Genomic DNA, 72,089 nt, shown 5'->3' with positions numbered 1-72,089 from the left:
GGCTTTTCCCTTCCAGGTCTTTTAGCCACCGCCATTCTGGACTCCTTTTCCCTATTTTAACTACCTAACACATATAAGGTTGAAGAGAAGTCTTTGTTTCCAGTAAGGAAACAGTCAAAGGGCAATCATTAATTAAAATTTAATTTCCCTGTCAGGGATTAATAAAGAATAGAGGGGAATGTGACAAACTCAAAAGAATCACATTTTATGCCAAGAGGGCAGTTGTTGGTCACTTCTATCCTATTGTTTCATGTGGAAATGTGGGATACTTCAGGTATTTTATGAAATCTTCAAATTTAAAAATATCGATGTAAAGTGTAGTACAAGCCTAAGAAACTAATCTCTAGATCAAAATATTCATGGGAGCATACGTTTGCATCCTCCATACAATAGCCAACCTCTAAGATGACCCCAGTGGTCCCGCCTTCTGGTATTTATTCTCTTGTGTCATCTTTCCTACATTGAATCAGGGCTGGCCTCTGCAATCAGTAGAAAATGGTAGACCTGATAGTGTGTGGTTTCTGAAGCTAGCTCACAAAAGCACTGAGATTCCATCTTGTTCTCTTGAATCAATCACTCTGGGGACAGCAGCCAAGCCATGAGGACACTCAAGCCATCCTCTGTTGAGATCCATGAAAAGAGGTACTGAGGCTCTCAGCCTGTAGCCAGCACCAACTGGACAGCCACATAAGTAAAACTACTTGGAAGAGAGTCCTTCAGCCCTAGTCAAGCTTCAGGTGAGTGAAGCTCCTGCCAATACCTAACTGGACCCTCATGAAAGACCCTAAGACAGAGCTGGCTAGATTGCTCCCAAATTCCTGACCCACAGAAACCATGAGAGATCATAGATGATTATTGTTGTGACTATTGTTGTGTAACCCAAGGGTTGACAAACTATCTATAAAGGGCCAGGTAATGCTTCCCGTGTGGCTCAGCTGGTAAAGAATCCGCCTGCAATGCGGGAGACCTGGGTTTGATCCCTGGATTGAGAAGATCCCCTGGAGGAGGGAAAGGCTACGCACTCCAGTATTCTGGCCTGGAGAATTCCATGGACTGTATAGTTCATGGGGTTGCAAAGAGTCGAACATGACTCCGCAACTTTCACTTTCACTAGTGCAGGAGACCTGGGTTTGATCCCTGGGTCAGGAAGATCCCCCGGAGATGGGAATGGCAACCCACTCCAGTATTCTTGCCTAGAGAATTCCATGGACAGAGGAAAAACTGGTGGGCCGCAGTCCATGTGGTCGCAAAGAGTCAGACATGACTGAGTGACTAACACTTTCACTTTCACAGTAAATATTTCAATCTGTACAGACCGTATAATCTCTGTTAAAACTATTCAAGTCTGAAAAAAGTAGCCCTAGGTCATACATAAATGAATGAGTGTGGCTGTGTTCCAATAAAACTTGATTTACCAAAACAAGCAGTGGGCCAGATTTGGCCTGAGGACCATGGTTAGTAAATCTTTATTTTAAGCCACTTTGTTTTGCAATTGGTTATGTGGCAGTATACAACTAATCTACTACCTCAATTTGTGAAGTGACCTGAACACCTCGAATTTCAGGAAAAGCACACTGTTGGTGCTTTGGAGGCCAGATTAGAAGCTGCGGGCAGCACAAGCATCGAGGGACAATAATCCCAGGAAGAGACAACGAGCCCAGGCTTGGACGAGGAGATGACACAGATGGCCTTTGTTCTTCCTGCCAGTCAACATCACAAGAATGATATTATAACCATAATGGAGACCATGCCCTTTCATTCTCCCTGCTCTCTGGTGCTGACCTTGAACTGTCTCAAGAGTAAACAAAGGGGACAGATAGGGAAGAAACCTTCTCCCTCCCCAAGTGCTGTGAAGAGTATGCAGAGCTGGCATGGGGCAAGCTCCTAAGCTGGTAATAAGGCTGAACCTTGAACCCAGGACAAAGAAACTCTCATGGAGGGTTCTAGGAACACTGCCTCTTGCCCAGTCTCTCTGCACCTTCCATATGCCCTCTGCAGCCTGTTCCTCACAGCCCCTCTGAGGACCCAGTTCCCTGCTGGAGTCAAAGCTGCAGCTGGGCACAACCTGGGACCGACCTGAGCCCGAAACGCAAAGGTCTACATGTGTGATGTGTGGGGCAGTAGCTAGCGCAAGGTGCTCAGGAGCTGGGGAGGTGGGAGAAGAGAGGCAGAGGGCAGGAAAATAAAGAAGGGGAGGAGAAAATGGAGAAAAGCGCAGGGGAGAAAGAATCGAATCATCCAGAAGAGGTTGGATACAGGGCTCAAACAGTGTCACCAGAATCTTGCCTCTCTCTTGATCTGTCTGTGTGAATTCCATTCTCTAGCAACCCAGGCAGCTCCAACTTGTGGATTCTCCAGCCGCACAAAGCAGTGACAGTAGCAATCCCAGCAGTGGTTTGGGATCCACTCTAATTGGCTCTCAGGTCACATGCCCGCATACTGTAACCAATCACTGTGTCCAGGAAATGTCCAAGTCAGATTGGCTTGGGTCCAATGCTCCACCCCCAGCCCTCCTGGACTGGAAGAAGAGGAAACCAGCCAGAAGAAAGGGGAAGTTTTAGGTTCAGGGCAGGATAGAGTCCCAAACCATAATGTCTCTTTTAGAGTTTACTGATTGAAAATTTCCTTTCCATTCCCTTCCTTGTACAAAAGGGGCGATCGTACTGTGAGAGAAGGATGTGCCTGTGGTCACACAATTTGTCAGTGGTGCTGTGCACTGAATGTTTTGCATATGCCTCTGAAATTCATATGTTGAAGCCCTAATCCCCCAAATGTGACAGTATTTGAAGGTGGGGCCTTTGGGAGGAGGTAGGTTTAGGTGAGGTCATGATGGGAGAGACTGCAGGAAGGGAACAGTGCTCTTGTAAGAAGAGAAAGAGACAAGGACACCTCACCACCCCACCGTGTGAAATACAGCAAGAAGGCAGCCATCTGCAAGCCTAGAACAGAGCCCGCACCACACTCCAAATCTGCTAGTACCTTGATCTTGAACTTTCCAGCTTCCAGAACTGTGAGAGATACAGTAGCCACCCAGTCTGTGAGGTTTTGTTACTGGAGCCCAAGTGGATTGAGACAGTGACAAAAGCCAGGCATGATTCAGGGCCTTGCTCTCTGGCAACTGTCTCCTCAGGGGCAAGGCCAAATGAGCCAGGTACAGAGGGAGCCAATGGGGCTCTGAGGCTACCCGGGAAGATTTAAGGCAGGCCTGGGTGTGGGGGTATTGAGGTCTTTCAGCAAGGGCTTGTAGAATGGTCAGGGTTTCTGTGCAAGACCAGAGAAGAGGACCAGGCTTCCCCCAAAAGGGGTTTTCTCTTTCTCTTCCTCTGGGGACCTAACCATCTGGTGGGGAAATGCTGTAGCTAGGGGGACCAGCTGTAGCTACAGAGTGTTACCAGGACATTATAGGAGAAAACATTATAGGGAGCGTGGGAGTCCCAGCACTGGCCTTTGTCCAGAAGGAGGAGGTCAAGGAGGCTTCCTGACAGCAGGGATGTTTGAGCTGAATTTTGACAGAAGAGCATAAGTTAGCTGCTGCTGCTGCTGCTATGTCGCTTCAGTCATGTTCGACTCTGTGAGACCCCATAGACGGCAGCCCACCAGGCTCCTCTGTCCCTGGGATTCTCCAGGCAAGAATACTGGAGTGGCTTGCCATTTCCTTCTCCAAATAAGTTAGCTAGAAAGGCTTTCCCAGTGATGGGATGTCATGTGCAAAGCATAGAAGTACAATTGCTCACAGTGTGATTTTTGGTGGTAGTTTAGTCACTAAATCGTGTCTGACCCTTGTGACCCCATGGTCTGTAGCCTGCCAGGCTCCTCTGGGACTTCCCAGGTAAGAAGGCTGGAGTGGGTTGCCATTCCCTTCTCCAAGGGATCCTCCCAACCCAGGGATCACACCTGCATCTCCTGGTGGATTCTTTACCGCTGAGCCACCAGGGAAGCCCCTCACAATGTGGTTGCAGAACAGTAAATAGCTCTGCATGCTGGATGTGCCAGAGGAAGGTAAGTGGTGAGGTTGGGGGGGTATCTGCAGGCCCTGATGGCACAGCCCCTTGTCTGAAACTGACCAGAGCCCTGCCGTTATTTCTCTAGCTCTGCGGAGCTGAGGGAGAACATGGGAGGATGTAAGATGGGCAGTGACAACTTGTAAAGAAGCAAGTGACCCTGATCTCAAGAGGGATGGAGGTGGCACAGGTTGTAGGGGCAGAAGGTGGCAAATGCAAACCACCTTGACCCACAGAGCAGTTCAGGAAGGATCTTGGGGTGACTCATTCTACCAAGTTTTGTGAAACATCTGTGGGGAGGTAACCATAAAACTTGTTGTTTTCTTTCTTGAAGACAGCTGGGCAATGTGAGCAAAAGCCTAAAACATGCATATTCTTTAACCGGGAAGTTCTACTTCTAGGGATTTATCCTAAGAAAATCAGTAAAGGTGAGGGCAAAGATTGAGCTTCAAGGATGTTTATTGCAACACTCTTTAGATAGGAAATAACTGGAAATGAACTGAATATCCAAAAATAAGAGGGTGGCATATCTAATGACTGGAAGTCTGATGATGGATACTTCTTTAGTCATTCGACTTGCTGCTGTGGTAAAGATCAACAATTGCCAGACATCTGTCCGTGGGCCAAGGCTGCTCTGTGAAAAAGTAGTTACTAGTCTATGGCAAAATCAGAAAAACAGAGACAACAACAAGATGTTCATTAAACTTTTTTTGTGTGTGCAACATTATCTCCATTCTATTTCTTTGGCTTAATGATGAGAAGGGATATTAACTTTTTTCTTTCTAGGCTGCACATAACAAAAAAATCCAATTAACAGAGGCATAAACATGTAGGGGCATTTGTTTTTTGTTTTTTGTTTTTTTATTTGAAAAAGAAATCTAAAGGTAGCAACCACTGGGGAAGTGCTTACCAACACTGGGCAAGTAGGGGTCTCTGTGATTCTCTTACCCTTTCCCTCATGATTCCAAGAAGGCTGCACAACTCTTGGCAAGGTATTCATGTTCAAAGGTAGGAAGAGTTGGGTATGAGATGGTGTTGTGACATTTTCCCTTCTACACGAAAGCATAAATTTTCCTAGAAGTCTCCAGCATTCGTGTGTGTTCTAAGTTGCTTTAGTCATGTCCAGTTCTTTGAGACCCTATGGACTATAGCCCGCAAGGCTCCTCTGTCCATGTGATTCTCCAGGCAAGAATACTGGAGTGGGTTGCCATGCCCTCCTCCAAGGGAATCTTCCCAACCCAGGGATTGAACCCACATCCCCTACATCTCCTGTATTGGCAGATGGGTTCTTTACCACTAGCACCACGTGGGAAGCCCCAGCAGACTTCCTCTTATGTTTCATTAGCTCAATTAGGTCCCAGGGTCACCCTTAGTTGCAAGAGGATCTAGGAAATCAAGAATCTGGCAAAAGGAAACGGAATTCCATGTTGGATTTACTAATGATGATTAACTGCCAGGACAGGGTACACAGCCCCCTTAAAGAAAACCAAGAAACAAGGGGGGTTGGGTGGTAGGAAATGACTGCTGAGAGCTAGCCATGCCTGCTGCACTTGATGGAAAGAAAGTTGGCAACCTGAGATCAGGCTTCCCTAATGTTTCAAAGGTGAGATTTACTAGTTCACTAAACACTGAAGACTAGGAACCACGGGAATAGTTTTCAAATCAGATTCCTGTGTTGCCCAGAATTATTTAGGGGCTTCTGTTAGGGTGAGAAGGTGGGGAGAAGGGTGGAATTGCTAGTCCACAATCATCCTTCAGCCCAGTCATTTCCACTTTTGTCTGAATATTACCGTGAGTATCCACATGAAATTCTACTAGATGTATGTGGAGGTATGTGTGTTTCTTTTGCATAGGTGTGTATGTGTATATATTGTATATCTTCATATATCTACATATTTATTCATAATCCTACAACTCTGCCACCTTGACCCTTCCCTCCCATCTACATATTTATACATACATACATATATATATATATTTTTTTTTTGAGAGAGAAAGATCTAGAAAGATACACAACAGGAGTTTTAAACTGGTGACTCCTGAAGCCTCAGTCAGTATTTAAAAATCTCTTTGACTTTTGAGTGTCCTCAGACTGGCTGCATACTCTCAATTACTCCATAGATTCAAACATTGCTGATATTCTTAACATCACAATTCACATATTTATGTGAACTTTCTTTTTTGTTTTTAGGCCACCTGTGCAGTATGGGGGATCTTAGTTCCCTGACCAGGGATTGAACCCATGTGCACTGCACTGGGAGCATAGAATCTTAACCACTGGACCACCAGGGAAATCCTTATACTAATTCCCATATAAATTGATTTCACCCTCATATCTTTATACCAATTTTAATACCACTTGATTCAAACATATCTATTCATTTTAATACCATGTGATTCACATTTACATTAACTGCCTGGCCCCCTGTGCATTTATTTTGTGACCCCTGAATACACCAGGGCATGAACAATGGCTCTCTCTAGGTCATAGGTTGTTTTTCATTTTTTTCTCTTTTCCTGGTCTGGCCTGTCTAATTTTGCTAAAATAAACAAACACGGCTTTTGTAATAAGGGGAAAAGACGCCATTTTAATTAAAAAGTAATAACAATGTGGCCTGTGATCCTGTGGGCTGTTGGGCCGTGCTCCATCAGCCCCTGCGGAGCCTGGCTCCTCTCTGCTGCCCCTGCCTCCCAGCCTGCTTCAAATGTGCTGCCAAGTGAGTGACTGGGGTCCCAGCCTTGCCCTCTGAGTGAGGCTCTCCCCAGAGGTGTGATGGGAGATGGGGGCTGACAGCCTCTGAAGAACAGGCTCTTCCTGGAACAGTTCAGACAACCCATTTGGGGTCTGAGGCTCTTCCAAACACGGAACTCAAGTGTGGGGGACACGGTCCTTGCAAATGCCAACTGCTTTGCTCTTGACTGGGGCTGTTGATAGATATATGGCTTCAAGCTAATGTGGTATTATCACAGCACAGCTCCATTCTCGGCTACTGCGAGTCACCAGGACCACATCTGGTTTGAATCTTTGCTCGTTATGACCTAAAAAAATAAAAGCTGAAATCTAAGCCACCCCTTTAACACTCTGTATCTCGTCTTCCTCATTCCTCTCCTTTTCTCCCCCACCCCTTCTCTTTTTTCTTGCACTCCAGAAACTTCAAGCCAGGTGTCAGGATTTTGAAATTATCCAATCTGAGTGCCTTTCTATCCTTTCTTTAGAGATGGAGACATTGAGGCCCAGGAAGGAGCAGTGACAACATCACAAACATTTTCACTGACCTGCTAAGTAGCCTGTGACAAGCAGTTTGAGTCCCTCTGTTTCCTTTTCTTCAAGGCAGGACGGTACTGACACCTCCCAACCCATCCTTTCCAAAGAACCCCCTGCAAGGAGCAGACAGGAGAATGGGCAGGAAACGCTGGGTGATCAGCAATATAGTGGCCCCTTCACTCAGGGGTTTATAGTTAGCTAGTGGTTGAATTATGGTTTTCTAGACCTCAAGTCTCCTGATTTCTAATTGCAGCAGCCTCTATAATTTATTTGGGAAGAAGGACTAGGAAGATAGTAACAATAATACCTTTCAAGTGAAGTTGCTTGACTCTGCGACCCCATGGACTGTATCCTACCAGGCTCCTCCATTCATGGAATTTTCCAGGCAAGAGTACTAGAGTGGGTTGCCATTTCCTTCTCCAGGAGATCTTCCCGACCCAGGGATTGAACCCGGGTCTCCCCTACTGCAGGCAGACGCTTTAGCATCTGAGCTACCAGGGAAGCCCTTTTAACATATTAGTTATTGCCTTCAGTGCTGTAGGAACAGCGCAGCATCACTGCAAAGAACAACATTCTGCAGTCAGGTTATGGCCTTGAGCAAGCACATCACTCTATCTCAGTTTCCACATGTGATCAACGGGGTGATAATAGTGCCTACCTCATCAGTTTGATATGAGGATGAAACAAGAACATGTATGCAGGTTGTTAGACTACCATGGGGAGCATATACACACATACGATGGAGTCTTTGCTTTCTCTAACTGATCTCTTTGCCGCTCTGGACATTTGACAGCAGCCCACCTTGCAGTGCCTCGTGTGTATGTGTGTGTGTGTGTGTGTGGTGTGAATAGAAGAAGCTCCCAGGAATCCTGCTTCCTCTCTCTACTTCTTTCTCCCTGACTTCTCTCTCTTCCCTGATCTTCCTTCCTAGGCAGAAAGGTCATCCCTAAACAACTTATCTAAGATGGTCAAGATCCATCTTCCTACCCATCAGGTCAAGGTTAGGCTTTTCATGTATTGATGAAACCTAGGAATTGAGAACAACTTGTTTCTCTCTAAATAACTCGGGCTTTCAAGACTCTCCTCTCTTTAAGAGGGAATCTATTCCTGTTTTGAGGGAGAAAATTCCTATTTTGAGAGTCCCAGGCTGAACATCAACATTTTCCCTTGAGCTTCTGCTGTTACAATTCTGACCCCTGAAGGCAAACGAATGCCTCTGTCTGCCTGTGGGGAAGTTTTGGTACAACGAAAGGGAAAGGGGAAAAGTACTTGGAAATATTTCAACATTTTAATCCTTAAGACACTTTGGCCAGGCACTTCCTCAGTGCCTGGCTGAATAGAGTTCAGTAGTCTTGGCCAATTTATTATTATTGTTATAATTTATTCCCCATAATATCAGGTACTATCATTATGCCCACTTTTGAAAGTAAGCCCTTTTATTCAAGTATAACTTACATACAGTATGACACATACAAAGTGAACGTATCATGTAACTAACTGTCATCCCCCTGTTCCCTCCCAGTCATCCTCCCTTCCCTGCTCCAAACAGTATCCTTCATCATAACTTCGAACAACATGGATTTGCTTTGCCTGGTTTATATTTATACATAGAATCATGCAGTATGTATCTATTGTGTCTCTCTTCTTTCCTTAAAAATTATGTTGTGAGACTCATCCATCTTGTCACATGAAGTAAAAGCTATTCATTTTTATAGCCCTTTAGCTTTCTACTTAAAAACATACCACAATTTATATATTCATTCCACTGGCAATGGACGTTGAATTGTTCCCAGTTTGGGGCTATTACAGATAATTATACAAATCTTTTTTGCATATTTTCTGGTGCTCATTTGGAGTAATTTCTATAGGGTATAAACATGAGACTGAAATTGCTGGCCATAGTGTGTGCATATATCTGGCTTACTAGACACTGTCAGTTTTCAAAAGTGGCTGTACTGATTTTAAACCAATATGTGTAAAAGTTTCAGTTGTTCCACACCCTTGTCTGTACTTGACAGTGTCAGATCTTTCCTTTTTAAACATCTTGGTGAGTGTGTAGAGGTATCTCACCGAGGCCGAAAATTTTGCTTCCCTGATAACCAGTGAGCTTGAGCATCTTCTCATGTGCCTTATTTACCACTTGAATATTCTCTTGTGAAATGCTTGTTTGTGTGTGTTGCCCTTTTTAAAGCTGATTTGTTCCTGTGCATTTGCACAGCTCTGGGCATGCACACAGTCTACACATTCACATGACTGTCTACATTCCCTGGAGTATGTCAGAGCTTTTCACAGCCCCTACGGACATTTCATTCTCCAGCTTTCCCTTTAAGGGCTTTTGGTTAGCTGATTGTTTTCCCCAAATGCTATCCTCAAACCTCAGGCAGCTCCAGAGTTAAACAATTGCCTATAAATATTTTTGAAAAATGCCTCCAAAGAAAAGACTTTTGGTGTTGGGTGAGCTCCTAGTCAATTCAGATAAAAATAGTCTTGCAAGTGGGGTCTTCCAGGGAAACACCAGACAGGCCAACTAATGACAATAGCCTGGAATGAGGCTTTGAAAAGAAGTTCCCTGTATTCTGTTCTGTCTGGCGGCTGCTAGGCTGCTGGATTTCAAGTCAACCACAGAGTTCAGTTCAGTTCAGTCACTCAGTCCTGTCCGACTCTTTGCGATCCCATGAACCGCAGCACGCCAGGCCTCCCTGTCCATCACCACCTCCCGGAGTCTACCCAATCCCATGTCCATTGAGTCAGTGATGCCATCCAACCATTTCATCCTCTGTCGTCCCCTTCTCCTCCTGCCCTCAATCTTTCCCAGCATCAGGGTCTCTTCCAGTGAGTCAGCTCTTCGCATCAGGTGGCCAAAGTATTAGAGTTTCAGTTTCAACATCAGTCCTACCAATGAACACCCAGGACTGATCTCCTTTAGGATGGACTGGTTGGATCTCCTTGCAGTCCAAGGGCCTCTCAAGAGTCTTCTCCAACACCACAGTTCAAAAGCATCAATTCTTTGGTGCTCAGCTTTCTTCACAGTCCAACTCTCACATCCATACATGACCAATGGAAAAACCATAACCTTGACTAGACAGACCTTTGTTGACAAAGTAATGTCTCTGCTTTTTAATATGCTGTCTAGGTTGGTCACAACTTTCCTTCCAAGAAGTAAGCGTCTTTTAATTTCATGGCTGCAATTACCATCTGCAGTGATTTTGGAGCCCAAGAAAATAAAGTCAGCCACTGTTTCCACTGTTTCTCCATCTATTTGCCATGAAGTGATGGAACCAGATGCCATGATCTTAGTTTTCTGAATATTGAGCTTTAAGCCAACTTTTTCACTCTCCTCTTTCACTTTCCTCAAGAGGCTCTTTAGTTCTTCTTCACTTTCTGCCATAAGGGTGTTGTCATCTGCATATCTGAGGTTATTGATATTTCTCCTGGCAATCTTGATTCCAGCTTGTGCTTTCTCTAGCCCAGCGTTTCTCATGATGTGCTCTGCATATAAATTAAATAAGTAGGGTGACAATATACAGCCTTGACATACTCCTTTTCCTATTTGGAACCAGTCTGTTGTTCCATGTCCAGTTCTAACTGTTGTTTCCTGACCTGCATACAGATTACTCAAGAGGCAGGTCAGGTGGTCTGGTATTCCCATCTCTTGAAGAATTTTCCACACTTTATTGTGATCCACACAGTCAAAGGCTTTGGCATAGTCAAGGAAAAATGGGAATAGGGCAGGTTAAAATGCCACAAATGTCAGTGTTTTTGATAAGATTTTGCCCTATTTTGAATAAATTATTTCTTGATTGCTGCAGGTATGTAGTTTCAGGAATTCTGGAAAACATTGATTTTGACCATTTTTTGGCCTTTTTTTATAGAAGAATTTTTGGAAGCCTTATCCCATCGTTTTCACTTTTCTAAACCTTTGGCAGATACCGCCTTATCTTTTGCCCCAATCCTAAAAGGCAGGTACTGTTATTATCATTACCTCCATTTTACAAATGAGAAATCTGAGGCACAGAGAGGTAAAGTCATTAGCCCCAGGCCACACAGACAACTGGCCTACTCGCTCACCTCCTTCAGGTCTGTGCTCAAATATCCTTTGTCAGTGAGACCTTTCCCTGTCCTCTGTAGTTAAAATATGCCAGCCTCACTCTTATCCAACTTTCCCCCTCCCCATTTCACTTTTTTTTCCCCCTTGGGACAGATGATTTTGTTAAATAGGCCAAGATATTGTTTCGTTTTGGGTTTTTTTTGTCTCAACTAATTTGAGTTTTCCTTCCTTGGCAAATTAAGCATCCCTAGGCATTACAGCCTTTGATGAAGACTTGACAACTGAACTCTTCAAAGGTAAGGGCCCCTCCCTTAGCCCCACCAAAGCACTTGGTATAGAGTCCAATGAACTGGAGCCATGATCCAAAGCAGGACAACTTGCCTTGTGGCTGCAGTTGACACAAAGATGCCCTAAGATGACAGCTGTGTGCAGGATGGCCACAGGGCCATGGATAAGGCAGAGGGAACACCCTCATTCAGATTGGAAATGACCTCTGCCCCATCTTTCCCATCTTTGCCATCCTGGGGTTTAACCCAGCCATTGGGAAATATCTTTTCTTTTTTCCTTGTTAAGCTGGGCCAGCCCTTTCCACCAGGCCTTGTGAGCAAGGTGGAAACTATGGTGCTTCTGGACAGGCTGAGGTTTGTGGCTGGAGGCTGGACCTCATCCCTGCCATGTCCCTGACAGCCAGTCTCTCTGACCTGCCACACCCACACCACCTGCCCACCAGGCCAGTCCCGGACTTGCTCTGGCCTGGCCAGCTCAGCAGCTGTGTAGTGCTCCAGACAGTGGAGGGAATGTGAGATGTCATTCAGAGGTCAGCTGATGCAACTGTCCTGGAGAGATGGGTGGATTGAGGCCAGCAAGGGGAGGAGACCCACCAAGGGTCACATGGACATTCAACAAAACCCCAGGGCTTGCGAGATCAGAGTAACCTGGGTTTTAACACAGTCTTCACTTAATTTCAGGGTGATCTGGGGCCAGGACCAACACCTTTGTGGTTCCGTAATCAAAGGTTAGAATGGTTTCTCTTGTATTGGGTTGTGAGTAGGATGCAATGAGGAGCACAACAAACAGCAGGGGTTTGACCCAAACAGTCCCTCAGCAGGTGGTAACTGCCCCTGAGAACAGCTCTGAAGCCCTTGTTGTTCAGTCACTAAGTCATGTCTGACTCTTTGCAATGAACTGCAGCACGCCAGGCTTCCCTGGCCTTTACTATCTTCCAGAGTTTACCCAAACTCATGCCCATTGAGTCAGTGATGCCATCCTACCATCTCATCCTCTGCTGCCCCATTCTCCTCCTGCCTTCAATCTTTCCCAGCATCAATCTTTTCCAATGAGTTGGTTCTTCACACCAGGTGGACAAAGTATTGGAACTTCAGCTTCAGCACTAGTCCTTCCAATGAATATTCAGGGTTGATTTCTGTAATGATTGACTGGTTTGATCTCCTTGCTGTCCAAGGGACTCTCAAGAGTCTTCTTCAACACCACAGTTCAAAAGCATTAATTCTTCAGCACTCAGGCTTTTTTACAGTCTAACTCTCACATCCATACATGACTACTAGAAAAACCATAGCTTTGACTATATGGACCTTTGTTGCAAAGTGATGTCTCTGCTTTTTAATATGCTCTCTAGGTTTGTCGTAGCTATTCTTCCCAAGGAGCTGGAGCCCTAATAAGAGGTAAAGGCTTGCTGTATGTGAGGCTCCACTCTAACTGCTCTACTCCACCAGCTCATTTCACCTTCACAACAACCCTGGGATGTAATACAATTAGTAGCCCATTTTCCAGATGAGGACACTGAAGCCCCAAAAAGTTGAGATGTGATGCACTTCCCAGGATGAGAAGTCTGGACTGTTCCTGCCAAGATGGCTTATAGAGGAAACCAGAGCACACGTTTGCTGTCTGATTCTAGCCCTGTTCATTGTCACTGAGTCATTTTGCACCTTTGCAAAGTGTAGGTAACTAATGAATGGGCAAACTCTGCCTTGTCTGGTAGAACTGACTTACCTCTGCTTTGTGGAAAAACTAACTTTGCCTCCATTTATAATTCAATTCTTTGCTTCATATAAATTTGTGCTTTTTGACTTATCCTTTGTGCCACTTATAACATCCATCTAGTTCTCTTATCATTTAATGAGTAACATAAAACCTTTAGCATGTCATTTTTAGATTTGTATGACAGTCATAACTGTACCTTATTCTGAAGGTTATCTTTTAACAAGGCCTAAGAAATCAATGCCTGATCCTTCTGGAATAGTCCCGGAAATCACCTCTCCTATTCTCCCTTGCTCATCTCCAGTGCTCTAGACTCAGCCCTTTCAAGTGTATTTTCTAGATAATCATCATACAGGATGCTGCTTGTCACTCTGCAGTTTATGAATGAGGAAATTAGGGCTCAGACAGGCAAAGCAATTTAGCCAAGGTTTCATAGCCAAGGGCTTCCCTGGTGGCTGAGAGGGTAGAGAATTTACCTGTAATGCAGGAGACCCAGGTTTGATCCCTGGGTCAGAAAGATCCCCTGGAGAAGGGAATGGCAACCCACTCCAGTATTCTTGCCTGGAGAATCCTATGGACAGAGGAGCCTGGCGGGCTACAGTCCATGGGGTCACAAAGAGTCGGACATGACTGAGCGACTAATACTTTCACTTTTCACTTCGCATGGCTAAGGCCAACAATTTCTCCTTCTAGAGCTGTCTGTGTGTCCTGCCTCCTTGACTAGACTGTGAATCCAGCTCCAGGTAGAGTCCAAGAGATATATTTGGAAATGGTCTGGTGCATGTGACAGGGGCCAGGTGGTGCTGTGGAAACAGGGCAGCTCCCAGAGCCTGTGGCAGGTCACTCAGTCTCAAGGGAATGAGGCTGAAGTACTACAGCTGGCTGTGCCTTTGGCCCCTCCAGATCCTGAAGAACAACCCTGGCCTATGTGGAGGCCCACTCTGTCCCTTTCTACATCTCCCCTCTGAGAAGACCGCCCATGGTCAAACAGTTTGCAACTGCCTGAGCCTGGACTTGAATCCAGGAAGTCCAACTTTGCATGCTGCAGGCTTCATGCTAGGTCTCCAAGACCTAGACTCAAGCCCAAGGTTTTCTTCTCAACCAGTGTGTGACCCTGGGCAAGTTATTTAACCTCTCTCTGAGCTAGTTAACCTCTCGTGAAGTAGTTAAGATAATTAGATAATGTAAGCCAAGTGCCAGACACATGGTAAATCCTTAATAAATAGTGCTATTTCCCAAGGCTTCATTATCTCAAATAATGAGTCATCACTTAGAAGCCCCTGCCACGTGCAAGGCACTGTGGGAGGCGCTTTGGTGACATCATCTCCAGGAATCCTCCCAACAACCGTTGGGGAGAGACCACTGTACCCACTATCTGACAATTTGAGAAGTCATTTGTCCAAAGTTGCACAGAGTAAGTGGTGAGGTTGAGATATAAAGCAAGTTACCTGATTCTAAGACCTGGATACTTTTCCTTACTCTATGCATTCATTAATTCATTCAATTCAACAAGTAGGGAATCTACTATGTATGCAAGGTACCATTCTAGGAGGTAGAGATACAGCAGGGAACCAAATGGAAACAAATCCCTGTGCTCCCAAAACTGATGTTCTAGCTACAGAAATATCAAGAAAAGCTCTGGCCTTTCAGGGTGAGGCTGGTCACCCATCCCCACTGGCCTGACCAAGGTGGGGCAAGTACCTGATGGGACTCTGGGGCTGGAGCTGGACATGGCTGGGTAGTGGGTAGGGAGAAGGATCAGGACCAAATCTATGGAAAGATGAATGCGAAGATGTATGCTAAGAGAAGTGCGGACTGGCTTCAGAAACAGCAGAGCAGACTCTCTGTGCCCCCAGGACTTGGATCCCTGAGGACTATGTCTCTCTGAGGTCAACAATGCCCACAGCTAAAAGCAGGTATTTCCATGTATGAAAACTCTGACTACACTGTGGACAAAGCCTGCTTTGGTGTCTCCGATCTAGGGCTGCCCTGAACCTCCAAGTAGAAAGAATCAGGATGAAGATGTATACCTTACTCTGCATGACTGTCTTTGGTGGACATTTGGGTAGGCCCAGGCGCCCTCTTGTGGCTTCCCTTGTCTGTGCATGGACCCTCCATGTGTCCCTGTGGTTGGAGGGCCTAGGCCATTTCTCTGCTCCTAGTTTGAACCCTTTTCCCCTGCTCTCAGCCTTTCCTGCCTCCAGCTGAGGCCTGAAAAACTTAGTCACAGTTTTCTCACACTTTACTGTGTAGACCTTGGAACACAAACTTGGGTGCTTGCAAGCCCTTGTGATGCTATCCACAGGCATAGCCTTGTGCTGGTGTAGCGTGCAGACATGCCTTTTGGTGCAAATCCTGACTGTGTCCACACTTAGAGGCAACTGTACAAACTTGTGCCTTGTGCGTGTGTATTCAATTGCTTCAGTTGTGTCTGTTTGCGACGCTATGGACTGTAGCCCGCCAGGCTCCTCTGTCCATGGGATTCTCCAGGCAAGAATACTGGAGTGGCTTGCCATGCCCTCCTCCAGGAGATCTTCCCAACCTGGGGATCTAACGTGTGTGCCTCCTGCATCTGCTGCATTGCAGGTGGCTTCTTTACCCACTGAACCACCAGGGAAGCCCTGCTTAGCCTTACTTTTCTTTTTAAAAATGAAGATCATAATAGTTTCTACCTTAAAGAGCTATGAGAATTAAAGGAGATAATACTCATTGGCCAATTTATCTGTTAAAGCCTCAGTACCATTCCTGTTCTACACACACTCACACACACACATACATACACAAAAATTCTGTATGTATGTATGTGTGTATGTATGACTTGCCGTCAGAGTTCCAGGTTAGCTTCAGACAATGAGAGGCAGCAAAGGCACGTTACTGCTTCTCCAGCAGCAGCAGCAGAATCAAGAGTTTTAGGATTTGATTTTGCAGATACCTCTGCAGGCTTTTCTCTGAACACAGCCTCAGGACAGGAGGCAGCTGCGATCACTGTTAGTGGTTTCCTGCAGTTTCTGCCACTTCCAGACTCTTTGAAAGCTGTCTCCAGCCTGATCTTTACATTTCAATGCATTCAACAGCTTTGTAAGCCCCCAGTTTTTCATATCAAATCCATTCCAGCTGGATGTGGAGTAACTAGGGCTCTCATTCATGGTCCTTGGATCAAATATAGCACGGCTACCTTGGAAATCCACTTGGCAGTTTCTTATAACATACACTACTACCACATGACCCAGCAATCGCACTCTAGCAATGTACCCAAGACTAATGAAAACATATGTCCACACCAAGACCTGTGTTGTTGTTGCTGTTCAGTCACTAAGTTGTGTCTGACCCTTTCTGACCCCGTGGACAGCAGGACACCAGGCCTCCCTGCCCCTTACTATCTCCCAGAGTTTCCCCAAGTACATGAACATTAATAGCAGCATTATTCACAATTACCCAGAAATGGAAATAACCCAAATGTCCATCACTCAGACAAACTGTGGCACAGCCATAGAGCAGAATATTATTTAGAAATAAAAAGGAAGGAACTGACACACAGAACAACAAGATGAACCTCAGACACTACAATGACAGATAAAAACCAGGCAAAAAAGAGTATATGGAAGGGTGCCATGGAAGGGTGCCAGTCTCTCTTCAAGAAAGAAATTGCCAATCACCTGTGAAGAGTGAAGTTCTCCAGCAGCCCGCTGTAGCACCTTTGGGATAATGCTGAGCCCACTCTCTTCATGGCAGTTCTCCCAGCGTCAGGTCGCTGAGGGAGTGCAAAGGGGTGCTTGACTGTTTCTGCTCGATGTAGGACTCTATGGGAATCTTCGTTCTAAGCCGGCTGAGATTTACTCAGAACTGCACCAAAGCCTGATGCTCCTCCTGCACAATTTTCATTTCTTCCCCCTCTTCTTTCACAGGTGTCAGACCTGCATCATGGAATGAAAATCCTTCTCAACTACTCCTGTTTTTGCTCCCCTTTCTCTTTCATAAGGCTTCTCTGCAATAAATCTCTAGCACTGCTAACTCCGTCCTGAGATCTGCTTCCCAGGACCCCTAACTGACATTCTTTTTGATGAAATTTTGAGAGGGGCCAAATTAATCTGTAGAGATAGAAAACAGATTGGTAGTCAAATGAGCAAGAGGTTGGAGAGATCAATTGCAGAGGGGCATGAGCAAACTTTCTGGAGTAACATGAATGCGCTATATCTTGACTATCATGGTGGTTACACTGGTTTATACGTTTTTCAAAACCTATTGAAGTGTACAATTGAATCAGTAATTTTATTGTATGCAAATTATACTTCCATAAAGATTTTTTAAAAAAAAAAAATCTCTGCTTTCTAGAACTATCTAGACCATGTGGTGGTTACAGGATTGTATGCATTTGTCAAAACATAGAACTATACACTAAAAAGAAGGATTTGCACTATGGTAGGTTTTGTGGTTGTTGTTCTTTAGTTGCTAAGTTGTGTCCCACTCTTCTGCGACCCCATTGACTATAGCCACCAGGTTCCTCTGTTCATGGCATTTTCCAGGCAAGAATACTGGAGTGGGTGGCCATTTCCTTCTCCAGGGGATCTTCCCCATCCAGGGATCAAACCCACATCTCTTACATTGCAGGTAGATTCTTTACCACTGAGCTACCAGAGAAGACCTGTTAGATACAAGTTATACTTTCAGGAAAAAAAAGAATGAATCAGGAAAGTAATTTTTACTGGTTACCTCCAGTGATTATTACTTTAATGCTTCACTGGAGAACTCACACTTCTGATTTCAAAAATTACTACAAAGCTACTACAGTAATCAAAAGAGTGTAGTACTGGTATAAAGAACGGACACATAGACCAATGGAACAGAAATAAGAGCCCAGAAATTAACCCTTGCATATATAGTTAAACAATTTTTGACAAGGGTGCCAAGACCATTCACAGGGAAAGGACACTCGTTACAACAAATGATGATGCTAGGAAAATTGGATATCCATATGCAGAAGAATGAAGATGAATCCCTATCTCACACCAAACACCAAACTTAACTCAAAATGGACCAAAGCCCTAAATGTGAGATCTAAAACTATAAAGCTCTTAGAATAAAACAGGGTAAAAGCTACATGATATTAAATTTGGCAGTGATTTCCTGGATCTGATACCAAAAGCACAGGCAATGACAAAAAATAAATAAACAAATTGGGCTTCATGAAAATTAAAACTTTGGTACATCTTAAAACTCAATCAACAGAGTAAAAAGCAACCCACAGAATGAGAGAAAAATATTTGCAAATTATATATCTGATAAGGGATTAATACCCAGAATACATAAAGAACTTTTCAAACTCTACCAGACATACACACAACAAACACACACCACACACACAAAGTCTCAATTCAAGATCTATGTGAGGGAAACTACAAACAACTCTGATGAAAGAAATCGAAGAACTAAATAGCGAGATATTCCATATTCACAGATTAGGAAGACTCAATAGTATTAAGATGCCAGGTCTTTCAAACTTGATCTATGGATTCAATGCAGTCCCAATCAAAACCACAACAAGTTATTTTGTGGATATCAACTTATTCCAAAGTTTACGTAGAAAGGCAAAAAACCCAGAATAGTGAACACTATATTGAAGGAGATCAATTACCTGACTTCAAGACTTACTATAAAGCTACGGTAATCAGGACAATGTGGTACTGGTGAAAGAACTGACAAAGAGATCAGTGGAACATAGCAGAGAGCCTAGAAATGAACCCAAATAGATAGAGTTAGCTGATCTTTCACAAAGGAGTAAAGGTGATATAATGGAAGAATGATAGTCTTTTTAACAAACAGTGCTGGAACAGCTAGATACATACATGCAAACAAACAAAAGAATCTGGACACAGGCCTTACATCCTTCACAAAAATTAACTCAAAAGGAATCACAGACCTAAACATAAAATGCAAAACTATAAAACTTCTAGAAGACAATGTAGGAGATGTTATGTAGATAACCTAGGGTCTGGTGATGACTTTTTAGATACAACACCAAAGGCACAATTCATGAAAGAAAGAACCAATAAGCTGAACTTCATTAAAATTCACAGTCAAGAGAATAAAATGACAAGCCATAAACTGGGAAAAAATTTGCAAAAGTCATATCTGACAAAGGACTTTAATCCAAAATAAACAGAATTCTTAACAACAATGAGTTGTTCAACAATAAGAAAACAACCAACATAATTAAAAATTGGGCCAAAGACCTGAACAGACACCTCATCATAGAAGATACACAAATTGCAAATAAGCATATGGAAAGATACTACACATCATACGTGATCAGGGAAATGCAAATGAAAACAATGAGATATCACTACACACCTATTAGAATGGCCAAAATTCCAAACACTGACAACGTAAATGCTGGTGAGAATATGAAGCAACACGAACTCATTGCTGGTGGGGATGCAAAATGGTACAGCTATTTTGGAAGACAGTTTGGCAGCTTCTTACAAAACTGAACATACTCATATCATGCAATCCAGGAATTATGGTCCATGGTATTTACCCAAAGAAGCTGAAAACTTACAATCACACAAATGCCTGCACATGTATGTTTATAGAAGCTTTACTTACATTTGCTTAAACTCAGAAACAACCAAGATGTCCTTCAGTAAGTGAATGGGTAAAGAGGCGCATCCAGAGAGTGGAATGTTATATGTGTGTGCTCAGTTGTTCAGTCACGTCTGACTCTTTGCAACCCTACAGACTTGGCCCATCAGGCTCCTCTGTCCATAAGATTTTCCCAGCAAGGATACTGGAGTGGGTTGCCATTTATCTAGGAGTGGGATGTAATGCAATGCTAAGAACAAAAGCAGACAAACAAAAAAACAACCCCCCCCCCAAAAAAAACACAAGCTATCAAGCCATGAAAATACATGGAAGAATTGTAAATGTGTATTACTAAGTGAAAGAAGCCAGTCTGAAAAGACTACATACTGTATGTATAACATTTTGGAAAAGGCAAACTATGAAGAAGTAAAAAGAATGGTGGTTACCAAGGATTAAGAGGGAGGAAGGGATAAATAGGTGGAGGGAAAAGGATTTTTAAGGCAGTGAAATTACTCTGTACAAACCCATGATGGCAGAAACATGTCATTATATGTTTGTTCAAACGTACAGAATGTACAACACCAAGAATGAACCCTGATGTCAACTAAGAACTGTGGTGATAATGATGTGTCAATGAAAGTTCACCAACTGTAAAAAATGTACCATTCTTTGGGGGATACTGATAAAGGGAGGGGCTGTGCATGTGTTGAGGGAGAGAGTATATAGGAAATTTCTATAACTTCCTTTCAATTTCTGATGTGAATCTGAAACTGCTCTAAACAATAAAGTCTATCCCAAAACAACCTAATTCAAAAGTGGGCAAAGGACTTGCACAGACAGTTCTTCAAAGAAAATATACAAATGGCCTATAAGCAGATGAATTGATGCTCAACATCACTCATCATCAGGGAAATGCAAATCAAAACCATAAAGAGATATCAGTTCATATCCATTAGCATGGCCACTATCAAAAACAAAACAGAAAATAACAAATGTTGGCAAAAATGTGGAGAAATGTGAACCCTTGTGTAATGTTACATTGGGGAATGTAAAATGTTTCAGTCCCAGTGGAAAACAGTATGATGATTCCTCATAAAACTAGAAATAAAATTACTGTTGGTTCAAGAATTCTACTTCTGGGTATATATTCAAAACAACTGAAATCAAGGTCTTGAAGAAATATTTGTACACACATGTTCATAGAAGCATGGTTCATAATAGCCAAAAGGTGGACGCAACCCAAGTGTCCACCAACAGAGGAGTGGATAAGCAAAATGTAATAGATATAGACATTCCATTGTATAGATAGATATGTGAACATATATATAGATATATATCTGTCATTTGTTGTTGTTTAGTTGCTAAGTTGTGTCCGACTCTTTGCAACCCCACAGACTGTAGGCCACCAGGCTCCTCTGTCCATGGGATTTTCCAGGCAAGAGTATTAGAGCAGGTTGCCATTTATTTCTCCAGGGGATTTTCCCAACCCAGGCATTGAATTCGCATCTCCTACTTGGCAGGCAGATTCTTTACCACTAAGTCACCTGGGAAGCCCATTATGTGATATATTATATATAATATAATTGTATATATTTTGCAATAATTATATATTAAAATAATATATTGTACATATGTTATATATATCATTATATTTAATATATAAATATTATATTAACATATAATAGTATATATGTAAATATATATAAATATATAATATATAATATAATGTATTATGTAATATATTATATATGAATATATTATATAATTCATTATATAATATTTACATATTATGAATGAATATAATATTTGAATGAATTATGAATTCATTGTGTATTATGAATTAATATAATAATTCATTATATAATAATTATATCATTATATATATGTATATTATATGTATGTATATGTATATAATATATATATATAATTATATCATTATAATAATGAATTATGAATTCACTATGAATTATGAATGAATATAATAATTCATTATATAATTCATTATATATGAATATATTATATAATATATGTATTATATGTATAATATATAATTATATATAAATACATAATACATATATATTTATATATTATATATAAATATATTAATATATATATAATATATTATATTATCTATTACTACATTATTGTATATTATTTATTATATAATATATAATATTTTATATATTATATAAATACATATATATGGAATTTTATTCAAACTTTACAAGGAAGGAAATTCTGATACATTCTACAATATGGATCAATCTTGAAGACATTTAGCTGTGAAATAAGCCAGTTACAAAAAGACAATACTATATGATTCCACTTAAATGAGGTATCTAGAGTAGTCAAATTCTTAGAGACAGAAAGTAGAATGATGATTGCCAGGGACTGGGAAGAGGGGAAGATGGGGAGTTAATGTTTGGTGGGTACAAAGTTTTAGTTTTGCAAAATGAAATGAGTTCTGAAGATGAATGTTGGTGATTGCACAACTGTAGGTAAGTATTTAATACCACTGAACCATATACTTCTAAATCATTAAGATAACTAAATTTTGTTATATATATTTTACCACAATAAAAAATTTTCATAAACTAACAGAGTTATATTAAAATTATATAATATATATATTCTTTAAAAATTATCCCCTCTGGGTGTCAAATATGCTGGGCACCCCATTGACAAGGCAAATGGGAAGTTCAGATACTACTGAATAGTATCAATCATGGAGGGCTTCCTGGAGGAGGTGTAGTGGTTAGACTGATGTTAGGCCAAAGGGGCAGGATTCCAGTGGTGAATGATTCCACCTCACTGTTCATCTGGATCCTGCCTCTCAGCTCACTTTTTCACAGTTTCCAGGGAGATAGTTTCCCAGGAACTTGGAATACACATATTGCTGTCACTTGGCAACCAAGAACTAGTGAGTGCAACAACTTGCCATGTACTTCCATCATCCTGGGCCCTGATCTCTGGCATGGACTCTGAACAGCCCAGGCAGCGGGGGCCCAGCCAGGGAGGCACCTTCTACCAGCTTTCCTTCTCAGCCACTCACAAACCTCAGAGAGACAACTGAGACTCTTGCTGATGGCAGTAAGTCCACAGAATGCTAGATAGACTGGGGGCAGGGCACAGACATCCTTCAGCCCCAGAGGATTCCCTCATTTGCTCCCATTCATGGAGGACCCTGGAGGACACCAGGATCCAGTGTGAATGGAAGACAGTCCTGGTCTCAAGGGATTCCCAGCCCAGTGCAAGAGATGGAGCTGACTTCATTCTTTCAATACTCAGATGCTAGTGCCTACTCCATGCTGGCTGCTGGGCCACAGACCTTGAACTGTGGCAGACCGGAGTGAGTGAACAAAACACCCTGGGTGCCTCGCCTTCAACTGAAACAACTCTGAGACATGTCCTACACTGCTTCCCAGAGTTGCCTGGCAGGACTGAGCTTCAGGTGCCCACAGGTAGCATCCTGGCATGAGCACATAACATACATTGGTTTCTTTCCATTCCCTGTCTCACTTCTCTACTCCCTTACTGCTACTTCCTGGAATCAGCTCCCCAATAAACCACTCAATCCTCATCTCAAGCTGACTTCTGCGGAACCCAAGCTAACAGGGATGATGTATCACAAGGAAGCAAAGTTCTGTGAGCTGTAACCAATTGTATGCAAAGCAATGGCCAAACCAAGGCGAGCCATCTGCCCAGGTTCAGGCAATGGTGGAGGTGGTGGGGACTTTGCCTTAAAACACTTAAAAGCAGTAATATAATGGACCAACAACCAGTCTACTTTTCTTATCACCATGAACCAGTCATTCTAACCAACTTCAGTGATAAAATTCTCCTCCCCACTGAACATGATAGATCTCACTGTCCATGCCCACCCTTTGGCACCCCACTGAGGCTACCTGCACTAACAGAGGGTAATTGACTGTGAGCAGAGGAGATGGGGGAAGGTCTTACTCATGCAACAGTGACCCGCCAATCACACAGAACCAGCTGCCTGGTACACTCCTCCAAGTGCCCCTCTGCCATGGCAGTTTTCACACTGGGTTATCTCTGTCATTTTTTTAACCACTAGACAGTGAGCTCCATAAAGGAAGGAACTATGGCTTGGTCATCTGGGCCTGACTCACAGCAGACACTTACGAATGGGGCTGCTACTTTTGTGCAGTGAACAGCTTGCATCACTATTCATGGCTATCCAGCTTATTGAGTTTTCGTGAATTAGTGGATGAATGAATAGGTGAGAGTTTTCAATAATGGGGAAGGACACTGCAGAAGGGACACAATAGGCAAAAGTAGGAAGATTGCAAGTGCAAAATTTCTCAGTGCAAAGGGCAAGTAGCTTTATGTCACTGGCAGCACCACCAATACACGTCAGGAGTTCTGTGGTCACCACCTTTAGCACCACCCAACGTGTGGTTGACCTACCTGCACTCTGCCTCAGATATGCTCAACCAGAATCTCCGCAAATGGGATTCAAGAACCTGGGCATCCCAGGGGAACCCCAAGAACACAAAATCTGGAGAAGTACTGGGCCAGCTTTGAGTAGTGGATTTCAAAAGGGTGAAATTGGCCCCACTGGGCTGAGCCCAGGCCAATATTTCATTCATTCACCAGTCATTCATTCATTCATTCAATAAGTATATATTGAACCAGTGAAGCATTAAAGTACACCTAGGCACTAGACAGACATGGTCCCTTCTCCCTTGTCACAGTTTAGGGGTAAGCCAGTCATCAAATTATTAAGCAAATAAATATTTAGCATAGTGTCAGGTTATGATTAATGCTTTGCAGGAAATAAAGCAAGGTGAGGGATTAAGACAAAGCTATGACAAAGCTAGACAGCATATTAAAAAGCAGAGACATTACTTTGCTGACAAAGGTCTGTATAGTCAAAGCTATGGTTCTTCCAGTAGTCATGAACGGATGTGAGAGTCAGACCATAAAGATGGCTGAGTGCCGAACAATCAATGCTTTCCAACTGTGGTATTGAAGAAGACTAAAGTGTCCCTTGGACTGCAAGGAGATCAAACCAGTCAATTCTAAAGGAAATCAACCCTGAATATTCATTGGAAGAACTGATGCTGAAGCTGAAGCTCCAATATTTTGGTCACCTGATGTGAAGAACTGATTCATTGGAAAAGACCTTGATGCTGGAAAAGACAGAAGGCAGGAGGAGAAGAGGACAACAGAGGACGAGATGGTTGGATGGCATTACCAACTCAGTGGACAAGAGTTTCAGCAAGTCCAAGAGATGGTGATGGACAGGGAAGCCTGTCTTTCTGCAGTCCATGGGGTCGCAAAGAGTCAGACATGACTTGGTGACTGAACAATAAAGGGGTTAAGATAGGATGTTATTTAGCTGGGATGTCAGGGAAGCCCTCTGCTGAGGCTGAGAGGAGGTGAGGGAAGGAATCACCTAAAATGAAGGAGTAAACCATGCAGCTCTTTGGGGAAAGAGCAGTCCAGAGGGAGGCAGTGGAGGTGGGAGGAAGTGATTAGATTCAGAATACATTCTGAGGGTAAAGTTGGATCAGATGTGGGTGTGAAAGGCGAGCAAAGTCAAGGTTACTACAGTCAGGAGTGCAGAGGATGAGAGGGGAGTAGAAGGAGTTAATGTCTGAGAGAGAGGTGAGGGTGGGGAACACGGATCAGATGATGGTTCCTGCAGACCAAGGGGAAGGGCTTATTTTTCTTTTGAGTGTGATGGGAATCCTGGGAGGTTTCAAGCAGAGGAGAGATGTGATCTGGTGTGTGTTCTAACAGGATCTGTAGTTGCAGAGTGTAGAACAGACTTTCAGGAGTCACAGATGGAGTAAGGCAATTTAGTGGTTGGTGCAGACATTCAAGTGGGAGATGATGGTGGCTTGCAGGAGGATCAGAAACTAAACTGGGATCAGAAAACTAAATTTATTTGAGTAAAAACAGTAAGTGGTAAAAATCAGGACGAAGACAGTCAAATAAATGACTGACATTTGGAAGTAGATCAGCTCTGCAGTCAATAGATGTGTCTTCTTGGGGGAAGCAGCTTCCATTCTCCAAGTGAAAAATGAAAGTGTTAGTCTCTCAGTTGTTTTCAACTCTTTGAGACCCCCATGGACTGTATCTTGCCAGGCTCCTCTGTCCATGGGATTTTTCAGGCAGGAACACTGGAGTGGGTAGCCATTCCCTTCTCCAGGTGAACTTCCCGACCCAGGGATGGAACTCAGGCCTCCCACTTTGCAGGCAGCTTCTTTTCCATCTGAGCTAAATCTGCAAAATGGGAATGACAATGGAATATATTTCATAAAACATTCGATAAAGCCCTATGAAGTTTTTCGCCCAGGATCCAGCACAATAAACGTTTAATAAATGTTATCCAACAAGCCAGACTGCTGGATTGCAGTACCATCTCTACTGTTCACTCAACTTGGTCAAATACACCCCCCTGTGTGTGTTTGTTGCTGTTGCGTAGTCACTAAATCATGTCCTACTCTTTTGCGAACCCATGGACTGTAGCCCATCAGACACCTGTGCCCATGGGATTTCCCAGGCAAGAATCCTGGAGTGGGTCACCATTTCCTTCTCCAGGGAATATTCCGGACCCAGGGATAGAACCCGCCTCTCCTGCTTGGTAGGCAGATTCTTTATCACCGAGCCACCTGGGAAGCCCCGTGTGTCTGTTTTCCTATCTGCAAAATGGAGCTATCAAATACCAACTTTGTAGGGTCGAGTCTTGAGGATTAAATAAATTAATACAAGTAAAACATTTACAACAACGTCCCACGGAGCAAGCACTGCATTAAGTGCCAACTATTACTACGAATATGTTTTAACCTTATTTCGTAATCTCTTCTCCTACCAGCATACGCCCACCCTATTTTGCAGAAATCTGTGACTCAAAACAAAGCTAGCCTCTCTTCAACGATGCCACAACCTACGTGTAGCACACCTACCACCTACAGAGAAGATGGAGATTCCAGATTTGAAGGACCTCGCTCCCAGGGGTCCTGCCCTGCCCACCCTAGAACAGGGGTCCTGTTCTGCCTGGCGGAACCTTTAAGAGTCTTCCTTCTGTTTCCAGCCGGGAGCTCTCGCGCGAGAGCGCGCGAGTTAGAAGTTACTTCCGGTGGCCACACCCCCCCACCCCTGGGCGTCTCCATTTTGGTCGCGCAGGTTGACACTAGACCACAACCTGCGGAGTAGCGGAGGGGAGTCAGCAGTTGTGAGGGCCCAGTCGGCTCACCGCACTTTCTCCCTCCTTTCCTCCGCCCGCAGAAGCCAGGGTCGCCCATGGCTGGCTTGGAGGTACTGTTCGCGTCGGCGGCGCCGGCCATCACCTGCGCGCAGGACGCGCTCGTCTGCTTTCTGCACTGGGAGGTGGTCACGCACGGCTACTACGGCTTGGGTGCCGGCGACCAGGTACGCCACGGAGCCAGGGTGGCGTGGGACCATGGTGGAGGCGGGAGGCGTCTTCTGCCCGAATCCAGAGACCAGGGGCCTGGTCCAGGCTGCCCGACCTTCCCCTTTTCCCGATCCGGGCCCTGAGGCTCATGACACCTTTGGTACCTGTAGTCTGCGGCTCAGGGAGGTTCTCTACTGTTCCATTCTAGCTGGCACAACATGATTTGAAAACCCAGGGTCAGAAACTCGCTCCAGCACTGGCTGGCGTTCTCCCAGGCAGGCATTGTGCCCTCTGCCACTGAGACGGGGGTAATAAGCTCCTTTGAGCATTCCTCACCTACCCGAACTCCACCGAACTCCTTCACAAGCAGCTGGGTAGGGTGAGGGCTGTATTCAGTACCGCTCTCCTACCGTACCGGAGCGTTCACCTAGATCCAAGCACCGGTATAGAGGGACACCAGCATAGGGGAGCGCTTGGACTCAGCTCCAGTCAAGAGCCGAGAGGGCTCGACACCCTTCACTCTATACTGCAGGACCCCGTGCTGCCCACTCACCGTTGTCATATTGAACTCGGGCTTCGGGCCAACAACCGCCTCCCCAACATGTACACACATGCATCCTGGGTGTGAAGGCCAAGTAAGCCTTCCTTCACCAAAGCTGTCCCTACGGTAGCAGCCCCTCCTGCTCTCCCATCCTCAGACTGCCTCTTAGAGCCGGGGGCCTTGTTGCCAGTCCCCACAGAGCCCCAGGACTGCCGGGCCCAGCCTGCCTCACTTGATTCTTTGCTGTAGCATTCTCCCACCTTCCCAGCCCCTTCCCTGTGACTCTCCCCCGCAGGGTCATTGTACACATCAGCTTCCTGTGAGCACTGACCTGGACCCCTTCCTGCACAAATCCTGTCAGCAACTCTGTCGAAGACACTTTGACAGCCTAGAGACATCAGTTCGAGTAGATCATTGCCTCCTCCTAACTGCCACCATTCCCGTGTCATGTACTCCAGGCTTCCAAGTTTTAAGAAAGAACACTATTTGGTCTAAAAAAAGATTGCTGACTGAATCTCAGAAGTACACTCTGTTTACCGTGCCACATGTTGAGTTCATGCAAAACAGAAAAAGCTGCTGGCTCCAGACCTCTTGGGGGAGACCCCAGGAGAGTGCAGATGGGGGTTTGGAAAGCACTGTCCACTGTCCACTCTCCACCCCAGTGCTAGGTCAAGCATGTGCCCCTGGGGGATGGGTGTTTGTGTTGCGCACTAGAGGGTGGTGTATTTTTGCTTCTCTCTGCCCTTAAATGCTTCTGGGGCTCAGGTTGTGCTTGTCCTCCTCTCACTTTCTGCGTTTATTTTCTTTCAGAGTAGAAGCCTTTTGGGAGGAGTATCTTTCCTATTAGTTTATTCAAGAGAGGTTTTAGTTTCCCAGCATGGGGCCAGCAGACTCAGCTGAGACCAGCAGTGTTTGCAAAGTTCAGAGAATGTTTGTCTGAAGCAGCCTCCTCCTGCTTCCCACCCTTCTAGGGTTGATAAGAGAGAGAGCAAGGTCCTGAAATTGTGTACTTGATCATTTAATATGTTGACAGTTAAATAGAAAGCTAAATTGTCCCCTTTTCTCTTTGGTTCTGTATCCTCTGGTTCAGGAAAATTGTGTACATAAAACTTGGTTAGAAGAGCAATGCATTTTCAATCAAAAATTCAGTATTGAATTTGGATTTCTCTCCTGAAGCCAGCACCACACCTCATAAGAACTTGACAGCTATGTCAAGTGGTTTAGGTGGCAAGGGAATAGAGATGGCCATAGGCTTGAATTCGAGGATTTTGTTTTCTGTTGTAGGAATCTAAGGATTAAGACAAAAGAGAAAAATGCCTGAAATGATCTTTTGGGGACACATTTTAGCCCAGGGATACTGGGATGCACTCACGGCCATTAAAAAATACTTCCAACCCCAGGATTTTGCCTAAGGGGACAGCTATCTTTACCTCGTGGGGTGGGGGTGTTTAGCCATAACATGGGCACCCAGGAGCTCTGAATGCCAAACCCAGTTCTGCACCTGACTTACCATGACCTTGGGCAATTCTCAGCTCCCTCTTGTTCTTTAGTTGTTAAGTCATGTCCGACTCTGCTACCCCATGGACTGTAGCCTGCTGGGCCCCTCTGTCCATGGGATACCCCAGGCAAGAATACTGGAGTGGGTTGCCACAGCCCCCTCTTAGCTCTTAGATTTTTTTCATCCAAGCAAGTTAAACTACACAACCATGTACTTTGGCTGCTTTCCAGTTGTAGCTCTTTGGGAGGTCTGATATTGATGTCCTGGTCTAGAAGGCAGTTGAATGCCATGTTTGGCTTGTTATCACCAAGGCCAGTCTCTCAGTCCCACCTGTTTTCCCGTATCAGGGCAGGCACTGAGCTGGGGAACACTGGTTCTGCTGCAGCGAGAGGTATCAGCCCCGCCAGACCCCAGTAGTGTCTCTTGCTCAAAGCCAGATGTTACGGGACAGTGAGCAGGCCCAGTTACTTATATTCCAAGAAGAAATTCTGGTGGGTTGAATGCTGTACATGGAGAGTATAAATAGAAATTCAGAGGCCCTTGATACAACAAAGACAAGTCATATTATCAAATTCTTGGCTTCCAAAGTAAACTATAAATCCAGGACACTATACATGTTACAGGAAATTTACCCAGCTAGGGATGAGGGGATAGTTTGTCTTTCTTAAGCAGAGTTGGCTGATAAGTTTCACTTTTGTTTTCTATCACTTTCATTTCCCTGCTTCAGGCCTGTGAGTTTCTTTGTCATTCAGCCAGGTTTGAAACCAGGCCAGTTGCAACATCTTGAATTTTATTTGGCACCACTTTCCTCATTTGATTCCTGAGACCCAGAGGTGACCAAAGAGGAGAGGCCCACAGTCTCTATTCTTGGCTTCCCGTTGTCCTGGGTATCTGTGAGGTTTGTGTTCCTAGACCTTTTGTTGTTGTTTTTCGTCTTTGGTCCCACTCCGTCCCACTGTAGTCTCATGAATACAGATCTTCCCAGTCCACTTGCTCTGTGTTTAGCTACAGACATATGCATCCATGAAAATAATATAGAAGTTTTTTTTATGTGTTTTGATTATTCTTTTTACATAAATGGTACCCAGCTGTAAATCTCATTTTTAAAAAAAGTTTCTTTGTCATGTTGTTTATTTTTACCTGTAATACTGCAGTTAGATCTGGTTGTTTCTTCTCATTGCTGTACTGTAGGCATATTGTGCAATTTGCCCCCCCCCCTTTGGTGCCCCCAACACGCCCTTGTCATAATCCCTGTGCCTCTGTGTACAGAATTTCTTTTAGGAGTGGAGGTTTGGGGTCATGGGGTATTGGCTTATCTGATGGCACTAAATATTACCAAATTGCTCTCCAGAGGGGGTTGTATGCGTGTGAACAGCCTCCAGCAGTACTTAGAGGTGGCCATTCTCCTTACACCCACACAAACACCTGGCAAAAAATAGAGAAACGGATAATAGCAGTCGGATGGGTGGATGCTGGTGTCTCTGAATGCTAGCAAAGTTGAACAACCCTTTATGCAGAGTTAGCTGCTCTTATCTTCTGCCAGTCTTTCAAGTGGATTACCAGTTTTTATTGTTCATTTTTCAGGCTTTCCCTTTTTGTACTAGTTATTAATTCTTTCTCATTTGCAGCCATGGCACATAGCTCATCCTAGCCTGTGGCTGCCTGTTCACTTTGTTAGTAGTAGCGGTTGTTGATCAGAAGCTTTAAATCATAAGCAGTGTCAATGATAGCATTTTTTTCTTTTGTGAACCTTGTTTTAGAAATCTTTTCCCACATGGAAATCAGGTTTGGGGTTTTTCTATAGAAATAGTTTGAGAACTATGTCACAAACATTAGTGTGTAAAAGGAAAGTCCTTGGGTTTGTTTGTTTTTCTTTTAAGAAAGGAGGGCATCACAACTCCCAGTGATGCATTTTTTACATCCATTTGGTTGGCAAAAATATTTTAAGTTGGACAGTAGCGATGTTGCTGACCACTTGAAACAGGAACTTTGATACATTGCTCATGAGAGTGTAAATCCATACTTTGGGAAACTATTTGACTTTATCTTATAAATTAAAGATTCTTCCCCTAGACATATTTTATAGAAGTTCATTTCTGTGTACCTAGGAGATGTATGAGCTACCCTGTGTACAAGAATGTTCATAGCAGCGTTATTTATAATAGCGTAACAGATAAGTTGGAAACACCCCACATATCCATCAAGTGAGTGTAACTTGCAGCATATTCGTACAATGATGCATTATATGGCTGTGAACTATATAGCAATGGGACGCACTGTGCATCAACTATAGTTATGGATAACTCTCAAAACAATATTGAATGAAAATTACAAAAGGGATGCCATTTATATAAAACTCAAAAACATTTGAAACAACTTATTTTTAGGATTTGTGTATAGTAACACAACTATAAGGAAAAATAAGGAAATGTTTAAAAATACAGACTGGTGAGTACCCACAAGGGAAGAGGAGGGGGATTCATTAGGGGTATACCACTCAGCCATGTTCTTTGTTGTAAGCTGGCTGTAGATACCTAGTCGTCCATTTTATTCTTTTTTTATCTTGTACATATGCTGTATTTTGTGTTTGTTTGAAAGTTGTTCATAACTTTTGTTAAACAACTACAGTAGTCTAGAGAGGTGTCATTAGAATCTGTATTTTTAGTCACTACTTTCATGATGCCTTTGCAGTTGGCCGAAATTCCAAACTTTGAGAAACACTGTCTTTAGAATTTCACAGTATTCCTTGAGATGGCTGGCCTTATTCTTGGCAGGGAGATGGAGAGGAGATTATTCAACCAAGACTGTAGCTTCTTGACAGGTTCCAGTGCTGTGTCACAGAGGCAGTCAGGAGTGAGGGAGGAATGCTGGAGCTGGAGTCCAGAGACCACAGATCCTGTCACTTGCTGTTGGACCTTCGACGTTTTACTTCTCCCGACCTCCATGTCCTCGTCTGTAAAGTGAGGAAACAGGATTAGATTATCTGTAATTTCCTTTTTTCAGATCTGAAGTCATGATCTTTCTCCTCTCTGGTATCCTCTCAGCCAGGTCCCAATGATAAGAAATCAGAGCTGCTGCCAGTGGAATGGAACAGTAATAAAGACCTGTATGTCCTCCGATATGAGTCCAAGGATGGGTCCAGAAAGCTCCTCGTGAAGGCTGTCACTGTGGAGAACAGCATGATCATCAATGTGCTGGTGAGTCTGTAGTCATAAAGAGTCTGATGTTGGGAATGGACCTTGGGATCGCCTTTTTGAAACCCATTTAAGAGCCCTTGGTGTATGTGAAGCCTTTACCTAGTGATCCTACTTCTGGAACCTTATTCTGAGGCCAGGACCCTAAATGTAGAAATGCTTTGTGTTCAAAGATCTCTACTCCTTATTATTGTAAAAGGAAGTGCTTGCCATCACAAAGGAATAGTGAAGTAAATTAAGGTAGATTCATTCAGGGACAATTTGAGAGAAAACAAAAAAAGCTTATTGTAGCCCTAGGGGACTGCTTTTAGTTCTTTAGACATGCATGGCTCATAGCTTTCTGCTGCCTTGAAGCCTTTATCCTTCTCGATTTTTCCCTCCTGGAAAGCTCTTTCTCTCCACCTTTGCTGCCTCACACAGGTACAGTCCTTTAGCCTGACTGACTCCCTCTTGTTTTCTTCTCAGTTACTCACAAAGTTCAGTCAGTCCTGACTGCTTCCTCTAGTCTGTCAGGAAGATCTAAATTATGCCTCTGCTTCATCATTTTATTTTCCTGCCTGGTACTTGACATGGTTTACAATTCGTTAATTACATTTATGCTTTGGTATAATATTTTGTATTCTGCCACTATAGCAGAATGTTCTGTAGTCTATATAACATAGACTCCAAGCACCCTGAGGGCAGTGACTCTCTTAAGTTTGGCCTGGTTGTCTGGATTTGTATAAAGATATCATGCAGTCTGTAGTGTTCTGCACTTTGCATTTTTACCTTGATGTGTTTTGGAGGTCTTTACATGGCAATGCAAATGACTATGCCTTACTCATTTTAACCACTTTGTAGTATTCCATAATACAATAATTTATTTACCCTTCTTCCTTTTGATGATCACTTATATATTATATCACTCAAGGTTCTTAGTTTGAAATAACAAAATCCCCTTAGGTTCATTTAAATAGTCGGGTTTATTAAAAGAACTGGGATAACTGAGTTTTCGGAAGGGCTGGAAAAGCAGTTTGAAGGCTGAGCTTCCAGGGCATTGCTCCAAACCATGCTATGGAAACCAGTGCTGCTGCCGTCAGCCCAGAGCATTAGGCACTGGCTGGCTGCCAACCCAGGGGCCCCCTTCTCATGAGCCACTGATGTTGTAGCCCCTATGCCTCTGCTGCTGCCCGTAATGGCAAGATGTCTGCTCCTTACTCAGCCTGTTTATCCATGTTGCTCACTGCCAAGTTGAAGTTGTGCATCTATTTGGCACCCCATTCACATGTTTGCTTTCAAGCTGCAAAAGAGCTTGGGAAAGTAGGCTTTTCTGGGCTCTGCCTCAGAAGGGCATTATTCCTAAATCGAGAGTTGTCCCCAAATGCTCGATGTGTATTTCATCTGTTACAAACAGTCCTTGTATATGTCTCTTGGTGCCCATGTGTATTTCTTTAGGTTGGATATAAAATTGTTCTTCTCCCCCCAGTCGCCCACTTACTCACTCATTAGACCAGACATACCCCAGTCTCTCATTTTCTGTTTTCATTTTTCTAGGAACATGGCTCACAGCAAGTGTCAGATTTGACCCTGAACTTGAATGATTATATCGATTCAGAACATCTGGTTGACTTCCACAGGTATTTCTAAGCAATGGCTTTTGCCTAGGAAAAAAGAAGAGAGAACCAATGGCCAGACAGACATAAGGAATGGACTTGAGGTGTTAGAGAATGGAAGAAGGTTAACAGTAGGATCTTTCTCTCCTGGGCACTCAGTTCTTTCTGTTTTTAATTTATTTGAAGAGAAGATTCATGTGGGAAATGCCCTGTGAAATAAAACGATGCGACCAAGAGACCATAAGTCTGCAGGGTAGAGATGGGGCCAGGCCAGTGAGCTCTTAGGATAAAGTGTAGCTACTCTGGTACACTCCATTTCCCTGGTTTTTTAATGGACTTTATTTTTTACAGCAGTTTTAGGTTCACAACAAAATTGAGCAGTAAGTGTAGCGAATTCCCTGGGACCTCCGTCTTGCCCCACACTCTCAGGGTCCTGCAACAGAGTGGTGCCTTTGTTATAGTTGATAAACCTATGCTGACACACATTATCACCCAGATTCCATTCTTGGTGGTGTTGGGGTATGTTTACTTTTGTAAGAAACTGCTACACTGTCTTCCTCAGTAGCTATACTATTCTACTTTCCCACCAGCAGTAAAGGAGAGTTCCTATTGATCTGCATCCTTGTCAGTGTTTCAGATTTTGGCCGTTCTAACAGCTGTGTAGTGGTATCTCATTTTTGTTTTCATTTGCAGTTCCCTGATGACATATGATGTTGGATATCTTTTCATATGCTTCTCTGTTGTCTGTGCATTTTCTTTGGTGAGGTATCTGTTCAGGTCTTTGATTCATTTTTTAATAGACATGCTTTCTTAAGGTTGAGTTTTAGGAGTTCTTTGTATATTTTGGATAACAGTTGTTAATCACATTAAACATTAATGTGATTAATGTAATTAAACAGTCATTAAACACATTAATATATATGTTTTGCAAATATTTTCTTGGAGTCTAACTTGTCTTCTTATTATCTTGACTTTTTATTTTGAAATTTGCAACCCCTCAGAAAAGAGAGTTTGCAAAAATAATACAATGAACACCCATATACCTACCACCTAGGTTCACCAGTTTTTAATGTTTTGCTGCATTTACTTAGTTTTTCTGTATGCTTTTTTGTTTTTGAGCCATCTGAGAATTATTTCCAGACTTTATGAACCTTAAACCCTAAATATTTCAGCATGTATATCCTCGTTCTTATGTAGACGTCCTCCTGTATAACCTTAAGGCAGTTATCACACTCAGGAAGCTTAGCTTTGATACATTAATGTCATTTAGTACACAGTCAGTGTTCGGGTTTCTGCAGTCATCCAAGGAGTGTCCTTTCTGGGTAGTCTTAGTAGTTCTCAATTTGAGGTTTTTGTGTTTTTTAACCCAGCCAAATATCACACATTGCGTTTATTTTCATGTCTTTTCAATTACCTTTAATCTAGAAGTTTCCTAGACTTCTATTTTTCTTAGCATTGCTATTTTTAAAGACTTGAGGTCAGTTGTATAGAACACTCAGATTGTTTCCTTATCATTTGATTCAGGTTGGACATTTTCAACAAGAACTCTATGTAAGTGAGGCTATGTTCTTCTAAGTGTTTCATGTCAGGCACATGACATCTGTCTTGTTGATTTTGTTCAATTTGATCACTTGATTATGACAGTATTTGCCACCTTTCTCTCCAGTAAAGACATCTGTTTTCCTTCAGGTTTTGATTTACATTTATGAGGTTTGCTTTTTTTTCTTTTATTTTTTATTGAAGTATGGTTGATTTACAGTATTGTGTTGATTACTGCTGTATAGCAGAGTGACTCAGTTATACAATGTAGACATTTTATATCATATTCTTTTCCGTTATGGTTCATCACAAGGTATTAAATGTAGTTCCCTGTGCTACACAGTAGGACCTTCTTGTTTATTCATTCTGTATATACCAGTTTGCATCTGCTAATCCCAAACTCCCAGTTCAGTCCTCTTCCACTTCCTCCCATTGGCAACCACCAGTCTATTTTCTGTGTCCCTGGTTTATAAGATTTGTTTTTTGACTCAGGATATGACTCATTTTAAAATGACAGATTTTTAGGAACTCCATAGAGTTCCTGCTCACTCCCTGCTATCTCAGTCTGCCTTAACACTTCAGTGATAGCTCACATTGTTTTTCTGTCACAGACAGAGAGAAAGAGGCCTAGAGCAGCCTTCCAAGGGCCTCTGAGTTAGTGACAGAATTGGACATTAAGCCCCAGAGCCCTGCCTACTTGGGCCAGGAACCTGGTTATCCTTCCCATGGAGCCTTTGCCTTCCATGACTCTTCCCATGACATGTGATGAACACACAATGAGGCTGAGCACAGGGTGGGGTGGGCTGGGCCCAGAGGAGTCAAGGCCCTGTGCCCCTACACCCTCACCTCTTTCTAATGGGGTGGTAAACGAGAAGGGGCAACTCAGATGCCTAAGAAGCTTAGGCCCAAATCTCGGAGACAACGCCGGGCTATTGCCCCCCTTACCCAGGTCCGCCGGGCGGCCTGTTCCCACCCTTGCGAACAGTCCAAACGCTATCAGGGCCGTCGCCGCCATTGTCGCCGCCGCCGCCGCCACCACCACCACCAGAGTACTGTGCGCAGGGCTACCAACCAGCTGAAAGCCGCTGACGCCTCGTCTCCTTTCTTCAGGGTCTACAAGAACAGCGAGGAGCTTCGGTCTCGCATTGTGTCTGGGATTATTACACCTATTCATGAGCAGTGGGAAAAGGCCAATCTAAGTCCCCACCGGGAGTTTCCCCCTGCCACTGCCAGAGAGGTGGACCCCCTCCGGATTCACCCACAACACCCACACACCAGCCGACAGCCTACCTGGTGAGTACGCAGCCCGCAGAGGGCAGCCCCAGCTTCTCCAGACGGATTCTGTCTGTGACCGTCCTGCTTGACCCCTCTCTGGACCCCTCACATCTCTTCAACAGAATTGTCAAGAGTCTTGGTATTCAGAGACAGGAAATGGAGATCTGAGTGGAGCAGTGAGTTCTTGTACTGCTGCTGGTCACACTAAAGTTGCCTGCATCTTTTTTAGAGGCTACACAGAGCCTCTGACTTGCCCAAGGGTCAGTGCCTCTGAGGCATGCGTGTAGTACTCCACAGAGTTGCTGCCCAGCTGGTTCAGTTATTCATTCCAGAGCTGTTTGTACAGGACTATGAGTCAGGCTTTTGGGGAAAATGCAAAGATGCAGAAATACTGGAGGTTCCTGGAGGGGATGTCGTCTCAGTGTTCCCTTTCTTTGCATTTCACTTCATTGTAGCCCCCCATCTCTTTGACATCGTGAAAACTTTTCCAAAACAGCATGAGGTCTGAGCGAGTCCCATCTAAGATCTTTGCAGATTGGGATGGCAGTATTTAGGACTGGAGACTTCTGCTCTGAGGGAAGACAAGGAGCAGGGACACCTTAGTCTCTAGCTGAGAGGGCACCTTCCAGTTTGGAGCCCACAGTGCGGTAGTAATGGTGGGCTTGGCAGGGTTGGGAGGGAGGGCTCACTGTGCAGCCATAATAAGCACTCGGTAAGTGTTAACTGCCATTGTTAACACTCTGTGTTGCAGTTGTATACCTTTGATTAATTAAATAAATGGGAGATTTATTATAATAAGTAATAATTGGCAAGTCTCTTTGACAATTTTTGGAAATGATGGTTTCTGTGGGGAAAGTGGAAATTGATAAAAAGTTTTGAAAGATTGGGAACAGCTTGTCTGATCTAAACCCCTTATTCAAGATGACTTGCCTAAGGTCACCAGCCAGTAATAGAGAGACAGAGCAGGAGCTACGGGTTCAAGTGTCCTCACTGTAGCCCAGTGCTCTGCTGTGATGTAACCAGAATATGTTGACAAGGTTTAAGGATAAGCCCTAGAGAGCAGTCAAATTGGGGAAGACTTTTAGATCTTATTAAGTGGATAGTAATTCTCAGCTCTCTCAGATTTACTTCCCATATCAAAACAAATATTCTCTGAAATCTCCTTTACTCTCTGAAAATGAAGTTCATAGATAATCTAACTTACCAAATGCACAATTGCAAAAGGGGTAAAGTATAATATAAATGAGAAATAAATAGTAAATAATGATAAGATAACGTTTGTTTCATTGTGTAGATGCCTGAGCGTAATTACACTAGAAAAGATATATGTACTTGTATGTGGGGTTATCTTGAATTTGACAGCATTTACAAATCACATGTCTGACAAGAGACTTGTAACATAGATACATAGAGAACTTTCACATCTCAGTAATAAAAAGGCAACCCAATTTCAAAAATGTTAAAGGATTTGAATAGACATTTCCCCAAGGAAGGTGTACAGGTGGCCCATAAACATGTGAAAAAAACGGAAATCCAAACTACAATGATAAACTACTTGTTTGTGCACATCTTCATGTACAGCTTTTGTACAAGAATGTTCATAGCAGCATTACTAATAGCCTAAAAGTGGAAACAGCCTAAATGTCCATCAACTGATGAATGGATAAATGTGATATGTGCATACAGTGAGTATTTCAGCAATAAAAAATGAAGTACTGATACACATCACAGCATGTATGAACCTTGAAAACATTCTGCTAAGTGAAAAAAGCCATTTATGTGAAATGTCAAGAATAGGCACATCCACAGAAACAGAAAGTAGATTATTTGGTTGCCAGGAGGTGAGATGGAAGGATTAAAGAGCATGAATGGGGAATGACTGCTGATGGGTACAGGGTGTTTTTTTAGGGTGCAGAAAATATTCTAAGAATTAGAGTAGTTGCACTTTCTGTAAACATCTAAGAACCACTATGTTAACTGGCTGAATTTTGTGATACATAAAAATACCTCAGTAAAGCTGCAAAAAAATTTTAAAAGGTCCTAGCTTTGTCTTATTTGGAAACATGAATATATAACAATTGAAATAAGGCTCCTAAGATCAGACTATAAGAGAACTGATAGTAATCGCCCATGTTTGAGATTTTGTATTTTCCCTTCAACTGGAGAGTGGTTTGGTAATAACCTAAACAATATTTTATGAGACCAACATTATACTAGCAAAAGGAATTTGTTTAAAATTAGTTACTGAAGTCTTTCCCCCTAAGAAACAAGGCAAGGATATCCACTCTCACAAGTCTTACTCAGCATAGTACTGAAAATTTTGCCACCACATTAAGACAAGAAAAAGAAAAGGCATACAGATAAGAAAGGAATAAATAAAAGTTTACATTCAAAAAAAAAAAAAAAGTTTACATTCATAGTTGACGTAATAGTCTACATGGAAAATCTCAAGGAATCTACCAGAAAAAGAATATTATGAGCCTAGTAAGGTTGTAGGATGCCAGCTCAACATCCAAAAGTCAACTATGTTTCACTGTATTAGCAATAAACACATGGAAATAGACATTTAAGATACAATATAATAGCTTTTAGCTCAACTGGTAAAGAATCCACCTACAGTGTGGGAGACCTGGGTTTGATCCCTAGGTTTAGAAGATTCCCTGGAGGAGGGCATGGCAACCCCCTCCAGTACTCTTGCCTGGAGAATCCCCATGTACAGAGGAGCCTGGCAGGCTGCAGTCCGTGGGGTCGCAGAGTCAGACACAACTGAACAACTTAAGCACAGCACAGGCCACCATTTAGAATTACTGAAAAAAATACTTAGGTGTAAATCTAACAAAACATTTCAGACTTTTATGCTGAAAACTGTAATCAAAGAAGACCTAAATAAATGGAGAAGCATCACATGTTCATGAATGGAAGACTCAACATAGTAAAAATGTCAAATACTCCACAAATTGATACCCTCTGTGTGTTAGTGGCTCAGTCGTGTCCGACTCTGCCACCCCATGGATTATAGCCCTCCAGTCTCTTCCGTCTATGGAATTTTCCAGGCAAGAATACTGGAGTGGGTTGCCATTTTCTACTCCAGAGGATCTTCTCAACCCAGGGGTTGAACCTGCATCTCTTGTGTCTCCTGCATTTGCAGGCGGATTCTTTCCCCCTGCACCAAAGATGTCAAGTACTCCACAAATTGATACAGTAGTTTAATGCAATTCCTATCAAAATCCCAACAAAAACTTCTGAAGATAGAGCAAGATTATTCCATAATTTATACGGAAAGGCAAAGGAGTTTGGAGTAGCTAAAAATAATTTTGAAAATAAAGAAGGAGAAATCACTATACCCAGTATTCAGGCTTATTATATAGCTACATTAGATGGACAGACTCATAGGTCAGTAGAACAATGTTGTTGTTCAGTCACTGAGTTCTGTCTGACTCTTTGCGACCCCATGGACTGAAGCATGCCAGGCCTCCCAGTCCATCATGAACTCCCAGAGTTTACCCAAACTCATCTCCGTTGAGTCCGTGATGCCATCCAGCCATCTCATGCTCTGTTGTCCCTTCTCCTGCCTTCAATCTTTCCCAGCATCAGGGTCTTTTCCAGTGGGTGAACTCTTCGCATCAGGTGGCCAAAGTATTGGAAATTCAGCTTCAGCATCAGTCCTTCCAATGAATATTCAGGACTGATTTCCTTTAGGATGGACTGGTTGGATCTCCTTGCAGTCCAAGGGACTCTCAAGAGTCTTCTCCAACAGCACAGTTCAAAAGAATCAATTCTTCTGTGCTCAGCTTTCTTTATAGTCCAACTCTCACATCCATACATGACCACTGGAAAAACCATAGCTTTGACTAGATGGACCTTTGTTGGCAAAGTAATGTCTCCGCTTTTTAATAAACAGTCTAGGTTAGTCATAACTTTCTTCCAAGGAGCAAGCGTCTTTTAATTTCATGGCTGAGGTCACCATCTGCAGTGATGTTGGAGCCCACAAAACTAAAGTCTGTCCATGTTTTTACTTTCCCATCTATTTGCCATGAAGTGATAGGACCAGATGCCATGATCTTAGTTTTCTGAATGTTGAGTTATAAGCCAACTTTTTCACTCTCCTCTTTCACTTTCATTAAGAGGCTCTTTAGTTCTTCTTCACTTTCTGCCTTAAGGGTGGTATCATCTGCATATCCGAAGTTATTGATATTTCTCCCAGCAATCTTGATTCCAGCTTGTGCTTCATCCAGCCCAGCATTTCTCATGATGTACTCTGCGTATAAGTTAAATAAGCAGGGTGATAATATACAGCCTTGATGTACTCCTTTCCCAGTTTGGAACCAGTCTTGTTCCATGTCCAGTTCTAACTGTTGCTTCTTGACCTGCATACAGATTTATCAAAAGGCAGGTCAGGTGGTCTGGTATTCCCATCTCTTTTACAAATTTTTCAGTTTGTTGTGATCCACACAGTCAAAGGCTTTGGCATAATCAATAAAGCAGAAATAGATATTTTTCTGGAACTCTCTTGCTTTTTCAATGATCCAGCGGATTTTGGCAATTTGATCTCTGGTTCCTCTGCCTTTTCTAAAACCAGTTTGAACATTTGGAAGTTCTTGGTTCATGTACTGTTGAAGCCTGTCTTGGAGAATTTTGAGCATTACTTTGCTAGCGTGTGAGATCAGTGCAATTGTGTGGTAGTTTGAGCATTCTTTGTCATTGCTTTTCTTTGGGATTGTATTGAAAACTGACCTTTTCAGTCCTGTGGCCACTGCTGAGTTTTCCAAATTTGCTGGCATATTGAGTGCAGCACTTTCACAGCATCATCTTTTAGGATTTGAAGTAGGTCCACTGGAATTCCATCACCTCCACTAGCTTTGTTTGTAGTGGTGCTTCCTAAGGCCCACTTGACTTCACATTCCAGGATGTTGGCTCTAGGTGAGTGATCATACCATCTTGATTATCTGGGTCGTGAAGATCTCTTTTGTATAGTTCTTCTGTGTATTCTTGCTACCTCTTCTTAATATCTTCTGCTTCTGTTAGATCCATACCATGTGGTTATTTTTCTCTTTAATTCCAAGATTATTGGCGTTTTTCAAGTGCATATCCCCTTTACCCTCCTTTTTCACCCCTTTGTATCTCTATCACCTGGACCTATATCTTCACATTTTTGATGAGTTCTCTATCCAGCAAATGTTTCACTCTGGGTTCAGGGATCCCTGGGCCTGGGCCTGTACTTTGGAGGCATGTGCTCTCCCTCTAGTATGGGAGACAGGTGAGTAAATAAGAGTTTATATAACTGCCAGGTTATCAGGGATTATCACAGAGATCCTCCATCAGTGGCCTAGGAAAGGCTTCTTGGGGGTTGCTGCCTGAGCTGTGTGTTCATGGGGAAGAGGAGAAGTGTTCCTCAGGCTCCTTTTCTTTTTAACTTTTCATATGTCTGGATTATTTTCTCAGATTCCTTTCTGGGAAGATTGTTCCAGGCTGTGAGACCAGCAGTCCAGTGGCATCAAGGTCTGAAAGCATGGGGTTATCTCTGAATTTTGGTTTGAGAAAGAGTTCATGTCAGAATCCTGGAATATAATAGCTCTGAAGGATAAGACTAGATTTTGCAAGCACCCTGATGCCAGGCATACCTGATGTACCTGAATCTCCCCAATGGACAGTTGGAAATCATTGAAGAATACTGACAGGTGGCGGTGGTGTCTTTGCTAAGGATCCTGGTGGATTGGAAGGGGTGAGGCAGAGGGCCAAGGCTTATCACTCCTGTGTACCACTTTTAGCAGAAGGGACTTCTTTCCCTTCTTTCTGCCACCTCACCCACCTCCCATGTCAAGGAGAGAGTATCATATGGCAGTTAGGAGTACAGGCTTTGCAGGTTGATCAGCTGGGTTCAAACCCTGGCCCTGTAGCTTTGCCTGTCTCAGTGAGCACAGTTAGCCTTGGTTTTCTCATGGGCAACTTGGGAATTATTGTACCTGTCTCAGGAATATGATGATAGATGTCATCTTGAGCTCATTGCTCAGAATATAGTAGATGTTCAAGAAATATTTCATGAATCTTAACTCAGGTAGCAGGCAGAGATAAGAACAACACTGAAGGTGTAATGACTAGATAGTCCCCTGGAAGAGAGAACCTTCTTTTATTTTTTTAAAATAACAGCCTATTCCTCTGAGAAAAGGATTTGATGCTGTGGAGCCACTTAGGTGTGAGAGTATCGACCCAGAGGGTATGCTGGGCAACTGCATTTAGCCCAGGACCTCTATGGACATTGTTTCCATCGTGAGGACATGTTCCTCAAAATGGCCACCACTTAACCTAGGGTAGGAAAAAATGCTATTTCTTGGCTGTCCACCATGTGTTGACTGCCATCTCCAGTGTTTTCATTTATGGTTGCTCATCTTCCAGACAGTCCTACATGGAGATCAGCGGCATCCCTGCTTTTCCAGAGAAGAAGACAATGGTTAAGGGGAGGCAGCATAACTTCCCAAAATTATCTAACTGAGATGGTGAGAACTGAGCTTTGCCCCTACATGGGACTCAGAAGCTTATGCTTTCCCCATTGCACTCTTCAGTTTTAATTCATGTAATCGGTTTGTGTACAAGTTCAGTGTAGTGAGTGCACACTGATTTGGGGAAAAATGTATCCCCTACCTCTCCCTCCAGTGAGATCTTTCTCAAGCAAGCTAATTGTCTAGGACTGGGACACTGAACTGGAAGAAGAGGCGGAATGTTTAGGAGGCTTTTTGTCAGCCACAAGCGAATTGATGGGTCTTGCCTCTGTCATCCCCTTCTCCCTCCACACCCACCCATTGCGAGCCACCTTCCCCTGTCAGCACAGATGGATATAAAGACAACTTCTTGGTGAGAGCCCCATCACCGCCTTGTTTTTGGGCAAGTAGGCACTCTCACTGTCACCTTTTTGTTTTTTCCACCAATGCCAGTTTTAAGGGTAGGGCCTGAGGGCAGGAAGAAGGGAAAGAATGGGTCAGCAGAGGACCCATTGGACTGCTGCGGGTTGTTAATTAACCGTATCACTGAACAGCCTTGGGTTCTGTTCTGAGCAGGAAACAACAGCCTCTGCCCCACTGCATAGCACACTGTTCTGTGTCTCACCCCGAACCTCCATACCACGTTGCCTGTCCCACACCTGGAAACCGCCAAATGCAAACTGAAGTTGAGATGTCTTGCTTCAGTAAGTGTGTGGTGACATGTGTGTCCAGAGCTTGTCAGAGGATACTGGTTTGCTGGTGTGATGCTGGCATAGAGGGAGAGGACATTCCATTACAATGGAGAATTGAAGATGCAAAGTAGGTCTGTTCTGCTGAGATCTCTCAGAAGAATTACTGAAAACAGCCCATCTGTGAGGGAAATTTTTTTTAATCTAAGCCTAACTTTTTTGTTGTCATTTTGATTCTAACCCATGTCCCTTTGCTCCATCTGTCCTCAGTCAGGAAATTGTATGCCCCAAATCTTATTCTCTGTTTTGAAAATTCAATTTTTCCTGTGTTTAGCCAGCTTTACTAAAACTAAATCCTTGCATATAAAGCTCTTATGTCATTCAAAATTCATTTTTTAATCCCAGTCAGTCTGTATCTTTACATATTTTTTAAATATTCCCAATATTTGTGTTCCACTTTTTTTTTAAATTTTATGTTTTATTTACTAAAGTGATAAATGTAATTTTTTTAGTATCTGATATTTTATTCTACTGATACATGCTATAATTTGCCTAGTCTTCATTGGGTATTTCAAGAATGTCCAATTTTTCATTTGAAATAGTATACTATGAACATCTGTGTAATAAAATTTTTATTTCCTGAAGTTACATTTCCTATGCTGGCAGATCTCAAACTTTTTTGTCTCAGAAACTCCCTTGCATGCCCCTGTTAGGTAGTTAGAATAGGGATAAGGAGTCCAGAATGGCGGTGGCTAAAAGACATGGAAGGGAAAAGCCCGCAAAAATAGAACAAAGGAAGGTTTCGAGGACCAAGTGGGAACCTCAGGTAAAACAAACAACACTCCTGGCTGGCCCAATTTACATAAGACAGGCCCAGGGACAGAGAAACCTATAAAAAGAGGAGCCAAAGCCCTCTTCTCTCTCTCTGGCTTGATGGGGCGCTCTTCTGTTCGCGTCTTTGGATCGACGTGCCCTCATGCCTCGAAGATGGATTTTCCTGCTATTATCTAAATAAAATAGAGCTGTAACACGGTCCGTCCTCCGAGAGCTGTGACCTGCCAAGGGGGCTTTAATGTCCGTCACTCCAAATCTTTGTTGTGACGAGACAAAGAACCGAGGAGCATACACTCGCCTGACACCCCCAAGTTACTTAGGAACCCAAAAGATGTGTTTTGAGTTATATCTGTCAGTTTTTACTGTATTATAAATTATAGCCAAAATATTTTAAATTAAAATTTAAATATACATTTATTCATTAAAAAATAATAAACCTCTTGTGTGTTAACCTAAATAACAAATTTTATGAAAATATTTTCCAAATCAAAAACTTAATGAGAAGAGTGACACTGTTTTCATTGTTTCATATCTTCTTAATATCTGGCGTAGAAATCAGCCAGATTCTCATTTCTGCTTCTGTATTAAGTCTGTAGCTGATAATGTTTATCTTTAAGCCTTAACATAAATAAGTTGTTGGAAAAGAGAGGAGTAGTTTAGTAATTTTCAAATAATTGTGCATTTTCTATTTTGTATTACACTAAAACTTGATAAGTGATAGTTTCTTTTAAGGTGTGAACCTAAAACAATAAGTGAAAGTGTTAATTGCTCAGTTGTGTCTGACGTTTTGTGACCCCATGAACTGTAGCCTGCCAGGCTTTGCTGTCCATGGAATTCTCCAGGCAAGAATACTGGAGTGGGCAGTCATTCCTGTCTTCAAGGGATCTTCCTGACACAGGGATCGAAACTAGGTCTCCTGCTCTGAAGGCAAATTCTTTACTGCTGAGCCACCTGGAAGACCCATTTAGAGAGAATAAGGGGAAGTTGGTAGTTCAGTTCAGTTGCTCAGTTGTATCTGACTCCTTGCGACCCCATGGACTGAAGCATGCCAGGCCTCCCTGTCCATCACCAACTCCCGGAGTTTACCCAGACTCATCTCCATTGAGTCGGTGATGCCATCCAACCATCTCATGCTCTGTCGTCCCCTTCTCCTCCCGCCTTCACTCTTTCCCAGCTTCAGGATCTTTTCCAGTGGGTCAACTCTTCGCATCAGGTGGCCAAAGTATTGGAGTTTCAGCTTCAACATCAGTCCTTCCAATGAACACTCAGGACTGATTTCCTTTAGGATGGACTGGTTGGGTCTCCTTGCAGTCCAAGGGACTCTGAGGAGTCTTTTCCAACAGCACAGTTCAAAAGAATCAATTCTTCTGTGCTCAGCTTTCTTTATAGTCCAGCTCTCCCATCCATCTATGACTACTGTAAAAACCATAGCCTTGACTAGACGGACCTTTGTTGGCAAAGTAATATCTAACCTGCTGTCTAGGTTGGTCATAGCTTTTCTTCCAAGGAGCAAGCATCTTCTAATTTCATCACTGCAGTCACCATCTACAGTGATTTTTGGAGCCCCAAAAAATAGTCTGTCACTGTTTCCACTGTTTGCCCATCTGCTTGCCATGAAGTGATGGGACCAAATGCCATGATTTTAGTTTTCTGAATGTTGAGCTTCAAGCCAACTTTTTCACTCCTCTTTCCCTTTCATCAAGAGGCTCTCTAGTTCTTCTTCGCTTTCTGCCATAAGGGTGGTGTTATCTGCATATCTGAGGTTATTGATATTTCTCCTGGCAGTCTTGATTCCAGCTTGTGCTTCTTCCAGCCCAGCATTTCTCATGATGTACTCTGCGTATAAGTTAAGTAAGCAGAGTGACAATATACAGCCTTGATGTACTCCTTTTCCTATTTGGAACCAGTATGTTTCTCCATGTCCAGTTCTAACTGTTGCTTCTTGACTGAATACAGATTTCTCAGGAGGCAGGTCAGGTGGTCTGGTATTCCCATCTCTCTAAGAATTTTCCAGTTTGTTGTGATCCACACAGTCAAAGGCTTTGGTATAATCAATAAAGCAGAAATAGATGTTTTTCTGGAACTCTCTTGCTTTTTTGATGATCCATGAGATGTTGGCAATTTGATCTCTGGTTCTCTGTCTTTTCTAAAACCAGCTTGAACATTTGGAAGTTCATGGTTCACATATTCTCCAAGCCAGGCTTGGAGAATTTTGAGCATTACTTTACTAGCGTGTGTGATGAGTGCAATTGTGTGGTAGTTTGAGCATTCTTTGTCATTGCCCTTCTTTAGGGATTGGAGTGAAAACTGACCTTTTCCAGTCCTGTGACCACTGCTGAGTTTTCCAAATTTGCTGGCATATTGAGTGCAGCACTTTCACAGCATCATCTTTTAGGATTTGAAGTAGGTCCACTGGAATTTCATCACCTCCCCTACCTTTGTTTGAAGTGATGCTTCCTAAGGCTCTCTTGACTTCACATTCCAGGATGTCTGGCTCTAGGTGAGTGATCACACCATTGTGATTATCTGGGTCATGAAGATCTTTTTTGTACAGTTCTTCTGTGTATTCTTGCTACCTGTCTTACTATCTTCTGCTTCTGTTAGGTCCATACCATTTCTGTCCTTTATTGTGCCCATCTTTGCATGAAATGGTCCCTTGGTATCTCTAATTTTCTTGCTTTTTCCCATTTCTTGCTAATTCCCATTCTTTTCCTCCATTTCCTTGCACTGATCACTGAGGAAGGCTTTCTTATCTCTCCTTGCTGTTTTTTGGAACTCTGAATTCAAATGGGTATATCTTTCCTTTTCTCCTTTGCTGTTGGTGTCTCTTCTTTTCACAGTTTTTTGTAAGGCCTCCTCAGACAGCCATTTTGCTTCTTTGCATTTCTTTTTGGAGATGGTCTTGATCCCTGTCTCCTGTACAATGTCACGAACCACCATCCATAGTTCACCAGGCACTCTGTCTATCAGATCTAGTCCCTTAAAGCTATTTGTCCCTTCCTTGGGGCTGTTATAAATCAGAAGTCTGTTGGAAGAAACTGGGAGCTTATAGTGTAATGGCTTTTCATTGGCCAAGTTGTGGCACTCTCTCATTACCTGAGCTGTTACAGCAAGGAGAAAATCTCTCTTCCTCCACTGAAAGTAGTAAGATAGTGTTACTTCCTGCAGGAAATGGAAGATATTCTCTTCTTACTGGAGTCTGTGTTGATGTCCAGTGATACCTGCTTGAAAGCTATCCCTTCTGGCCTCCTCATTCTATTTTAGTTAGGTTTCTCTCTCCATTAATTTTCACAAAGGGTTAGTTCCAGTGTAAAATTTGAATTCATATCAGTGAACTTTTTGTACGTTATTACATTAAAATCCACTGGTCTTTCATGTCCTTTTAATGGATCTTTTGCATGCTGTTGAAAGATCATGTATTGGTTATTTGGAAAATGCTGGTTCACTGGTATATGCTGATCCACAAAACATTGACAAATTTTATTACACAATATCTAAAAAATCATATTCATCAGTATTACTAATCTCATCAGCATCTATATCGGGAACCCATCAAGTTAGTGATGAATGGTGGTGGTGATTTAGTCGCTAAGTTGTGTCCGACTCTTGCAACCCCACGAACTGTAGCCTGCCAGACTCCTCTGTCCATGGGATTTTCCAGGCAAGAACATTGGAGTGGGTTGCGATTTCCTTCTCCTAGTGGTGAATACAAATTTCCAAATTGCTAATTTTCTTGAAAACTTGAATTTTATCATTGGGAACATATACTGTCAGTTATTTTCCTTGAAGTAATGGGTTCTATGGTTTTCAAGAAAGTGTCTACTGTGTAGCCCAATCTGAATAGCCTTGGTTTGTCATTTTATGTAAAAACAGTTTTCCATGAAAAAATGGCTACTTTAGCTAGCAGCTTAGCTGCACAAAACAGCCATTGTATTTCTACATGCAGCAAAAGTGCTTTATGAATATTTCCTGTTTCATCACATAGGATATTAAAAAGAAGTGTACTCAAAGATTGAGACTTTAGAACACTTGGTAATTTTTACCACCTTCTTTAAGGACATTTTGATGGGAAAATGGATGGGGGGGGTGGATAGTTGGAGTGGCTGGTGAGTCAGATTACCGTGACTGCTAGTTACTCACTGATGCTTTTGTTTTTTTGTTTTTTTTTTTTTTAATTTGTTTATTTTTGTCTGCACTGGGTTTTAGTTGCTGCAAGTGGGCTTTTCTCTAGTTGTGCCAAGGTCTGCTCTTCCTTGCTATGCACAGGCTTCTTGATGCAGTGGTGTCTCTTGTTGCAGAGTACGGGCTCTAGAGTGTGCAGGCTTCAGTAGTTGTGACATACAGGCTCAGAAGTTGCAGCATACGGGTTTAGTTGCCCTGAGGCATGTGGAATCTTTCTGGATCAGGGATTGAACCCCTGTCCCCTGCACAGGCATGTGGATTCTCAACCACTGGACCACCAGGGAAGTCCTCATCATTGCTTTTGTACCATCAGTAAAAATATCAACACAGTGAAGAAAGCAAATAGTTTTTAAGATGAAATAGTTTTGACCTCGTGGACCCTCTGAAGTGAGTGTCTCAGGAACCCACCAGGGGTCCATGGACCACATTTTGAATATCTTTTTTTTTGTTTTTAATGTTTACAAGCCCATTTGAATTTACTCTTTTGTGAAGAGTCTATTCAAATCTTTTGCTTGTTTTTCTGTTGGGTTGTCTTGTCTTCTTATGATTTGTAGACACGGTTCATATAGTCTGGATTTAGTCCTTTGTCAGACATATGTATTACAATGTGTATTACAGTGTCTTCCCTCTGTAGCTTGCCTTTACCCTCTGTTAAGGGTGTTTTTTTAATTAAAACATTCTTAATATTTTATGTAATTCCGTTTATCAATACCTTCCCTTTATATGGGGTGCTTTTTTGACCTGTTTGAGAAAATTTTGACCTATCCTATGGTCATGTAGAATTTCTCATGTACTCTAGAAGCTCTGTTGTTTTACCTTTTATATTAAGATAATCCATTTGAAATTAATTTTGTGTGTGTTGTGAGATAGATACATGTTTTACCATATTGATATCCAGTTGATCTAGCACCATATTTGGAAAAGAATTATCCCCTACCTATGCCACCTTAATAATTTTCATTTTTCATTACTCGTAATACAATGATAGTTGCCCTCATTCTTTTCATTGTAATGGAAGTAATCTTGATCCTTTTGATTTTTTCCCCCCATGGATGGCAAAGCTGGTTCAGTAATATTTATATGACTGCTATATAGAGTGCCAACTATTGCAGAAATTGCTTGGCATTTCATCCATATTCTCTTATTTAATTCTCTCAACCCCATGAGATTAGTAAGGGCTACCCCCCTTTTATGGTTTACATGAAACTGATGTTAATGTACAAGTAACTTGACCACAGTCATTCATGAGCAGAAGTTGTGTTATAGTAATAGAATATTGGATAGGGACTCAACCTTCAAGGAGTTCACAGTTGGTTAGAGCCGTTTACCCTTTTTATTCCAGACCATAAGTGTTTCTAAAACAGTTAAAGAAGTATGTCTCAGGTCTGTTGAAGCTCACAGAAGGGTGATTACTCTGAAGGGTTGAGTTGGGACAGGATATAGAAGGAAGGGCTTCAATGAGATAATGCATGATGGACTAAATTTTAAGGGGCTAATAAAAGTTCTGTAGTATTGGGAGTAGTTGGTATTTGTGGCCAAGAGAAAAATGGATACAAATGGGGCTGTGGAATCATCTTGTCATCTCGTGTGTGTGTTTAGGCAGGGGACGGACCAAGGGGTTGTATATTACTTGTGCTGGTGTGTGAAGGGAGAATAGGTGAATGTGGGAACCACATCACAAGGGATCTTATGTACTAAGAAACTGACTTTGATCCTGGGGTAATGGGAGCCATCAAAATGTTTTGGATAGAGAGTGATTCAATTGGGACCTTTTTCACCATTTTTCCCCCCAAGGAATCCCACTTAGAATGTCAACTTACATAGTTAATATTTGTTGAGCCTTTACTGTGTGCCAGGCTATTATTACACTAAGTATAGAATATAGTCTCTCTTAAGCAAGAGAATGAGAGGTACCTGCTCTTGTTATCCCACTTTTTGGAAAATAAAATAAACTGAGACACAGAATGGTAAATCAACTTGCCCAAAGAAACAGCTCATAAAAGGTGGTGTGGGATTCAGCCCTTAGTATTTTCTCCTTTTGACACTTATAACAGCCATTGCTTCAGAAGAAGCTATCTTGACTTGCATTATTCCAAGAACAAAGAGAAAGCTGGTATGGTTGGAACATGGTGAGACATGGTGATAGGAGATGACTCTGTAGGGGTAAGCACAGGACAGTTTGTGTAGAGCCTTGGGGTCAGTGTCAGGAGAAGTGGGAAGCCACTAGGTGTGTTTAACAAGAGAGAGACTTGATATCATTTCCCTTTTTTTTTTTTTTAATTCCTCTGGCTCCTTTGTAGAGAATGGATTAGAGAGGGATAAGAGTAGAAAAAATAAGATCAGGTAAAGAGCTGACACAGGCACTCTGGCAAGAAATAATGGTGGTAGATGGTGGCAGATATGAGGATAACCTGGGATATATTTGGTTGTACACTTTACAGGACTTGCTTATGGGTTGGCTTAATGACGGGAAGAAAAAACCAGGATGATGCAAGGAGGCTTTTTTTAGCCTAAGTCATTTCTAATTTGAGGCTACCATAGCTTCAGGGAACATGCTTTTCATGCAACTTAGAGCACAGCTCTGAATTTTCTTAGCGTGCATTCCCAACAGTAGAATTAACTACATTAAGGACTAAGCTGTAAAGAACAATATTGCATAGGAACCTGGAATGTTAGGTCCATGAATCAAGGCAAATTGGAAGTGGTCGAACAGGATATGGCAAGAATGAACATTGACATTTTAGGAGTCAGTGAATTAAAATGGACTGGAATGGGAGAACTTAATTCAGATGACCACTGTATCTACTACTGTGGTCAGGAATCCCTTAGAAGAAATGGAGTATCCCTCATTATCAACAAAAGAGTCCAAAATTCAGTACTTGGGTGCAATTTCAGAAACGACAGAATGATCTCTTGTTCATTTCCAAGGCAAGCCATTCAATATCACAGTAATCCAAGTCTATGCCCCAACCAGTAATGATGAAGAAGCTGAAGTTGAATGGTTCTATAAAGACCTACAAGACCTTCTGGAACTAATACCCAAAAAAGATGTCCTTTTCATCATAGGGGACTGGAATGCAAAAGTAGGAAGTCAAGAGATGCCTGAAATAACAGGCAAATTTGGCCTTGGAGTACAGAATGAAGCAGGGCAAAGGCTAACAAGCATTTTGCCAAGAGAACGCACTGGTCATAGCAAACACCCTCTTCCAACAACGCAAGAGACGACTCTATACATGGACATCACCAGATGGTCAATACCGAAATCAGATTGATTCTGTTCTTTGCAGCCAAAGATGGAGAAGCTCTATACAGTCAGGAAAAACAAGACCAGGAGCTGACTGTTGCTTAGATCATGAACTCCTTACTGCCAAATTCAGACTGAAATTGAAGAAAGTAGGGAAGACCACTAGACCATTCAGGCATGACCTAAATCACATACCTTACGATTATACAGTGGAAGTGACAAATAGATTCAATGGATTAGATCTGATAGACAGACTGACTGAAGAACTACGGATGGAGGTTCATGACATTGGACAGGAGACAGGAATCAAGACCATCCCCAAGAAAAAGAAATGCAGAAAGGCAAAATGGTTATTTGAGGAAGCCTTACAAATAGCTGAGAAAAGAGAAGCAAAAGGAGAAAAGTAAAGATATACCCATCTGAATGCAGAGTTCCAAAGAATAGCAAGGAGAGATAAGAAAGCCTTCCTCAGTGATCAATGCAAAGAAATAGAGGAAAACAATAGATAGGGAAAGACTAGCGATGTCTTCAAGAAAATTAGAGATTTCAAGGGAACATTTTATGCAGTTCAGTTCAGTTCAGTCACTCAGTCGTGTCCAACTCTTTGCAACCCCCTGAATTGCAGCACGCCAGGCCTCCCTGTCCATCACCAACTCCCGGAGTTTACTCAAACTCATGCCCCATCACCAACTCCCGGAGTTTACTCAAACTCATGCCCATAGACTCAGTGATGCCATCCAGCCATCTCATCCTCTGTCGTCCCCTTCTTCTCCTGCCCCCAATCCCTCCCAGCATCAGGGTCTTTTCCAATGAGTCAACTCTTCGCATGAGGTGGCCAAAGTATTGGAGTTTCAGCTTCAACATCAGTCTTTCCAATGAACACCCAGGACTGATCTCCTTTAGGATGGACTGGTTGGATCTCCTTGCAGTCCAAAGGACTCTCAGGAGTCTTCTCCAACACCACAGTTCAAAAGCATCAATTCTTCCGTGCTCAGCTTTCTTTATAGTCCAACTCTCACATCCATACATGACCACTGGAAAAACCATAGCTTTGACTAGACAGACCTTTGTTGACAAAGTAATGTCTTTGCTTTTTAATATGCTGTCTAGGTTGGTCATAACTTTCTTTCCAAGGAGTAAGCGTCTTTTAATTTCATGGCTGCAATCATCATCTGCAGTGATTTTGGAGCCCAGAAAAATAAAGTCTGACACTGTTTTCACTGTTTCTCCATCTGTTTGCCATGATGTGATGGGACCAGCTGCCAAGATCTTAGTTCTCTAAATGTTGAGCTTCAAGCCAACTTTTTCACTCTCCTCTTTCACTTTCATCAAGAGGCTTTTAGTTCATCTTCACTTTCTGCCATAAGGGCGGTGTCATCTGCATATCTGAGGTTATTGATATTTCTCCTGGCAGTCTTGATTCCAGCTTGTGCTTCTTCCAGCCCAGCATTTCTCATGATGGACTCTGCATAGAAGTTAAATAAGCAGGGTGACAATATACAGCCTTGACGTACTCCTTTTCCTATTTGGAACCAGTCTGTTGTTCCATGTCCAGTTCTAACTGTTGCTTCCTGACCTGCATACAGGTTTCTCAAGAGGCAGGTCATGTGGTCTAGTATTCCCATCTCTTTCAGAACTTTCCATAGTTTATTGTGATCCTCAGAGTCTAAGGCTTTGGGTAGTCAATAAAGCAGAAATAGATGTTTTTCTGGAACTCTCTTGCTTTTTCGATGATCCAGCGGATGTTGGCAATTTCATCTCTGGTTCCTCTGCCTTTTCTAAAACCTGCTTGAACATCTGGAAGTTCACGGTTCACATATTGCTGAAGCGTGACTTGGAGAATTTTGAGCACTACTTTACTAGCGTGTGAGATGAGTGCAATTGTGCAGTAGTTTGAGCATTCTTTGGCATTGCCTTTCTTAGGGATTGGAATGAAAACTGACGTTTCCCAGTCCTGTGGCCACTGCTGAGTTTTACAAATTTGCTGGCATATTGAGTGCAGCACTTTCACAGCATCATCTTTCAGGATTTGAAATGGCTCAACTGGAGTTCCATCACATCCACTACCTTTGTTCGTAGTGATGCTTTCTAAGGCCCACCAGACTTCACATTCCAGGATGTCTGGCTCTAGGTGAGTGATCACACCATTGTGATTATCTGGGTCGTGAACATCTTTTTTGTACAGTTCTTCTGTGTATTCTTGCCACCTCTTCTTAATATCTTCTGCTTCTGTTAGGTCCATACCATTTCTGTCCTTTATCAAACCCATCTTTGCGTGAAATGTCCCCTTGGTATCTCTAATATTCTTGAAGAGATCTCTAGTCTTTCACATTCTGTTGTTTTCCTCTATTTTTTTGCATTGATCACTGAGGAAGGCTTTCTTATCTCTCCTGGCTATTCTTTGGAACTCTGCATTCAAATGGGAATATCTTTCCTTTTCTCCTTTGCTTTTCGCTTCTCTTCTTTGCACAGCTATTTGTAAGACCTTTTCAGACAACCATTTTGCCTTTTTGCATTTCTTTTCCATGGGGATGGTCTTGATCCCTGTCTCCTGTACAATGTCACGAACCTCCGTCCATAGTTCATCAGGCTCTCTGTCTATCAGATCTAGTTCCTTAAATCTATTTTATGCAGAGATGGACACAATAAAGGACAGAAATGGTATGGACCTAGCAGAAACAGAAGATACTAAGAAGAGGTGGCAAGAATACACAGAAAGTTATAGTGAAGTCGCTCAGTCATGTCCAACTCTTTGCAACCCCATGGACTGTAGCCTCCCAGCTCCTCCATCCATGGGATTTTCCAGGCAAGAGTACTGGAGTGGGCTGCCATTCTCTTCTCCAGGGGATCTTCCCGACCCAGGGATCGAACCCGGGTCTCCTGCATTGTAGGCAGATGCTTTACCATCTAAGCCACCAGGGAAGTCCCAGAATTCACAGAAGAACTATACAAAAAAGATCTTCATAACCAAGATAACCACAATGGTGTGATCACTCACCTAGAGCCAGACATCCTGGAATGTGATGTCAAGTGGGCCTTCAGAAACATCACTATGAACAAAGCTAGTGGAGGTGATGGAATTCCAGTTGAACTATTTCAAATCCTAAAACATGGTGCTGTGAAAGTGCTGCACTCAATATGCCAGCAAATTTGTAAAACTCAGCAGCGGCCACAGGACTGGAAACCGTCAGTTTTCATCCCAAAGAAAGGCAATGTCAAAGAATGTTCAACCTACCACACAATTGCACTCATCTCACATGCTAGCCAAGTAATGCTCAAAATTCTCCAAGCCAGGCTTCAACAGTACATGAACCTTGAACTTCCAGATGTTCAAGATGGATTTAGAAAAGGCAGAGGAACCAGAGATCTAATTGCCAACATCCGTTGGATCATTGAAAAAGCAAGAGAATTCCAGAAAAACATCTACTTCTGCTTTATCAACTATGCCAAAGCCTTCGACTGTGTGGATTACAACAAAGTGTGGAAAATTCTTCAAGAGATGGGAATTCCAGACCACCTGACCTGCCTCCTGAGAAATCTGTATGCAGGTCAAGAAGCAACAGTTAGAACTGGACATGGAATAGCAGACTGGTTCCAAATCGGGAAAGGAGTACATCAAGGCTGTATATTGTCACCTTGTTTATTTAGCTTATATGCAGAGTACCTCATGAGAAATGCTGGACTGGAGGAAGCACAACCTGGAATCAAGAATGCTGGAAGAAATATCAATAACCTCAGATATGCAGATGACACCACCCTTATGGCAGAAAGTGAAGAAGAACTAAAGAGTCTCTTGATGAAAGTGAAAGAGGAGAGTGAACAAATTGGCTTAAAACTCAGCATTCAAAAAACTAAGATCATGGCATCTGGTCCCATCACTTCATGTCAAATAGATTGGGAAACAATGGAAACAGTGGCAGACTTTATTTTTTTGGGCTCCAAAATCACTGCAGATGGTGACTGCAGCCATGAAATAAAAAGATGCTTGCTCCTTGGAAGAAAAGCTATGACCAACCTAGACAGCATATTAAAAAGCAGAGACATCACTTTTCCAACAAAGGTCTGTCTAGTCAAAGCTGTGGTTTTTCCAGTAGTCACGTATGGATGTGGGAGTTGGACTATAACGAAAGCTGAGTGCCGAAGAATTGATACTTTTGAACTGTGGTGTTGTAAAAGACTCTTTAGAGTCCCTTGGATTGCAAAGGGGTCAAACCAGTCAATCCTAAAGGAAATCAGTCCTGAATATTCATTGGAAGGAAAGATGCTGAAGCTGAAACTCCAAAACTTTGGCCACCTGATGTGAAAAACTGACTCATCTGAAAAGACCTTGATGCTAGGAAAGACAGAAGGCAGGAGGAGAAGGGGATGACAGAGGATGAGATGGTTGGATGGCATCACCAATTAGATGGACATGAGTTTGAGCAAGCTCCGGGAGATGGTGATGGCCAAGGAAGCCTGGTGTGCTGCAGTCCTTGGGGTTGCAAAGAGTCAGACACAACTGAGTGACTGAACTCAACTGAGCTGAAGGACTAAACCTCCTTTTAAAGATTTTGATACACATTGCCCAGTTGCCTTCCTCCACAATGGTATTAATTAGCATACTGCCTCTATTTTGATGTCATTTGCCTATCCTTTTCATTGCTAGAGTTAGTCTCCTTTTTCTTTTAAATTATTTAGAAAGGCATCATTCTTATAACATTTGTAAGCTTAACTGAACCCAAATTCAGTTTCTTGTTGTTACCCCATTCCTTGCCAGCTGTTGACTGGAGGCCTCTCTCTCATCTCCTTAAACTTCTTGCATTTCTCCTCACATGGCTGCGTCCATATTTAAAGCCAGCAGCAGTGTGTCAGGTTCTTCTCATGCTTCAAGTCTTCCCTTCCACCTTTTCTTCTGCCACCAGCCAGAGAAAGTTCTCTGCTTTTAAAGGTCCGTATGATTAGATGAGCTGACCTAGATAATCCCCCATTTCTGAGGTCCTCTGTGCCATAAAACATAAATGTAGGAGTGATTTCTTACCACACTCACAGATTCTGGGGGATTAAAAAGTATGGAAGATTGACAAGGGGCCATTTTTACCAAAGGCAAAATACATTTACCCTTCCCTAGAGTTCTGAGGATTCTTGTGCAGTTACTGTGTCAGCTCAGCCTGAAAATATTGTCTAAATCTCATCAGCTTAAAGGACCCAGATCTCACCTTCTGAATCATCTAAATCAGGCATAGTGGAAGCTCCTGAGTACAACTGCTTTCTGTCTCTTGTCCAGAGAAATGGATTGTCTGTTCTCATCATAACACTGGTCAGATGGGTGAAGGATAACAGTTAACTTTTTTCTAACACGGAAAAACAACATGAACATGAAAGTTACTAATTACAGCATTATTTATAATTACATACCAGAAGCAATACCAATACCTACATTAGAAGAATTTTAAAGATTTTCTTCACTTCAGTGAATATTATTTGATCATTAAAAATTTTAATAGCAAGGACAAACAACATGAGAAATGTAGGACACAAATGGAGGAAAATAGATCTAATTGTACTTACAATTTTCATATAAGCATATAAAAATATGCTCTAGAAAGAAATAGCAAAAATAATTATTGTGTATAGAGTCAGATGATGGGTAACATTTTTCTTACTATTTTTTAGTATGAAATATGCATATTTTTCTTTTAAAAATCATTGTTCACAGCCTAAATGCAGTATTTTCCAACCATTCTCAATCTCTCATTCACCTTTGAACTCATAGGATATCCTTGGGATTAGGAAAGGGAAAGGTGTGGTGCCCTGCTTGCTCAGAACACATAGCTGGTGCTCTACTTGTACACACATTCTTGTCTACAGTTATCAGCATCTCCATTTCCCAGTCCTGAATTTCCACATTGGGCAGGACAAAGTACAAAAACCTAGATCACCATGATTCCCCAGCTGAACTTGTATCCTCACTGGGAAGCAACCTAGCCATTTGAGGTCCCCAGACCAGCAATGTCAGATCACACGGGAGCTTTTACAAAATGAAGCATCTCAGATCCCATTCCTGATCTTCTGAATTAAAACCTGCATTTTAGTAAGATTCACCCTCCGATTCATGTGCACGTAACAACTTGAACAGAACTGGCCTACGTGGTTCAAACAATGCCATGAAAACCGAATCAGGTCAGGGTCGAGAAATCTTCAGGTAACTACTGCCGGAACGCCTGTGAAAACACAGCCGGTACTCCCAAAGACGTGTGATGTGCAGATGGAGAGCTTTGTGTTTACTGCTGGTGGTCACCAATGAGTGCAGACCAGCAGCTGTCTTTAAAGCAGACATATTGGTATTGTGTACCAGTTAAAAGCCTAAGTTTGGAAACTTCTGGTTCTGGAGGAAGCACACTCCATCCTGACTTTCCCATTGATTGCAGCTATACAGAATGCATGGAGCAGTTATTTGAGGATGCTGAAAAATAGTAGCAGGTACATTGGGAGAGAAGACCAAAGGCCGAAATACCAATAAATTGGCCTCTGGTATGAACTCAAGGAAGCCCAAAACGAAGAATTAGATCTTGGCATGGAAAGAGAGAACTCCAGGAGAGTCCTCCATTCTGGCTAAAGTACTGAGAATGGGGTCTAGTGCTTAGGGAGAGTTGGAAGAAAATCTCCCATGTATTTTCTTCCTTTCCTCCAAAAATGCCCAGCATGTGACAGTCCAAAAACACTTAAAACTGAGGGAAAAGACGCTTCCTTTCCAATAAGAGTTGTTTAACGAGTATGAAGTGAACCACTGCTGCTTTTTATCCTCTTTGTTCTCCCTCCACTTGATACAGGCATGTGGTCATAGGCACTGTCAGGGGAAGTACATGGCAGAGCACAATAAGCAGTGCCCCAGCTTTCTGGCCAGAGGACCAAAAGAAAAGCCCCAAGGACCTAGAAGGTACCAAGGAGATTTGTTAGTCGCTCAGTCGTGTCTGACTCTTTGCAACCCCAGGGACTCCTCTGTCCATGGAATTCTCCAAGCAAGAATACTGGAGTGGGTTGCCATTTCCTTCTCCACCAAGGAGATAGATCATAGAAATGGAAGAGTTCAGAAAGCAACTCTACAAAGTTTGTGGACTCCAGGCCTTATCTGCACAATGTACATAAGTGAATCTGATTCTAAATAGCACACCAAAAACTTTGGGAACAGAACTGTAGTCTCGCCCACTGCCAGGTCTCAGACTGACCACTGGGTAGCACATATGTGGTACAGAACTAGATAGCACTACAAAGGCTTTGCAAACAGAACTGACGTTGAAACCTGAGCTTGAATCCCAAACCCAGCTGGGTTGATTGCCTGTTAAGACAACAATATCAGGATTCTCCTGAAACCTCATAATAAAATATTAAAAATTGGGGGGAATACAAAGAATCAAGAAAATTTCAGCTCACAAAAAGACAAAACATATGCCAGTATTCCACGGTGACACAAACGTTGGAATAATTAGCTGACAGACAGATAAAGCAGCCGTTAAGAAAATGCTCAGAGAAGTAAGGGCAAATAGTCTTGAAACAAATGGAGTGGTAGAAAATCTCAGCTTAGAAATAAGACACAAAGAATAACCAAATGGGAATTTTAGAAATGAAAAATACAATAATCAAAATAACTTCACTGGATGAATCAGTAGCAGAATAAGAGAAAACAGAGGAAATATTAAATACTTGAAATAGATAAATAGAAATTATCCTATCTGAACAACAGAGACAAAAAATATTTTAAAATAAACAGTTTCAGGAACATGGGACAATTATAAAAGATTATAAATTATACAATCACAATTATAAAAAACACTGGGACCATGAAGGAGAAGAAGAAAAGGAGAAAAGAAAGAGTGTAGTATAGGAAAATTATTTGAAGAAAATAGTGGCTAAAAACTTCTCGGATTTGGCAAAAGACATAAACATACAGATTTTAAAAGCTCAGCAAATCTTAAACAGGATAAACCTAAAGAAGTCCATGCTCATACATAATCACATTGCTAAAAATGGGGAAAAAAAAGTCATGAAAGCAACTAGAGAGAAACATGTGTTGCTTATAGTGGAATAAGAATTTGAATGATTGTGGATTTCTCATCAGAAAACCAGAAATAAGTTGATCACTATTCTTAAAGTATGGAGAAAAAAAGAATTGTCAGAACCAGAATTCTATATCCAACAAATACATCATCTTATTTCTGAAGGATTTTAAGATATTCTTAGTGTAAAAGATACTAAGAGAATTCATAGTCAACAGATTTTCTCAGAAGAAATTGCTAATGAAAGTTCTTCAGACAGAAGGGAAGGGAAATCAAATAGAAACTTAGAACATCAGGAATAAAGGAAGAGCAATAAAAATGGTCAATACTTAGATAACTATAATAGGCTGTTCTCTAATTCAAGAGAATTAGAATATGTTTAATTTGTTGTTGTTCAGCCGCTAAGTTGTGTCCAACTCTTTGCAACCCAATGTACTGTACCCCACCAGACTCCTATGTCCTCGACTATCTGCTGGGGTTTGCTCAAACTCTTGTGCGTTGAGTCAGTGATGCCATCCAACCATTTCATCCTCTGTCCCCGTCTTCAGTCTTTCCCAGTATCAGAGTTTTTTCTAAAGAGTCAGCTCTTCACATCAGATAGCCAAAGTATTGGAGCTTCAACTTCAGTATCTGTCCTTCCAGTGAATATTCAGGGTTGATTTCCTTTAGGATTGACTGTTTTGATCTCCTTGCAGTCCAAGGGTTCTCCAGAGTCTTCTTGGACACCACAATTCACAAGCATAAATTCTTCGGTGCTTAGCCTTTATGGTCCAGCTCTCACATCTGTTCATGACTAATGGAAAAACCATAATTTTAACTCTATGGATCTTTGTGAATAAAGGATTGTCTCTGCTTTTTAATACACTGTCTAGGTTTTCATAGCTTTCCTTCCAAGGAGCAAGTGTCTTTTAATTTCATGACTGCAGTCACCATCCGCAGTGATTTTAGAGCCCAAGAAAATAAAATCTGTCACTGTTTCCACTCTTTACCCCTTCTGTTGAATTATGAAGAGAGAAAACAGAAGAAAGAAAAAAGCAAACAATTGGAAAAGCAATGGTAAAATGGCAGACCTAAATCTAAACATATCACATTAAATGTAAATGGTCTCCATATCCTGGCCATCAGCAGACGAATGGATAAGAAAGCTGTGGTACATGTACACAATGGAATATTACTCAGCCATTAAAAAGAATACATTTGAATCAGTTCTAATGAGATGGATGAAACTGGAGCCCATTATACAGAGTGAAGTAAGCCAGAAAGATAAACACCAATACAGTATACTAACGCATATATATGGAATTTAAAAAGATGGTAATGATAACCCTATATGCAAGACAGAAAAAGAGACACAGATGTATAGAACAGACTTTTGGACTCTTCTGTGGGAGAAGGCGAGGGTGGGATGATCTGAGAGAACAGCATCGAAACATGTATATTATCAAGTGTGAAACAGATCACCAGTCCAGGTTGGGTGCATGAGACAAGTGCTCGGGGCTGGTGCACTGGGATGACCCAGAGGGATGGGATGGGGAGGGAGGTGGGAAGGGGGTTCAGGATGGGGAACACATGTAAATCCATGGCTGATTCATGTCAATGTATGGCAAAATCCACTATAATATTATAAAGTAATTAGCCTCCAACTAATAAAAATAAATGGAGGAAAAAAGTAAATGGTCTCAACACACCAACTAAAGGAACATGGCTTTTGAAGTTGGGCAAACCTGGTGTAAATTCATTCTTGGCTGCTTATACTTATCTGGCTTGTGCGAGAACACTTGCTTCTTTGAGCATCAGTTTCCTCATTTGTAAAATAAGTATAAAAGTCACATGGCTTCATAGGGCTATTACAAAGATGAAATAAGGTAATGTATATAAAGAACTCTGCACATCTATCTGTTTAAAAAGTAGAGGAGATGCATATTTGCTCATATATGCAAAGTATCTTTGGAAGGACATAACAAGAAGCTGGTGTTAGTAGTTGTCTATGGGAAGACCTGGTAGGCTGGAGGACAGGGCTAAGAGGGAGAATTTTTTTTCACTTGTACAGGTCCAGAATCCTTTATCTACAACTCTGAAACCAAAGAACACTGAAAAAAAAGTGTTGTTGTTTTCTTTTTTTCTTTTTTTTTTTCATAAGATTGGCACCAAGCCTTTTTTGGTAGCAAAACGTGACCTGAAGTGGCATGAAGCTCCTGAAGTGGCATAGAATTCATTTTATGTGAATTCTCATTCATTTTGCAGAAATACTAGGGTTTTGTTTACAGGGTGCTACACAGTAATATGTTTGGTATACTCATATTTCTAAAATATGAGAAATTCTGAATTCCAAAACACATTCAGCACAAGATTATGGATCTATGTAGCCTTTGAATTTTGAATTCAATCTGTGTATTGTCTTGAATTTTGAAACTGGTGAAGGCATTACCTATTCACAAAATTAAATTTTAAAAACTAAATTTAGCATGGTGCCTGACACAAAGCATGCTGTCCGTAAATATCGGCAGCTGCTGTTATTCCATTCTTCCAGGCTTTTCCTGTCAACAAATCTGTTCATGTCCAATACTATGTTTCACCATCACAGCAGACCCTGTGACTGTTACTGCTTAGATTTTACATTTTTAAGGACTGAGGTGCAAAGATTTTGTGACAGACGCCTGCCATCCAGCCAGGAAGCCCCCCACCTAGAGTCCCGAGGTTTTTTCTGTTCACCAGGTCACCTCAGCCAGAATGGCATCAGCAGGATTTGTGTGCCCAAGAGAGCCAAGTTGTTTTTTATCTAAGAGCAAAGGAGAGAATGAGGAAATTATGTGTGGTCAGGATCACCCCGAAGCCCCATTAGACAGTCTAGTGGGCCCAGCCAGGCAGATGTGCCTATAGCATTTAGTGTACGAGCATTCTCCTTCGGGGCTTCCCAGGCGGCTCAGCTTTAAGAACCTGCCTGCCAGTGCAAAAGACGTGAGAGACGTGGGTTCAGTCCCTGGGTTGGGAAGACCCCTAGAAGAGGGCATGCAACCCACTCCAGTATTCCTGCCTGGAGAATCCCAAGGACAGAGGAGCCTGGCAGGCTATAGCCCATAGGTTGCAAAGAGTCAGATGTGACTGAGGTGACTTAGCATGCTCACACTCTCCTTCAGTTGATTACCAGATGAAGTTTTAGGGACTTGATTCTAGAGACTGTACAAAAATTAACTTCTTTTTTTAATCCTGAGAGCCTCATTCAGCACATTCGGGGCTGAGACTATTTTATAATAGGTTCTGGGTGTGTATTTGTGTATATGAGGAGCTCACAGAAGGGTGCATGTGTTGCAGTTAGACTGTGTTGAGTATGAGCCCTAAGGGATATGCCATGACCATTTGAAGTACCCAAGTTGTTGGGGTGGGCCTGGCAACTGCCTTTCTTACCTCTGTTGTTCTTTATTTCTTCTCCCCTCCTCACACTCTGTGGCCTAGGAGAGAAAAATAGAGATGGCTCCATGTTTCAGGAGCCATCAAGGCTCTGTTCTCCAGGTCATTGTTATAGTTGGTTCTGTTTGCTGCTCTGTAAGGGGGCAGTTTGTGGAGACAGATAAAATGCTTCCTGCCCTCTGCACCACCTGGTCTGTCCAGTGAGGCAAGTTGTTGGGAGGCCACCAGAAAGTTTGACTACCAGCTCCATGAACCATGGCTTGGAAACAATAACCTCGATCAGAAAAAATTGCTTCCCTTGGAAACCATGTCCACCTAATCACAGTGTCTTTTCCAGCTCATTGGTAGAACTGACTGGAGAAGCACCTACTTTTGGATTTTTCCCCAGTTCTTTAATTAATGGCTTCTTACCTGTAAGCTTCGATTAACTACTATTTACAGAGCTTTTCTGAGGTCTGCCATGCCCCAGAACTGTCAGGTTTGTATTGCTTGCCAGGGCTCCAAGTAGATTCCAAAGCACACTTTTTCAAATACCAGATCTTTTTTGTTTCATTATATCCATAGCCAGATCCTTTATAGAAAAAGTAGGGAAGTATAAAGAAGAAATGTCACCCAGGTATAATTGTCACTGTTTGTATTTTCAGTTATACTTCTTTCTAGTTTTACTTATATGCACACACATACACACATTTTAAACATTCTAAGAACATTTGTTTCCATGACTGCATTACCATGATCTACCTAACTGGTCCCCATTTGTGACCAATCCAGTTCCCTTGGTTAAAGTCTTTATGATGATATTTGAATTTCTTTAAGATGATTTGTTGTTGTTTAGTCACTAAGTCGTGTGTGACTCTTTTGTGACCCCATGGCCTGTAGCTCACCAGGCTCCTCTGTCCTGGGATTTCTTAGACAAGAACACTGAAGTGGGTTGCCATTTCCTTCTCCAGGGGATCCTCCGCATCCTCCTACATTGGCAGCAGATTCTTGACCATTGAGCCACATGGAAGCCCTTATGATGGATACCTAGGCATAAAATTATCAGACCATGAGATGCAAAGATACAAAAGGCTTTTGAGAGGCAGTTACAGTGTGTGTGTGTGTGTGTGTGTGTGTGTATTAGTATAAACTTGGTTTCCACAAAGCATGCACTAATTTATGCTTCTGGCTCCTGCAGTCTCAGTGTGGGCAAAAATTGGTTCTTGGTGGGGGGTGAAAAAAACCTTAGAAATTCTGTGGCTATCCAGTGGTTTCCAGTGCATAAACTGATGTACAGTATCTGCTTTTAACATTTCATGCGGAGGCCATAATGAGAAAAAGGTTGAGAAACACAATTCTAGCTATATGTGAGCACCCATCTCACTCCACCCTTGGAAGCTTTTAAATTTGAGCTTTTGGTTTGGGATTTTAGAATAGTATTTTTCTGGTCTAAATGTTCTTGATTCTTTGTACAGACTTTAGGAACCTGAGAAAGGTTTGAATAAAATTAAATGTATCTGTTTCCCACTGTTCATATTTTTATCTTTCTACATTATTAGGAATCCTCCATGTTTCTAGCTTTGTGTCCAGCTCTTTTCACGTTACTGTGATTGTAATATTTTCAGTGTTAGTCTGTGCCAAGGACCATTTTGAAATATCCCTTGTTGTTATGGTCTTAGGCAGGGACTCTCGCTGCCTCCATGCCTGGGAGTACATGTGTGTCCCCACAGGCATCAGCTTTGGACCTCTGGGAGCCCAGGCGCCAGGCTGCTCTGGGACTTTGAGTAATCGTCCCTTGTTTGTTTCAGGTGTGATCCCCTGGGCCCGTTTGCTGTCGGGGGAGAGGACCTAGACCCCTTTGGGTGAGTACTGCTGGGGAGGTGGCAGCAACACGACTTGGTCTCGTGGCCTTTCAGCCCCAGCTCATCTTCTAATTTTAGTGCTTTTCATCAGTCTTCCTTTGGGGTGAAGGAGGCATTTGTTGCCGAGTGGCTGAGGAAGCACTCCCACTGTTCTGCTCTGCCATGCCTGGAGCAGTGCAAGAGGGCTCTGAATGTTGGGGAGCAACTGGGCAAGCCCAGTGGGCAGTTCTTCTCTTGTTTTCTGGCCATGCTTTCCCTGGTGGAACGATACCCCCAGGGGGTCTGTCAGATGAAGACTGAAAAACACACAAGTGGGTTACAGACCTCAGGTCAGTTGAGGGCTCTTCAGAGGTCATGACCTCACTTGATAAGGGAGGGTCACTGATCCCCATTAGACCCTGGGGTGGTTCTTGTGAAATCCTCAACAGAGTTATAGCCTCAGCTATGCACTGCACTGTCCTTGCCCAGTGCTTCTAGATTTTAAGCTCTGCTGCAAAGGGTGTCCCCAACTTGAGTGTTTCATTTTTAGACAGTGGGGAAAGAGTCTGAAGTTAAGCTTGAACAATTAAGCTTAACTTAATTTTTTAACTTAATACTTTTCCTTGAGCTGAAGTTAAGCTCAAACAAACTTTGACCTCAAAGTCTGGTGTAACATCACCTTCGTATTCATCCTAGTTTGAGCCATAACGTCAGATCCATAGAACTCCATGAGGGATGGGTACTGTCAAGAGTCAGACTTGGACAATCAAGTCATAGAATGCCCAGAGACCCTTCAAGGAAACCATGAAAAACCCCAAATAAAAGCTTGGATTGTAAATTGTCTCAATCCATTAGCCCTTAGACCTAAAGCTGTGCCTGGAGGAGCCTTGTTCTGGTTCTGCATTCACCTTGACAAGTTCTGGCACATGTTCTTGATCAAATCGCACCCCCCTCCTTGGCTGTAGGACATGGCAGGGATCTCAGTGTTGTGGGGTCCTGGAGCTTGTAGAGCTGAAAGTGCAGGCCATGATGGCCAAAAAAGGTGTGCTTTTTGTGTTCTTGCTCTTGCCCACTTCCTGCTGGCACTCAGGCAGCCATCCACGCATCCAGAGTTGATGTCCCAATCATTTTTACCTACATTCTCATCACCTTCACTTCTTCTCCAGCAGCTGCTTGCCACATCTGCTTACCTGTCATTCCTTCTTGCCTCAGGTGTCGGAGAGGTGGCATGATTGTGGATCCCCTGAGATCCGGCTTCCCAAGAGCACTTATTGACCCGTCATCAGGACTCCCAAACCGGCTTCCTCCAGGCGCTGTGCCCCCAGGAGCACGCTTTGACCCCTTTGGACCCATTGGGACCAGCCCGTCTGGGTAGGTATTCACTCAGGGATGCTGAGAGGTAGGACCTGATGGCGGCTCAGCTCAGCATTGCAGGGACAGAGGCATCTGACACCAAGTGCAGAATTGCCAGTAGTCCCAGGCCTTGCTGCCAAGAGAGTGGAGCCTCCTCCAGGCCCTGCCTGGTACTCCCTGAAGCCTTCCATGAGCTTCCCATTCCTCAGTGGCTCCCTTCCCCAGCTTCCCTCCAGGAGGACTCAGAGGAGAGGTTGCTACTCACATTTACTGGACTTCTTGTATGTGCCAGGAACTCAGTGGATTCTTATGTCAGCACTTGTGGATAGATATTTCACAGAGGCAGAAATCGAGGTCCTGAGTGATGAAGGAACTTGTCCAAGGTGGGAAAATCAGAATTCAGACCAACTCTAGAGCACATGGTCTTTAACTCCACAAACCACCACATCACTCTGGAGGCAGGCTCCCTCCATTCAGGACCCTGTCTACCTGTGTGCCCCAGACTCTTCATCACCCCAACTCACTAGCCCCTCTTTGCATTCCAGACCTAACCCAGACCATCTGCCCCCGCCGGGCTACGATGACATGTACCTGTGAAGGCCTCAAGAATGTAACATCCCAGCCTTCCCTCCACTCTCCTGGAGCTGCCACCGTGGGCCCCACCAGCACCCATTTTCTTGTGGGCTGGGGTCAAAGGACTCTGTCCATGTGTTTGCAGGCCGGCTGGGATTGCCTTCCCACCCTCTACCAGAGCCAGGGCACCTGCTGCAGTTCTCCACCTGGCTGCATATAGGTCCCAAAGAGAAATCAGTGTGTGTCTCACCACCAGCTCCTCTCCACTTCCCAGGGGAGACTCCGGCAACATATGCCCTTGACCTGATGCAGTAGCTGCATCGCTATAAGAACAGAACCCATTTTGGATGTTATTATTAAGAACCAAATGTCAATACAAAAATCATGTTGCCGGTCTCCAACTCTTCTTTACTGCACAGCTCCTTCCATGTCTTGAGAGTTTGAATCTTTAAGGGGTTAAAGGACTCTCTTAGGCATCTTCCTTTCATGAATTGCTCTCGCTCCTGATACCACTAAGATGGTCTGGCTGCATGGATGAAAATGAGTGACTGGAACCCCCATAAGCCACAGGGATGACTTCCACAAGGCCAGGCGCATTGCAGAACGACTACATCACTCTGAAAAGGGCAAGACGTTCCAGTTCTGCTTGTCTGAGCCTGTCCTCTGGGTCTGTCTGTGCCTGGGCAATGGCCGCCTACGAACAGAGGAATAAACAGAGCAGACTTGAAGGCTAATCTCTTTTTTGCCACTAACTTAACTGAATGACCCTATGCAAGTCCTTTCCCCTCCCAGGGCCATTGTGCCCACCTGTGAAGTCCAGGGTGCCTTTCTTGCTCTAAAACAGCCTGGTGTCGGCGTCTATGCATGATGATCCCTAGTAACTGGGGCAAAAGGTAAAGAACGAAGGTTCAAGGCTTTGTGTGGTGCCTACCTACAGAGTCTGCAACTCTGTGCCTCTCACCCGCCGTGAGGCCCCGACATGAACATAGCAGCACAGTGCTAGACTTAGGGACAAGCAGGGAGCCTGGCCTCTGGAAGCCAGTGTGTGAGAAGGGTGAACGGAGGAGTTGGTAATACAAGAAACAACCCAGGAAGGCATTCCACCCCCAGGGAGCCCTAGCCTCTGGAAGCCTGTGCCCTGTGTCCAGGCCCACCTGACCTTTGGTGTTCTCCAGATCCTTTTCAGCCCGAGGCCTGACAGACGTGGTCAGTGATGAACCCCTGTGCTGGAGCGGAAAGAGCACCCTACAGCACCAGACTCAGAGGCAAGAGATGAAGGCACTAGTCACTTTCACTCCACCGCTAGCATTTCAGCCATGGGTGGTGCCTTTCATTTCTCAGCTCCTTGGATTCCTTTCTCTAAATTAGGAGATAGTATTTATCTGTGGGCAGAGGGCTACCGGAGCCTTCCTAAGGCATCTGCTCACGTGCTATACAGCCTGGAAGTGCCTGTCTGCTGTGCCCAAGGGTGTATTACAAGTAAACTAGACAGGCATATATGCCCAGGGTCAATCCAAGATGCCACCTGGGCGTAGGTGGGGAGGCTAGGGTTTCCTGGGCATTTCTGGCCGGCCACATGTCAAGCAGTGATTTAGTGAAGCTTTTAGAACAGCTCTGCTCTGGAAAAAGACCCAGAGGTCAGGCAGAGCTGCAAATGCAGTCATCAATGGACATCTTCCCCAAGAGCCAGCAAATGGGTGAGATGTTTGGAAGCTGGATCATACCTTCTACCAAAAGAACTTGAGGCAATTTCCTTATAAAAGCATCCTTTATTATAAAAAGAAGCATTTAAAGGAACATCAGACAAGCAGGGGAAGTAGATAACTTTTAGGACCCTGATTCAGGGGAAAGACAAGAGTGAAACAATAAATTCAGCACTTAGATTTTCTAATAGTGAAAGTGGAAAGGATAGTCATAAGCATAATACTGTTTTCTGAAAACAGAAACTTCAGTGATTCATCTGTAGAATCAGTCATTTTTTGAGTGGGACTCCTTGCATCAAGGACACTGAGGAATGCAGACTGTGTCTTAGTTGTCATGTGTGGGGAGGTGAATGGGATCTTTAGGAACTTCCAAGTCAGACTGTCAGTACATGTTGTGTATCTAGGCCACTTCCCTCCTTCCAGCCATGAGTAACCACCAAGCAGCCAGAGGGAGTGATTCAGGTGTATGTTTTGTGGAACCTAGAAGTGTTAGAGCCGTAACAATAAATATCAGCACTTAACAACCTGTTCTTCCTTTTTAAAAATAACAGCTTTATTGAGATACAGGTCACGTACGCATAAAGCTCATGTTTTTAAAGTGTACAATTCAGTGTTTCTAGTACATTCACAGTGTTGTGCACCCATCACCATATCTGAGTTCTGCACATTTCATCATCCCCAAAAGAAACCTCATACCCATTAACCGTCACCCTCCATTCCCTTCTCCCAGCCCCAAGTGACCACTCGTCTGTTTTCTGTCTCTAAAGATATGCCTATTCTGGACAGTTCTTACACGTGGAATCACACAACATGTGGTCTCTCATGTTTGGTTTCTTTCAGTTAACGTTTGCAGGGTCCATCCATGCTGTAGTGTGTATCAGTAATTCATTTATTTTAATGGCTGAATAATATTCCACATTTTCTTTATCCATTTATCAGTTGATGGACAGGTTGTTCCAACTTCTTGGCTATTATGAATAAGGCTGCTATGAACATTTATGTACAAGTTTTTGTTTGGTCATATGTTTTCCATTCTCTTGTGTGGGATCATATGGTAACTCTATGTTTAATTTTTGAGGAACTGCCAGACTGTTTCCCAAAGTGATCATGCCATTTGACATTCCCATTAGCGTATGAGGGCCCTGGTTCCTCCCATCTCCTCACCAGTGCTTGTTAAGTCTTCTTGTGTATAGGTATCCTAGTGGGTGTAAAGTGGTATATCTCATTGTGGTTTTGTCCTCTATTTTAAAAAAACAAGGAATTCTGACCTAGGTCAAACAAGACAGAGACCGAAGACAGTGGCTTTGGTAATAGCCACCTTGGGATGACTGGTGAGACGCAGAGGAGTTAAAGTTTGACTTTTGGGGAAGTTTCAGGGCTGGATGTGATTTAGGAGAAAGGTACTGTCTGTAGGGAAGTTACCATGACCTTCCCAGGTCTGGTGAGACCTGGGAACAAGCACTTTTGCTTGTTTTGCTATATTTGTGTTGACCCAGTGGCTTACAAGTAAAATAAACATCTAGTTCTAAATGTTTGTCTTTGGAAGTGACATAGACCACATATTCCATCTCTGGCAGTCTCCTCATCTCCAACTCCTCTTCCTTGCCTTGTGTCGTTCCTGATTCTTAGAGCTGGATGTGTTTTTCATTGCATTGCATTAATCTGCTCATCGTGAGCTGTCAGCCTCCATGGTGAAGTCACTGGTCTCAAGACCCTGACTCTAAGCAGGTATTTTGTTCAAAACATTTTCTATTCCTGTGCTGGATGGCTAGTACCTGTTGACATGCAGTTAGCAATCGGATAGCAAGCCCTATAACAACCTCATTCTTTGAAATCCAGATTCCTTCATAGTTTCCCTTTCTACTCATTAATGACATTCTATTACTGATCCTTGCCTCTTCACAGAAGAAAAATTAGAGTCTGTGGAGCAGTTACTGTCTGTCACCTTGTAACCTTGTCTATTTTGGGCAGTTCCAATGAGACAGGTCCCACCACCAAGGAGATGAAAGATCCCTCACATGCATATTCTCAGCTTTGTCTGATATAAAACTTACATTCTTAAGGCCCGCTGTTGACTTTTTGCACCAAAAGAGAGATTCAAAGGCGGGCATCCAAGCCCCCAGCCCCTATTTGTCCTAAGTCTCCAGCTGTGCTGAGCCCTGAGCCTCACCCAGAGGGTAGGTCACAAGTAGGAGTGGCAGGCAGTGAGGATGGTGGCTATAGAGGAGTGCAAGACCCAGGTGACCAAGGATACTAGGGTGCAGAGAGCAGCAGTGACATGGGCTTTGAACATGAGGTTTGCCCCACTAGTGGCAGGGCTAGGTGGCAGGTACAAAGTGGAAGGCCCAGCCTCAGACTTTGGATGACCGTGGGAAAGGCCAGGTTCCATACTAGCCACATAAGGTGAGTGTTGTGTGACAGGGTTCTGAAAAAGGAGAGACAGGGAGGGCTGCAGGAAACAAACTACTTTAGCTTTTTGAAACAAGAAGGTTTGAATGAAGGCAGCAGCAAGATCACATCATCATTGTCTTGATCTGGGGATCAGGAAACTCCAGAGCCACACAGCAACTGCCTGGATCTGTGCCCGAAAGTGATGCCCCTTGTGCTGTCACCTTGGCCACCCCCCCACTTCCTCTCACCTCAGTTCCAAGTGCAAGGCTTGGCTGCCTGCATCTGATAGCTGGAAGCTACATCAACTCTTAAACCATAGCTGCAAAGGAGCCTGGGAAATGGTCTTTTCCCCTTTTTCCTGCTTGTCCCAGGAAGGCACGTTTGGGACAGAGGTCTGACAAGCCAGTCTCCTGTGTATTAACATCCCTATAGCATGGGCCTTGATAGTGATGAGCACCACAGCCAG

The 72,089-nt window shown here is 42.9% G+C and overlaps 1 protein-coding gene and 1 long non-coding RNA gene across 2 annotated transcripts; one reads left to right on the top strand and one right to left on the bottom strand.

Annotated features, from left to right (window-relative positions):
• Positions 1-20,687: 20,687 nt before the first annotated feature.
• LOC122448057 lies at positions 20,688-24,749 on the bottom strand. The gene is made up of 3 exons (XR_006271491.1): positions 24,738-24,749; positions 22,200-22,203; positions 20,688-20,757 (listed from the first exon to the last, which is right to left on the bottom strand). It is a non-coding gene; the product is annotated as an uncharacterized LOC122448057 (long non-coding RNA).
• Positions 24,750-27,002: 2,253 nt separating this feature from the next.
• PSMF1 (proteasome inhibitor subunit 1) lies at positions 27,003-68,257 on the top strand. Its single transcript, XM_043479457.1, has 7 exons — positions 27,003-27,295; positions 32,362-32,514; positions 34,045-34,127; positions 36,753-36,935; positions 65,571-65,624; positions 66,816-66,974; positions 67,502-68,257. Exons 1-7 carry the CDS (start codon positions 27,167-27,169, stop codon positions 67,551-67,553), a joined length of 813 nt encoding a protein of 270 aa, XP_043335392.1. The 5' UTR covers positions 27,003-27,166; the 3' UTR covers positions 67,554-68,257.
• The last annotated feature ends 3,832 nt before the right edge of the window (positions 68,258-72,089 follow it).

Source organism: Cervus canadensis, chromosome 10, assembly GCF_019320065.1.
Source record: "Cervus canadensis isolate Bull #8, Minnesota chromosome 10, ASM1932006v1, whole genome shotgun sequence".
NCBI classification, from domain to species: domain Eukaryota; kingdom Metazoa; phylum Chordata; class Mammalia; order Artiodactyla; family Cervidae; genus Cervus; species Cervus canadensis.
Note: the sequence above shows the minus strand (reverse complement) of the source record. Positions and strands in the feature narration are given on the sequence as shown.

Bases quoted from the DNA above. Each gene is read 5' to 3' on its own strand.
- PSMF1 (XM_043479457.1), top strand. From the start codon at position 27,167: ATGGCTGGCTTGGAGGTACTGTTCGCGTCGGCGGCGCCGGCCATCACC. The intron at 27,296-32,361 runs GTACGCCACGGA...GTATCCTCTCAG, and splicing joins GCTTGGGTGCCGGCGACCAG to CCAGGTCCCAATGATAAGAA. The intron at 32,515-34,044 runs GTGAGTCTGTAG...TCATTTTTCTAG, and splicing joins GCATGATCATCAATGTGCTG to GAACATGGCTCACAGCAAGT.